At 39.8% G+C, this 72,089-nt stretch overlaps 3 protein-coding genes, 2 long non-coding RNA genes and 1 other non-coding gene across 6 annotated transcripts in view; 3 read left to right on the top strand and 3 right to left on the bottom strand.

Moving 5' to 3' along the window:
- LOC131017501 (putative late blight resistance protein homolog R1C-3) overlaps nucleotides 1-351 on the top strand; it is a 3,556-nt gene extending 3,205 nt beyond the window's left edge. The window contains exon 2 of the mRNA XM_057946256.1: nucleotides 1-351. This exon is cut by the window's left edge and continues 2,564 nt beyond it. The gene's annotated coding sequence lies outside the window, so the exon portion shown is untranslated.
- A 2,628-nt stretch (nucleotides 352-2,979) lies between these two features.
- LOC131018343 (F-box/kelch-repeat protein At3g23880-like) lies at nucleotides 2,980-4,053 on the bottom strand. The gene has a single exon (XM_057947070.1). The coding sequence runs from the start codon at nucleotides 4,051-4,053 to the stop codon at nucleotides 2,980-2,982; it is 1,074 nt and encodes a 357-aa protein (XP_057803053.1).
- A 7,500-nt stretch (nucleotides 4,054-11,553) lies between these two features.
- Nucleotides 11,554-13,154, bottom strand: LOC131017569 (F-box/kelch-repeat protein At3g23880-like). Its single transcript, XM_057946370.1, has 2 exons — nucleotides 12,943-13,154; nucleotides 11,554-12,878 (listed from the first exon to the last, which is right to left on the bottom strand). Exon 2 carries the CDS (start codon nucleotides 12,876-12,878, stop codon nucleotides 11,739-11,741), a length of 1,140 nt encoding a protein of 379 aa, XP_057802353.1. The 5' UTR covers nucleotides 12,943-13,154; the 3' UTR covers nucleotides 11,554-11,738.
- A 4,003-nt stretch (nucleotides 13,155-17,157) lies between these two features.
- LOC131019217 (small nucleolar RNA R71) lies at nucleotides 17,158-17,264 on the bottom strand. The gene has a single exon (XR_009100138.1). It is a non-coding gene; the product is annotated as a small nucleolar RNA R71 (small nucleolar RNA).
- Nucleotides 17,265-46,074: 28,810 nt separating this feature from the next.
- On the top strand, nucleotides 46,075-49,378 carry LOC131017696 (uncharacterized). The gene is made up of 3 exons (XR_009099792.1): nucleotides 46,075-46,212; nucleotides 48,339-48,401; nucleotides 49,089-49,378. It is a non-coding gene; the product is annotated as an uncharacterized LOC131017696 (long non-coding RNA).
- Nucleotides 49,379-52,104: 2,726 nt separating this feature from the next.
- Nucleotides 52,105-55,408, top strand: LOC131017695 (uncharacterized). Its single transcript, XR_009099791.1, has 3 exons — nucleotides 52,105-52,242; nucleotides 54,369-54,431; nucleotides 55,119-55,408. It is a non-coding gene; the product is annotated as an uncharacterized LOC131017695 (long non-coding RNA).
- The last annotated feature ends 16,681 nt before the right edge of the window (nucleotides 55,409-72,089 follow it).

The raw sequence follows: 72,089 nt of genomic DNA, 5'->3' as shown, positions 1-72,089 counted from the left end.
CTTTTGTGCGCGCCTGGTATGTGTGTTTGGTCTGCAATGGCTGCTGGCGGGTCGCGTTTGTCTATGGGTTTGTGGTTGGGTGGTTGTCGTTGGGATGAGCCGAGGCGACTTGGGGGCGATGGTTAGGCCGGAGTTCCCGAAGTTGCTTCTTCCGCTCTCTCGGCGTTTATTTTTTGGACGTGGTTGTCTTTTACGAGTACTCTTTTTTCGATTTGTAATTTTCCCTTCGGGGTTTTCTTACAAAGCGGTTTTAATGAGGCTCAGCCCTTAGTTTGCTTCCGTGTGCTCTCAAGGGTTCCTTTTGGCTTTTTCTGTTTGGTTTATTAATAAAACGCTATTTCATTCTTCTAAGTGCCGGATCATGGCTTTCTTTTTATTTTACTAATAAATTAATTTATCACAAATATTTTCTATTCATCTTCTTAGTAACCTAAATAACTGGAGTTCAATCCTCAATTTTCTCGTCCTAAATCCAAAGAAAAAAAAAATATACATAGATTTAATTTTTTTTCGCACGCTACCTCGCAAAAACACATGATTTTTACTTTTAACTTTGTATTTTTCTTATTTTTAATTATATTTATTTTTAGCAAGATAAATCATGTGTTTAGTATCTATAATCTATACCTATTATAAAAGTGTCTTGTTTTTAAAAAATCTGCTAGACCTATGTTATTCAATCATCTCAAAAAACTAGTATGTTATTCAATTCAAGAGGAAATTTGATGAATATTTTGCAATTAATTAAATTTTAAGCAACTGCAAAGTCCAATGGGTTAGTTGCGCCTAAATACACAAACTTTCAACCAATTCTATTTTTACACATAACTATATAAAATCTGCCTCCAAATACACATAACATAACTATATAATTCCTCTCATTTACCACATTTAAAGCCTTGAAGAGAGCCTTCACAGTGTTGTGGGGATTCCTTGAACCAACAACAATCATGACAAATTTGTAAATGAAAGAACATATGTTTTCTAAAGGACACAAAATGTAAATAAATTAGATATATTTTATTTAAACAAACAAAAATAAATAAATATATCCACTTCTAGAGGACAAGTTTTAATAAAGTAGTTAAATACTGTGACTGAGTGGATACATTTGTTTCTAGTTAGGTTCCTTCACAGTGTTGTGGGGAGTATATGAAGTTATACTAATAGATAAATATATTACATATATGATTGAAATTTAGTGAGAATTACACATGCGCAAACTACTAAAATTCATTAATTTGAAATGAACAAATTAACGTGAGTACGAAACAATGTTTTTTGTTTTTTTTTTTTTTCTTCTAATGCTGCAAATATATTGTAGATTAATTTTGGGTATATTTTGAAGAATGCGTCTACTGGATTGGAATGATGGGCCTATTTTTTGTTGAAAACTTTGGGCCCCTCGGCCCAATTAGCCCAATAGGTTGGATTAGTACGAAACGAACCGGGACAGATTGTGCCGTGCGTAGAATTGTGATCGTTAAAACATGGCTCAATCTTTTAAATGCTTTCAAAAAAATTATTGAAAACTAAAAACAGGATTTGTCTCGCTAAATGTATAAATAATTAAAATTAAGCAAAAATGAAATTGTGCCATGGGATGAAGATGTGAAGCTGTGAGATTGAACTTTAGGGGTGTTTACTTTGCACAATTAATAAAATGGATGATTGGGTATTTTTATCCTCAACGATGGGATTACTCCAATCCCGCCTTTTTTTATAAGATAAAAATCAAACAAAATTAATTAATTTAAATGATAAAAATAAAGGGCTCAAAGTTTCAATCCAATAAAATAAAGTTTTTGACTGAGCTCGAATTATCTAAATAGAACATGAAAGGATGGATCTCCTCTTATTCCTCTACCATCTTTTTCAGCGATACAATCAGTGTTCATTGTTAGGAATTCGAGACACCGACAAGTCCTCTAAGAAGGCATGAAACACTGATGCATATGTTGTTTCGGTTTGCTTAACCGATCCTTCCCCAGGGAAAGGAGCGGTCAAGCTATCGAAAGCAACATACGCGCCGGTGCTTGTGCCTCCTTAGAGGACTTGCCGCCGGTGTCTCGATACCTAGCCATGGATATGGACATTTCTTCAATTTTGCCGGACGCTTCCATTTTCGTGTTTGCTATGCTCGAAGAAAATAATTATGTTCTAAAAATTTACCCCAAAAATCACGTCAAATTGATTCAATATAAACAATTAAATATTTAAAATAAATAGTGTAAATATGAGGATTTTTGTTAGATTTCTTATGGAGAATTATAATTCATGATACTCAAACAACATTAACTCAAGTTATTTTTCAGAAGACAAAATTCAAAATCCAAAAACTAAGAATGTTAGGATGCAGTCAAATAAAGAGTATTTGCTATTTGATGGGCAACATAATATTCTTAGTTACCTAAGATATTATATTTCAAATTATAATTATTTGTCTTCATAAAAATAAATTAGTTATTATATTACACATCTGAATATATTGTGAATTAAATAAGGATCTAACTTTTATGAATTATGAGTATTATTAAAATAAGATTTTATTAAAAAGAAAAGAGAAAAGCAGAAGAACCTAAACCCTTGAAAGCACAGGAAAGCAAAGCAGACTAACCCTTGAAAGCACAGGAAAGCAGGAAAGCAAAGCAGACTAAGGGCCGAGCCTCGTTAAAACCTCAGAAAGAGGAAAAAGAGTACTCGTCTATGAAGAGAAAAGTGTTGGAAGCGGAGATGGGAGAATCTCAGAAGCTCCGGCCGAACCATTTCTCCTAGATAAACTCGGCTTCCCGACGCAAGGAAAGAACGAGGAGGAAAGGAAACGCAAAAAAGAAAACAGAAAACCGAACAAGCAACTCCAAAGGCGATCATAGAAAGAACCTCGGCCGGTAAGGCGATGATATATATATAGCATCGAAATAAAACACCTATCATCAAAAAAGCTATGAAACCGCTCACAATCATGTTCTAAGACTTGTTTCATAAATCTTCTGGCGAGACTAAACTTTCAACATAGACATCATGTGAAAATAAACCGACACAATCCTCGTGGCAGCTGATCCTAGTAACCTGATAACAGGGACAATAGCTGAGGTCACGGAACACGTTATCCCGACAATCGTAGACCCCCAAAATGGATCCACAATTTACCAAAATGTCTCCATTTAGACCTTTCACCAATGGTGGTTGAAGAAGCTCAAGAAGATGAGAAAGAGTCACCACTTTCTCCCAAGACTCCTTCATAACCCAAACTCGATAGCCTCTAATTTCATCATTAAAACATAGCACACAAAGGAAACCACCAAGCACACCCACAATGCCATACACCTCTTGATCAAAGGGAAGCTCAATCCTTCCAAACACCTCACTCTTCAAGTCCCAGAAAATAATAACTTTTTCAAATCCGTTCTTCAAGTAAAGCTTCCCACCTACAAACACATCTCTTGGCCAACAGCAATCTAAATCATCGCAGAGCTCAATTGTTTTCCATGATTTTGTCTTTGAACTATAAACTTTACCAAGGCTGGAGTTATAATCATCCACAATCACAAACACCATGTACTCATCAATCGATTCATCCCAACCAAATCCCAAATGATAAATAATGTCGGCATTAGAAATTTCTGTCAGTTTTTTGGAGATTCTAGTGGATGGGTTCCACAACTGAAATATATTTTCATCATTGACAATGCAGAGCAGCCCATTACAGCACCCTATAATTTCATATCCCGTCACTGTAGTATTTGTTGGATCAGCTAAAGGAGATAAAGGGATAGTATTTGTTGGTCCGCTCAAAATCGACAGCAGAGAACATTGCATAGGCCATTCATCTGAATTCTTCTGTGTAATGACCCTTTGTTGGGGGAAAGATGGGTTTTGCATCGAATTTTGATGATGGGTTTTGATGAATCGTTTGCTGCCAATTAAAGACCGCCATGATTTTGAAACGCACCTGAATCTCAACAATGATTTCACCGGCAGTCTTGGCAGTATTTCTCCAATGATTTCTTCCGGAAGATGGAGAGATGGCTGACTACTGCTTTCGATCTCCATACCCAAAGCTACGATGTATGTTTCCAAGTTTTTGTATACGAAGAGGCGAGGGTTTTTCTTTTTGTATTTATATCAATTAGTTTTATAGGTTTCACAAATCACAAAGATGGGCTCAATCTTAACGAGTAGGCACGGCCCCATAATATTTTAAACAAATAAATATAAATATTAAATCGAATATGAATTATTATTTATAAATAAAGTACTATCCTCTAATTACATAATAAAAAATTAAAATATAAAAATATATAAACACATCGATTTTAGTGGATCTGTTTTCCCCTCAATTTTTATGAGTCATTTTTCTCCACTTTAAACACATTTTTTAACTATTTATTTAAACTCATACCCTCATATTACAATATATACTCCCTCCGTCCATGAAAGAACTTCCTAGGAGCGAGTGGCACAGGTTTTAAGAAAAAATATTGTTGAATGTATTGAGAGTTGATAAAAGGTAGTTGAGTGTATTGAGAGTGATGAAAAGATGTTATAATTAATATTGGGAGTTGTGAAAAGTGAAAAGTAAGAGGATTATAAGTGGTGGGGTATAGTCCAAAAATAGGTAGAAAGTTTTTTTGTGGACGTCTCAAAAAGGAAAGATAGGAAGTTCTTTCGTGAACGGAGGGAGTATATAGTAATTCTTATGGACGCTAATGACCCTTTGTTGTGGGAAAGATGGGTTTTTTTTATTGAATTTTGATGCTTGGGTTGAATGAAGTAGGGGTGTAAACGAACCAAGTCGCTCGCGAACTATTCGGAGCTCGACTTGAAAAAACCTCGTTCGAAATTCGTTTATTTTCTAAACGAGCTGAACCAAATCTTCACGAACCGAGCCAAAAATTAATAAAAAAAAATTTAAAAATTATGTGGTGTTTAGCTTCATCACTTTTAAAACTGAAACTTGCATAAAGTAGCAACAGCATAGAAAAGGAAATATATGCAGTAGATCAGAGAACTCTACAGTGAGGTCTCTTGTAATGTTCTATGATAAGGAATTAAAGTGCTCTGTTTTATTCTCAAAAAGAAAGGAGAAGTTTTTGGCAGTTGTGGCGTTGAAAGATAGCAGGGTGGTGACGTTGGGATTGGCCGGGTCGGAGGCGGAGGACTTGTCGTGTGCTAGATTTATGTTGGTTAACATTAACATTACCGATGGAAACGTCAGTCGACAAAAAATAATAAAAACAAAATTAAAAAAATTACCGAATGTCGTTAAATCCATCGGTAAATCATTTCGGTTGGCATTTCCATTGTTGAAAGTGTCGACTTCATCCAAGGCAATCATTCGTGGTTAATACTGTTGAAAATAACCATCTGCATAAGTCAAAGATTATTATTCAAAGATCATGAATAATAATTCAACGATAAAATCTTTAGCTTTTGATTTTAAGAGATTGTATTTGATTTTAAGAGATTGTAGTTTGACATTTGATTCACCCTTACACTATAAAAGGGTGCATTGTAATCTAAAGAAATATATCAGAGACATTATCAATTCTCTCTACATTTTCTATCATGTTGTTCTTTCTCAACCTAGCTTCTCTCGATTACCATATTTAAGATGGTATCAGAGCAGGTTAACCACCAAAAAGAACCCTACAAATTTACTACACACCAAACCAAAGCAGAAAAAAATTTTCTGCAATCTAGAGAGAGAGAGGAGCAGGTGAAGGGTTGGGAGAGAAGGGTTGGGAGAGAAGGTTAACCCGTTTCAAGTACTGTTCAAGTGACTGTTCAAGGTGACGTGGCAGTTACTGTTCAAAGCGACGTGGCAGTTACTGTTCAAGGTGACGTGGCAGTTACTGTTCAAGGTGACGTGGCAGTTACTGTTCAAGTTACTGTTCAAATTACTGTTACGTGGCAGTTACTGTTCAAGTTACTGTTCAGCACTGTATATTTTTTTCCTCCCCTACAAATTTGCTCAACATCAAATCAAACCATGTCAGAACAAGAAACTTCAGACACAGAAAAAACTAGCCACACCCCACCAAATTTCCCGATGGAATTTGCTGCACAATTTGCAGAATTCCTCAAACAAAGCCTCAGAATTCCAGATTCATCGGCCCATAAACCACCAAACCACGACCAACTTGAATCTTTTGGAGAGATTTCCATCAAGGCGAAACTCAATGGGGAGAATTACCCATTATGGGTTAACCTCATGAAACGGGCAATTGCGGGAAAAGGTTTGACATCTCACATTAATGGAGTTTCAAAACCACCCGCAATTGACGATCCCAGCTACACGAGATGGGAGCAACGGGATAACTGCGTTTTCAATTGGGTGATCAACAATATCGAAACCGGACTTGTGAATGAGGTATCACAGTACGCAACCGCCGCTGATCTATGGGAAGGATTGGCGATCACTTATGGAAGTGGATCTGATCCATTCCAAATCTATGATCTGCACCGACAAGCCATGACAATCAAACAAGAATCTATGACACTAGAAGGGTTATGGATCAAAATGCAGGACTTATGGATCTCGATTGATACCAGAGATCCGAGTCCGACAGACATAGAGGGATATCAGAAGAGGGAGGAGCGCCATCGCCTCTATCAATTTCTAAGTGCATTGGATGACAAATATGCTAATATCAAGAGGGAGATTATGGACAAGGATCCATTACCAACTGTTCGAAGAGCCTACGGACTGGTACGAAGGCAGGCCACAAACGAGGATATCCTCAAATCCTCTGAATCGCCGACCGTAGGAATCGGGTCCGGACTCGCCGCGGTCAACCACAGCCGACCACCACCGCTCTCCAATCGACCACAGCAAGGAAATCAAACCTGGAACAACAGGAAAGGGGAAATCGACAAGAGCAAACTCGTTTGCACACACTGTGGAGGTAAAAAACATACCAAGGAGGGATGTTTCTTACTCATCGGATTTCCCGAATGGTGGGACGAAATGAAGAAATCAAGAGCTGCGTCCAAAAATCGGAATCAACCGTGGAGTCCGAATGGACAAGCGACGGTGGCGGTCAGCGGCACAAGACCGACGTCAATCGTGTCTGCTGCAACGACTGGCGGGGCGTGGTCAGGCGGTGATACACGAGCCGCCAATGCCGGAACTCCGGCAGGCAACGTCAGACCACCACCGCCACAGACGCGCATTAACGAGGGGAGAGGAGGTGCCCTGGCGGCTAGGGTTCACGAAGGGGAAGGTAATGAGGGGTTATACCTTTTAAACCCCTCACTCATTCACAGCTCTTATTTTGTTCAGACCTTAGCAGTATCCTCCTCTAATTCTGGAACACCATATAAAGACTACCATTGGATTTTTGATTGTGGAGCCACAGATACTATGTCCTTTGATGCCTCGGATTTTATGGAAATTTTTCCTACCCAGAAAAAATATGTTAAAACTGCTAGTGGAAATTTAGCATATGTAGAAGGAGCTGGAACTATTAAATTATCCTCTGAATTATGTCTCCCAAACTGCTTATATATCCCGTCTTTATCCCACAAATTGGTGTCTGTTAGCCAAGTAACGAGAGAATTACACTGTAACTTACTAATGCAGTCTGGCTTCTGCACTTTACAGGATACGAGGACGGGGAAGATAGTTGGGTGTGGCACTGAATATCGAGGACTCTACTATGTGGATAGGATGGCTCAACAGGGTGCTGTGATGCTAACTCAAGGACTGGCAGAGGAACAGACTTGGCTTTGGCATAAGCGGTTAGGACACCCATCCATAGGATATTTAAGGTTAATTTATCCAAACCTTATTACTTCACACCCTTTGAACTGTGAGACATGTTTTCTGGCTAAGAGCCATCGTCACAGTTTTAAACTTAATAATACTCGTGTGAAGTCAGTTTTCTCTTTACTTCACTCTGATGTTTGGGGTCCAGCTCCGGTTACTAGTGATAATGGGTTTAGATATTTTTTGTTATTTGTTGACGATTGTTCTAGAATGACGTGGGTATATTTCTTAAAATCCAAAAGTGAAGTTTTTGAAAAGTTCACCCACTTCTATAATCTAGTACAAACACAATACAAGAAAAATATTCAAATCCTTAGATCTGATAATGGGGGGGAGTATGTAAATTCCAAGATGCAAAACTTCTTCACTGAAAAAGGTCTTGTCCACCAAACAACATGTCCTTACACACCTGAACAGAATGGGGTAGCTGAACGGAAAAATAGGATCATTTTAGAGATGACTAGAGCCCTTATCATCGACTCCCAAGTCCCTAAATCTTACTGGCCCGAAGCCGTAGCTACCTCTGTTTACCTCTTGAATCGACTGCCAACTCATATCCTAAACTTTAAACCACCCCTTGAGTTCCTAGCTACTCACTCTGAAATACCCTCATCCCTCACACTGGAACCCAGAATTTTTGGATGCACCGTTTATGTTCATATCCCTAAACAAAATCGTACAAAGTTCTCACCAAATGCTGTTAAGTGTGTTTTCCTGGGGTATGGCAAAAATCAGAAGGGGTATAGATGTTATGATCCTGTAGCTAATCACCTATACACTACCTTAAACTGTGACTTCGTTGAAACAGAATATTTTTTCCGCCAACATGGGAGTCAGGGGGAGAAAAATGAGATTGTCGACTCCCTAAGTTGGCTCCATACGCCATCCACTGTCCAAACAACCCTTCCTTCCCTACCTTCTCATCCGTCTCAAACTAGCTCAGTGTCATTGCCAAGTTCTGTGCCAGACGTTGGTCCAACAGAGAAGGTTAGCACACCCGCCGAGACATCTACAACACAGGTTCAGTTCGAGATGTCCAGCGAGTCGATCCCACTATCAACCCCATCTTCAAATCCTGAGGTAAGTAATCTCAATAGTTCTCAAGTTAATACTAACATTGAGGAACAGAGGTATGAAGACACTGACACAGAAACTGGAAGGGATACGGATGAAGATGATGAACGTACTGAGTTGGCAGGTGCCACAGATCAGTACACATTGCCTCCCCGAAGTACAAGGGGAAAACCACCAAAGCGATACTCTCCAGACTGGCAGGGACGGAAGACTAGGTACTCGATTGCCAACCTTGCCCAAGGACAACTCACAGAGATGGCACGGGCCTTTGAAGCAGCTCTTTATGAAGAGGAGGATATACCCCAGACAGTAGAAGAGGCAAGGAGACATAAACATTGGAGGGATGCCATGAAGAAGGAAATGGATGCACTAATTAAGAATGGGACATGGGAAAGATGTGTGCTGCCAGAAGGAAAGAGGCCAGTGGGATGCAGATGGGTTTTTTCAATCAAAAGGCGAGCAGATGGTTCAATCGAGAGGTACAAAGCTAGGTTGGTTGCAAAAGGATACACTCAGACCTACGGGATAGACTATGAAGAAACATTCTCACCAGTGGCCAAGATGAACACAGTAAGAACACTTCTCTCAGTAGCAGCATGCAAGGATTGGCCTTTGCATCAGTTGGATGTAACTAATGCCTTCCTACATGGAGAATTGGATGACAATGCAGAGATATATATGGAAGTTCCTCCAGGTTATTCCGAAGAGTTCGAGGCAGGTCAAGTGTGCAGGCTAAAGAAGACACTCTATGGATTGAAGCAATTGCCCAGAGTATGGTTCGGGAGATTCTGTTTAGCTATGGCAAAAAATGGCTATAAACAGAGTAACTCTGATCATACATTATTCGTGAAACGAAGAGAAGGAAAGGTAACATGTTTAATCATTTATGTTGATGACATGATTATCACAGGAGACGATGTTGAAGAGATAGTAAACCTGAAGAAAAACTTGTTCCTGGAATTTGAAATGAAAGACCTTGGATCTCTGAAGTACTTCCTTGGAATTGAGATTTTAAGGTCGAAAAAGGGAATCTTCCTGAGACAAAGAAAGTATGTCCTTGACTTACTTGCAGAAACTGGGCTACTCGAGTGTAAACCTGCAGAAACACCGATTGTGATAAATCATGGATTAACAATTGTTGAGGGAGCTGACTTAACAGATCAAGGAAAATACCAGCGCCTTGTTGGGAAACTCATCTATCTCTCCCATACACGGCCCGACATCACATATGCAGTTGGAATAGTAAGTCAGTTTATGCACAAACCCCAGAAGGAGCATATGGAGGCAGCTTTGAGAATTGTCCGGTATCTGAAAGGAACCACTGATTATGGGATTTTGCTTGAAAAAAAGGAAGATTTGGAAGTTGACGGGTTTACAGACGCAGATTGGGCCAGTAACCCAAATGATAGGAAATCTACCGCCGGATATTTTACCTTCGTTGGAGGAAACTTGGTCACATGGAGAAGCAAAAAACAGAAAGTAGTGGCCCTATCAAGTGCAGAGGCAGAATTCAGAGGAGTAAAAAGTGGGATAACTGAAATCCTATGGCTTCGGAGATTGCTCACAGAGATTGGCTTTCCTCCAAGAAGGGGAAGTCGGCTCTTCTGTGACAATAAAGCTGCGATTAGTATATCTGAAAATCCCGTACAACACGACAGAACCAAACACGTGGAGATCGATCGGCATTTCATCAAAGAGAAGCTCGATAGTGGGATCATTGAACTTCCTTTCATACGATCGGATGAACAGTTGGCTGACATATTGACTAAGGCTGTAAACACAAAAGTCTTCAGAGAAGTTCTGGACAAGTTAAGTATCGGAAATGCCACTACTCAACTTGAGGGGGAGTGTTGAAAATAACCATCTGCATAAGTCAAAGATTATTATTCAAAGATCATGAATAATAATTCAACGATAAAATCTTTAGCTTTTGATTTTAAGAGATTGTATTTGATTTTAAGAGATTGTAGTTTGACATTTGATTCACCCTTACACTATAAAAGGGTGCATTGTAATCTAAAGAAATATATCAGAGACATTATCAATTCTCTCTACATTTTCTATCATGTTGTTCTTTCTCAACCTAGCTTCTCTCGATTACCATATTTAAGAAATACATCACTTTTTCGTCGGTAATCACTTATGAACGTGTGATCATCGGTGATTCTATCGGTGTCCAACTGCATATCTTGTAGTGGATCTCAACTAATTATTAAAACAGATGCCCCCAAATTATAATACATTTTTTTATAGACGAAGATGAGTATTTTTTTTTTCAATCAAATCTATCAAACAAAATAAACACCTTGAATTTTCTTTGCCGCCGGAACAAGACAAACTCTTGGAGAAAGCAAACATTAACATTCTATTTGCAACAAGTCTCACCTAAATGTGACCAAGGTAAACTCGTGCTTCTGTATGTTAATCTTCAATTTTTAGATGATAAGATACACTTCTAAGAGCTGTCAAAGGAATCAAATGCGACAGATTCCCTGAAAAGAGTTCTACAAAAGATATTAATTTTTGCTTAATTAAATTCCGACACTAGCTTGTGGAGATTATAAGGCATTGGATGTGACACGAAATAATCAAAACATGCCCCATCATAAGCTATGCACATAAATCACGTATTAAAAACGGGAATAAACATTATGATAAGGAATTAAAGTGCTCTCTTTTATTCTCAAAAAGAATATTAATGAAGTAGGGAGCTGAGGTTAAGTTCAACCAATCTCAACTCTATAAAAATTAACTTCTTGACAATCACTTTAGAAACAATACGCATCCATTTAGGTATAATCAAATCAAACTATATATAAGTGAACATAATTGTGAAGAAATAGTATGCTACAAAATCACTCATGATCATACTCTAAGGTTTTGTTTCCATCTTTCATAAATCTTCTGGCGAGACTAAACTTTCAACATGGACACGTGAATCGTAAGAAACATCAAGACGACGGTGGAACACATTACTTCCGGGATCGTAAACCAACAAAGTGGATCCACAATTGAGCAAAATCTCTCCCTTACGACCCACCATCAATGGTGCTGGTTGAAGAAGCTCAACAAGATGAGCAAAAGTCGCCACTCTCTTCCAAGACTCCTTCATAACCCAAACTCGAATGACTCTTGTATAATCGTCAATATAACATAGCACACAAAGTAAGCCACCAAGCACATCCACAAACCAGTACCATTTCGTGCAAAACTCGTGATCGAAGGGAAGCTCAATCCTTCCAAACACCTCACTCTTCAAGTCCCAGAAAATAATATATTCTTTATCTCCGTAATTCCTCCAGTAAAGCTTCCCACCTGCAAACACCCCTCCTCGCCAACAGTAATCTAAATCATCACAGAGCTCAATTGTTTTCCATGATTTTGTCTTTGAACTATAAACTTTACCAACGCTGGAGTTACCTATCCCCTGGTAATAATCATAATCAACCAAAAGCACAAACACCTTATACTCATCACTCGATTCAACCCAACCGAATCCGTAATTACGAACATAGCCGGGACTAGAAATTTCTGGCAGTTTCTTGGAGGTCCGAGTGGATGGGTTCCACAAGTAAACTCTTTCTGGCCATTTGCTCAAGCCTATCACGCAGAACAGCCCATTACAGCATCCCCAACTTTGAAGTGGCAGCAATGTAGTAATCTCTAGATTATCAAGTGAATATCGACTAATAAGTCGTTTCCTCAGCAACGATTGTAGAGAACATTCCTCAAGCCTATCATACTTAGTCGTCACTCTAATGAGCCTTTGATGGGGGAAACATGGATTTTTTATTGAATTTTGATGATGGGCTTTGATGAAGCATTTGCTTCCTATTAAAGATCGCCATGTTTTCGAAACGCACCTCAATCTCAACAGTGATTTCACCGGCAATCTTGACAGTATTTCTTCGATGATTTCTTCTGGAAGATGGAGAGATTGCTGATTTCTTCTTCTTCTTCGTCCTCTTTTTCTTCTTCTTCTTCTTCTTTTTCTTCTTCTTCTTCTGCCTATTCTATTTTCCGCATTCTTCATCTATACAATAATGAAATCAAAATAACGAAGAAGAATAGCAAATCAACTATGAGCTGGTGGTTACCTTAGCAAGACCAAAATCAAGGGCGATGATGGTACGGGTCAGGGGCTACGCGGCTCTGAACAACGGTGTGACATGGAGAAGCGGCGGCGCGGTTAAGTTTGCCCCTTAAAAAAGGGGTTAAGCATGAGATTCAAAGGCGTGGAACCAAAATAAACCCTAAAATTGATAAACTGCGGTGAAGATTTTTACTAGAGAAATAGTTTTATCAGAGAAATGGGCTCTATCTGATTAATAAGAGGGTTTTACCCAATTTCAAGATTTTTAGTGCGTGTGATTTATTTTTCTTTTTTTCCGTTGATAATGAATAAGGGCTCTTCAACTTTTGATCATCATTCAAATCAGAAGTTTCTTGACCAATGCTTATATTTTTCTTTTCTTTGATCAACTCCTTCCATATAATTAGGGGTGTAAACAAACCAAGTCGCTCGCGAACTATTCGGAGCTCAGCTCAAAAAAGCTCGTTCAAGTTTGTTTAGAGAAGCTCGATAAATAAACAAACCAAACTTGAGCTTAGTAGTATTCGGCTCGAACATGTTCGTCAAGTGATTCAGCTTGAAAAATACTCCCTCCGTCCACGAAAGATCTTCTTATTTTTCCTTCTTGGGACGTCCACAAAAGAACTTCCTACCTATTTTTGGACTATACCCCACCACTTATAATCCTCTTACTTTTCACTTTTCACAACTCTCAATATTAATTATAACACATTTTCAACACTCCCAATACACTCAACTACCTTTTATCCACTCTCAATATACTCAACAATATTTTTTCTTAAAACTTGTGCCACTCCCTGTTAGGAAGTTCTTTCATGGACGGAGTCACGGAGGGAGTATAAATTATTAGTAGATACAACTTATATTTATCCACTAAAATTAATAATAATTGTATTAAATTTCTAATTAATTTTATTTGTCATAAGAAAATAATTAATATATATATTTATTATTTTAAATAAAATAATCAATATTTTGAATATAAATATAAATTTAGAAAGTTCGTATAAGCTCGATTAGGCTCGTGAGCCTCAAAGTATTCGGTAATTAAAGTTCGGGATTCGATTCGATACTAAACAAACCAAACTTGAGCACACCACTATTCGATTCGGTTTGGTTCGATTACACCCCTACATATAATTGATCATTACTTCTTTTGATACCGCTATATTTCTATTTAATTTTTTTTACTTTATCTTTAATTAATACTCCCCCCCTCTCCCATTTAACATGACATATTTGTCATTATGCGATGTCCTATTTTTCCATTTCGAAAAAGAAAACCCATTATCTCATAAAAGTTGTGGGCTCCACTAATTTCTATCAATTTTATCTTTTAATCACTCTTGTTTTCAATAATTGTGGAAACCTAGTGGGACGAAGAGTATATATTACTCCCTCCGTCCCGTTAATCAAGTCGCCTTTCTTTTGGGCACAGGTATTTAGGAGACTAAAATTAAGAGTTAAATGGTATATTTGAAAAAGTTAATGTTACTTTAATTAAGGGTCTCAGGCTCATTAACACTGCTGCACCACCGCCTGTGCCACTGCCGCGCCACCGCCTGTGCACCACCGCACCACCACAATTTCTGAACCACACCACCGGAAATTAAAAAAACGGAGGCGAACCCTGCCCAAAACACCAAAACATTGGGCCTTAATTTCAATTTCTGAGCCGGAACACCAAAACACCACAGAGAAATCAAAAAAATGGAAGAGCAGGTGGTGGGCGAGAGGCGGAGGGCAGAGGCGGCGTTGGAGCCCGCGGAAGCGCGAGGGCAGCGGCTGTTGCGGCAGAGGCGGCGTTGGAGCCCGCGGAGGCGCGAGGCGGCGGAGGCGTTGGAGGCAGAGCAGGAGGAAGGTGGAGGCGGCGCAGGAGGATGGTGGCGGAGGCGTGAGGATGGTGGCGAAGGCGCGAGGCGCCGAAGGTGCGAGGCGGTGGAAGATGGCGGATGGAAGGTGAAGTCGGCGGAGGCGGTGGAACAAGAGGAGAGAGGGGGGATGATTGAGAGAGTGACAAACATGTATTTCATACCTCAATATCACATGAATTGTTGTCATTTTTCCCCATGAATTGATTGCATATATGTGTTTGTATCCCAATTTTGAGTATTTATGAAGTTTTGATTGCTTGGTATAGTTTTTGAGTATTTTCAGGGCAAATCAAGAGTTGATTGGAGAACTGTGAGAGCATAGGATTGAAGTACGTCTCGAGAGGAATCCATGAGCGTGAACGGCGCCCGAATCGGAGCTCGGACGAGGGAGAACGGGGCCGACAAAGTCAGCCGCGCACAGAGGCCGCGGCCGCGGTCACGCGTCGTGGGGAAGGTATCGCCCGCGGTCACCACCCGCGGCCGCGGGGTGGGACCGCGGGCTAAGTGCTCAAGTCCAGGGATGTCCCGCGGTCACCACCCGCGGCCGCGGGCTGGGACCGCGGGTCCCCCCACGGTCACCACCCGCGGCCGCGGGGCGGGACCGCGGGTTCCCTGAGTTTCGCCCACGTTTGAGCACCACGGGCGCGGGCCGTGACCGCGGGAAAAGAGCGGAGTCGCGTTTTTTTCAGCCCTTAAACCCCATTTTCCCCCTTTTTCTCTCATTATTCTTCTTCCCCATCACTCATCTTCCCCAACACTCCACACACAAAAACCCTAGCCTCCTTCACACACCCATCTACCATTGAAGACCATTGAAGAGAAGAGAAGGAAGAAGAAGCTCATAAATAGGATTTGTCATTTCTTACTCTCTCTTTCATTATGTACACCTTTAACTTTGATTTATTGTGTTTGAACATGTTAGGCTAAATTTCTCTTTGATTTGGGGATTAGGCTAGATGATTATTGTAATGGATTGATTATTTATGCTCAATATAAATCTTGTTTGTTCATTTGCACATTATCTTTTCAAACCCTTGATTTATTTCTTGTATGGATTGTTGGCCACATTCTATGCATTTCTAATTTGTACTTTGAATCGGGAGAGGATAATTGCAATAGATAAGGTGTTTGAAACATATCAATTCGATAACCGGGAGGTTGAGAGTTGGGTGAGAGTATGTCGATCTTTGTGTGCTTTTGGGAGTTATAGGTTAGAAGTTGACCGGGGACGACAACTATGACCCGTAATCTACCGTTTTAGTCGTCCGGGAGGGGGCTAGAACTAGTTGGGAGATCACTCTAGATAATTAGGTTCGTCAAGATTAGTATTGAGTTATAATTGAAGTCCTTTGCTTAATCATCGATGCCTAGTCCCTAAATCGCCTTAATCACTTGTTAATCCACTTTGCTTATTTGATTTTATTTGTCTTTGCACTTGTTGAGTATTTAGTTGATAATTAAACCACTCACCTCCTTGTTTAGTCTAAATAGCTCTAGCATAATGACTTACGGTAATCACTAGAATTTGACTACTAATCCTTGTGGAATACGACCTTGCTTCCCTATATTGCAACTACACCGTATACTTGCGGCGTGGTGAAAATATTAGCGAACAAGTTTTTGGCGCCGTTGCCGGGGATTAGTTTAGTTTCTTTGCTTGTGATATTTTGCTTCATTGTGCTTAACTACTTTAGACATTTTACTTGCTTTAATTTTTGTTTTCTATTTTAAGATTGTGTTTTGACTTCTTGTTCTTGTTGGTTGATAGGTAGTGTATGAACACAAGATCTAAGGGTGCACCTCTTATACCTATAAACCTTGAGGTTGAAGCTTTTTGTCGACACAACAAAGCAAGAACAAGAAGAGATAGAGAGTTGGAGGAAACTATGGCGGAAAATCACGACTTAATCCGTCAACTTCAAATGCAATTAGAAGCCATGCAAGGGAAAATTAATGAGCAAGAGGCTCAAAGGAATGCACCACCACCACCACCTATTAGCAATATGTTCCAACCCATTGTCCAACAAGGAGGAGTGCATGCCCCGAGAATCAACGCCACCAATTTTGAGCTCAAGCCGGCCCTCATAAATATGGTACAACAAAACCAATTCGCCGGTCTTTCCCAAGATGACCCGAATGGACATCTTGGAAACTTCTTGGAGATATGCGGCACCATCAAGATGAATGGAGTCCCGGAGGATACCATTCGACTTCGACTCTTCCCCTTTTCGCTAAGGGGCATGGCCAAGACATGGTACCAATCTTTAGAGGGTGGTTCTATCACTACATGGGAGAACATGGCTCAAAAGTTTCTCAACAAGTTCTACCCTCCGGGTAGAACCATGAAGATGAAGAAGGACATAGTCCAATTTCACCAATTTGATGGAGAATCCTTCTACGAAGCTTGGGAGAGATTCAAAGAGATGCTAAGGAAGTGCCCTAACCATGGTTTAGATCAAAACACAATCATTTGTGTATTCTACACCGGGTGTAGTGGTGAGATGCAAAGAGACATGAATGCATCGGCCAATGGAGCATTGTTGGAGAAAAGCCACGAGGAGGCCGCTCACATCATAGAGAACTTGGCCACCAATTGCCATCAATTCCCAACGGAGAGGATCATCTTGAAGAAGGTGGCGGCTACAACAAGCTCGGATCCGATAGCTCTTTTGACGGCTCAATTGACCGCCATGAATAGCAAGATTGATGCTATATCAATGTCAAGGGTAGAGCCCATGGTTGAAGAACAAACTAGCTTCGAGGATGTGAACTACATCAACAACAACAACAACCGAGGCTATGCGAACTTCCGGCCCCAACAACAAGGTGGCTACCAAGGGCAAGGGCAATACACTCAAGGATTCCAACCTAACCGCCACCCTAACCTCTCCTATAGCAATCCAAACAATTTCTTGCAACCACCGCCCGGATTTGCGGTGAGCCATGGCATGATCAAGGAAGAGAAGAAGCTCAACCTTGAAGAAATATTGATGAAGTTCATGACCACGACTCAAGCTCACATGACAAGAACGGATGAGAAGTTAGAAGCTCAAGCCAAGCAATTGAAAATGCTTGAGATACAAGTGGGACAAATTGCTGAGTCTATAAACAATCAACACCAACAAGGGCAATTCCCAAGCAACACAATCGTGAATCCCAAGGAGCATTGCAAGGCCATTGCTCTAAGGAGTGGGACAACATATGAAGAGCCCAAGATGCCCGACGAAAAAGATAGAAGTGGTGTTGTGGTTGAAGTTGGAGATGGCAACCCTTCAAAGGAACAAGGAGATAGAGGAAAGAAGAAGGAGGTGTACGTGGCTCCACCACCTTATTGCCCACCAATCCCTTTTCCTCAAAGACATCAAAAGAAGAATGTGGAGAATGAATTCTCCAAGTTTCTTGAGATTTTTCGAAAGGTGCACATCAACATTCCACTTATTGAAGCTTTGAAACAAATGCCCTCCTATGCAAAGTTCCTAAAGGAGGTCATATCAAACAAGAGGAAGATGGGAGAGAATGAGACGGTCAATCTAACCGAAGAATGTAGTGCCGTTCTCCAAAGAAAAATCCCCACCAAGATCAAGGACCCCGGGAGCTTCACAATCCCTTGTGATATTGGGAATGATCGTTTTGGGAAAGCTTTGTGTGATTTGGGAGCAAGTATAAATTTGATGCCGCTCTCAATCTTCAACAAGCTAGAGATTGGCACCATCAAGCCAACCACAATTGCCCTTCAAATGGCAGATCGTTCCGTTTCCTATCCAAAGGGGATAGTAGAAGATGTCCTAGTGAAAGTCAACAATTTCATTTTCCCGGTGGACTTTGTTGTTTTGGACATGGTGGAAGACAAAGATGTGCCTTTGATTCTGGGGCGCCCTTTCTTGGCAACGGGGAGAGCCCTCATTGATGTTGCTAAGGGCGAACTCACCCTTAGAGTGAATGACGAGAGCTTCACATTTTCAATCCACAAGGCTCTCAAGTACAAGGAGGAAGAAGAAAAGAGGGTTGGTGAATGCAAGATGATGCAAGTGATAGAGTCTTGCATCAACATGGAGGAGTACCACATCTACAACAATCCAATGGACACTTGCCTCCTAAACCCTCTATTCTCTTTTGTTGATAATGATGAGTTTAATGCTTCTAACTTATTTATTGAGGCTAATGAAATGAACTTTGTGCAGAAAATTTCACAAGGAGAGGCATGTTTCTTGGACTTGAGAAATGGAGAGCCGAAAGATGAAGGAGTGGAGAAGAAGACTTCCAGCTTGGAGTTAAAACCTCTCCCCGAACACTTGAAATACGCCTTCCTTGGTGAGGATGAGGCGTATCCGGTAATTGTATCATCCTACCTTTCTCCTCATGAGCTTGATCAATTGCTAAATGTTTTGAGGAAGTATAGGTCCGCTATAGGATGGTCAATTTCCGATTTAAAAGGGATTAGCCCATCCATTTGCATGCATAGGATTTTGATGGAAGATGATTTTAAACCTAGGAGGCAAGGCCAAAGACGGTTAAACCCTATTATGCAAGAAGTAGTAAGAAAAGAAGTTCTCAAATTGCTAGATGCGGGAATTATTTTTGCTATTTCGGATAGTGAGTGGGTTAGTCCCACTCAAGTTGTTGCTAAAAAGGGGGGGATAACCGTCATAAAAGATGAGCATAATGAGCTAATTGCAACTAGGTTAGTAAATGGATGGAGGATGTGTATTGACTATAGGATGTTGAACACAGCTACTCGAAAAGATCACTTTCCTCTTCCTTTTATTGACCAAATGCTTGATAGGTTGGCGGGGTATGAATTTTATTGTTTTCTTGATGGGTACTCCGGGTATAATCAAATCATGATTGCCCCGGAGGACCAAGAAAAGACCGCTTTCACTTGTCCTTATGGCATTTTTGCTTATAGACGCATTCCATTTGGTCTTTGCAATGCCCCCGCTACTTTTCAACGATGCATGATGGCCATTTTCCATGATTTAATTGAAAATGTAATGGAAGTTTTTATGGATGACTTTTCTATCTTTGGCAATTCTTTTGATCATTGTCTCCATAATCTATCTATTGTGTTGCAAAGGTGTGAGGAAACTAACCTTGTATTGAATTGGGAAAAATGTCATTTTATGGTTAGGGATGGAATTGTGCTTGGACACAAGGTCTCCAAAGCCGGATTGGAGGTGGATCGAGCAAAGATAGTGGCCATTGAGAAGCTTCCACCACCATCCAATGAGAAAGCCGTGAGAAGCTTCCTTGGACATGCCGGGTTTTATCGAAGATTCATCCAAGATTTCTCAAAGATCACCAAACCCTTATGTCACCTTCTTGAAAAAGATGCAAAGTTCAACTTTGATGAAGATTGTTTGGTGGCCTTTGAGAAACTCAAAAAGGCTTTAGTGAGTGCTCCCATCTTGATCACACCGGATTGGTCACAACCGTTTGAGCTCATGTGTGACGCAAGCGACATCGCCGTCGGGGCCGTGTTGGGGCAAAAGAAAGACAAGCTATTTAGAGTCATCTACTACGCTAGTAGGACTCTAGATAAGGCTCAATCAAACTACACCGTCACTGAAAAGGAACTTTTGGCGGTTGTGTATGCCTTCGACAAATTCCGCTCCTACCTCATTGGCACAAAATCTATTGTTCACACCGACCATGCGGCCATCCGGTATTTATTTGAGAAGAAAGATGCCAAGCCGAGGTTGATAAGGTGGATCCTCCTCCTTCAAGAGTTTAATATTGAAATCCGAGATAGGAGAGGATGTGAAAATGTTGTGGCTGATCACCTTTCAAGACTTGAGAATCCCGTGGAAGGGGAAAATGCTGATGTGCCCATCAATGAGAATTTTCCCGATGAGCAAATCTTGCAAGTAAAGACCCACACCCCATGGTATGCGGACTACGTCAACTATCTTGCATCCGGCATTCATCCACCACCCGAGTTGAATCGTTACCAAAGAAAAAAATTCTTTCATGATGTGAAATTCTTCTTATGGGATGAGCCGTTCTTGTATCGACGATGTGCCGACACCATCATCCGGCGGTGTGTACCCGAAGAGGAATGGGGAGCTATTATGAGGGAGTGTCATTCTTCCCCTAGTGGAGGGCACTTTGGCACCAACCGAACCGCTTTTAAGGTGCTTCAAAGTGGCTTCTATTGGCCAACTATTTTCAAGGATTGCCACTCATTTATTTTGAGTTGTGATCAATGCCAAAGAATGGGAGGAATATCAAAGAAGCACGAGATGCCCCTTAACAATGTGATTGAAGTTGAGCTCTTTGACGTATGGGGCATAGATTTTATGGGCCCATTCCCAATGTCTTTCGGCTTCCAATACATTTTGTTGGCCGTGGAGTATGTTTCAAGATGGGTGGAAGCAATTCCTACTCAAACCAATGACTCCAAAGTGGTGATCAAGTTCCTTCAAAAGAATATTTTGACAAGGCATGGAATTCCAAGGGCCTTGATAAGCGATGGAGGATCCCACTTTTGCAACAAGTGGATGGAAGGACTTCTCAAAAAGTACGGGGTGAAGCATAGAGTGACAACGGCTTATCATCCCCAAGCCAATGGTCAAACCGAGTTGGCAAACCGGGAGATTAAACAAGTGCTAGAGAAGACGGTGAATGGGAGCCGGAAGGATTGGTCTCTCTTGCTTGATGACGCACTTTGGGCATATCGAACGGCGTACAAGACACCACTTGGCATGTCACCATACCAACTTGTATACGGGAAGTCATGTCATCTCCCCGTAGAGTTAGAGCACAGGGCATATTGGGCGGTCAAGAAGCTCAATTTTGATTTCAAGAAGGCCGGCCAAGCTAGAGTCTTTCAACTCAATGAGTTGGATGAATTTCGAAGTGAGGCATTTGCAAGCTCAAGCCTCTACAAAGAGAGGACCAAGAGGTTTCATGATAGGATGATCCACAAACGGGAATTTGCACCCGGGGATGAGGTCCTTCTCTTCAATTCCCGCCTTTCACTCTTTCCGGGAAAGCTCAAGTCCAAATGGTCGGGCCCATTCCTCATCAACAAGGTCTCCCCCAATGGAGCTATTGAATTGAAGGGCAACGATGGACGCACTTTTGTGGTGAATGGCCAACGCATTAAGGCATACTTTCGAGCCGAGCCACGAGAGAAAGTGTCCGTCATCATTCTCGCCGAACCAAAGACATGACACCATCATGAAGACGTCGAGCTCACGACGTTAAACTAAGCGCTAGTTGGGAGGCACCCCAACAAGGTATCTTTAATTTTTGCAAGTTCAATAAACACACATATACATAGGTATTATATATTCATCTATGTATATATTTTTATATGTGTGTGATTTCTTTTGTTTGTGAGTTTAATTCCCTTTATCTTAAAAAAAAAAAAAAAAAAAAAAAAAAAAAAAAAACGCCAAAAATTGAATTTTTCAAAGGTGAAGACTCCCAGGGTGCCCGCGGTCACCACCCGCGGCCGCGGGGTGGGACCGCGGGCGAAACGCGCAATCCAGGGATGTCCCGCGGTCACCACCCGCGGCCGCGGGCGGGACCGCGGGCCTCCTGGCCCCGCGCTGACTTGCGTTGACTCGGGTTTTTAACCCATTTTTCACCCTTCTTCCTCACTTTTCACTCTCATTTCACACCACCCACGAAATTACACACTCTTCCTCTCTACTTTCACTTCCAAATCCAACTACAAGGTATGTTTTACTTGCTTTCATTCCTTCATTTTTACATTCTAAGCATGATTTAGAAGATTTTTACCGATTATTTTGTGATATTTTGCATTCTACATGTTTATATGCAATTAGGGCTCAAAATTAGGATTTTTCCTACATTGTGCTACATTGTTGAATTGATGCATTTAATTGCTTCTATACATGTCTAGGATGATGGGTCTTTCATTTAATTGCAATTTAATCGGTGAATTTATGCTTAATTGACATTATTGCTTAAGAATTTGCTTGTGTTGGGTGTAGATAAATGTCTAAGTTTGGGGGGGAGATTTTGGTGATTGTGGGCTTGATTTTGATGCTATGTGTTGTTGTGAGATGCATTGTGATGGTGTGATAAATTTATGTGCTTTTAGAATAAGAATTCGCCCGTTTCCCGGGCTAAATTGCTTAGTTAAGTTGTTTTCTAGTATCTTGTTGTTGTCGTTTGTTGTGTCAAATAAAGACTCACACTTGGTTTTGTAGGCACATTTTGCTATGGCACCACGTGTAACAAAGGGCAAAGGAAAGGGGAAGGCCAGTACTGTCACGACCGGCCCTAATTAAGGATAATTAAGCCGGGGAAACCGTGACTAATGGAGGGAGATTAGAAGCGGGGTAGAAAGGGGATAATCAAACAAGGAAAGATCGCATTTCATCATTTAACAAAAGGGATATTTATAATATAACAGAGATTTAGTCGTATAGACTCAAATAACTAATAAGTTCAGATAACTCTGACTTAGCCAAAATAACATAAAACTTCTGAGTACGCAGCGGAATAAGGTTCTGATTACATGTATGAAGACATGTAACCCTAGAGTTCATTAATACATAATAAGACAAAAGAGTCCCGCTCGTCACTTCATCACCATCGGCAACTGCTCAACCTGCACATTTAGAAATATATGCAGGGCTTGAGTACAAAAGTACTCAGTGGGCACGTATGCCTAAGTATAAAATACATGCTTCAAAACTGTAAATTGTCATGCCATAATTAAACAGTACAGCAAGGGAGTTTTTCGCTAAGAGGCCCAAGCTTACTAAATTCATTTGTGATTCTTAAAGTTCGACTGCAGTCTAAGTTCTCTTGTAATCTATCATATCTGGAACTTTGTGCCGGAGAGGTGGCCACCTCTCACGGTCACTTGACCGGCCAACCCGCTAGATGACTCACGGTCACTGGTGTACACTAGCCCTGGCAGGATAGCTATCAACTGCTCAAGACCCGAATTCGATTACATGATTAAAGTCACATCAGATAGATATCATACTGAAATTTAAACATTTTATGGCAAGACAATATTTGAAATAACTTCAATTAATTTAGTCATGAAATAACTTGCTTGAACGTAACATTTAAACTCATTTGATATATATGAAAGTAATGCCCACCTGTTAGAAACTTTTTGTGGTACAGTAGCTCCTTGACTGATTATTAATCTCGTGCTTGACCTTTATTACGAGAATATAAATAAGATATTGCTCGAGTAAAATCCTCAAATAATGAGAATACAGAATTAATTATGCATGATCTTTATGCATGATTTATTACTCCGAGATGATATTAAAGAATTACTACTATTAATCCTCACTATCGGATCAAATAAATACCAACTAGGTTTCATCTTGCGTGGTTAAGTAATTAACTAAAATAATCCACTCGCTTCAGGTGTTCTAATCCGCCAATTAAATAAATCCCACTCCTCGTAGTCGATAGAAAATAATTAAATATTTCAGCTTATTCGTTTTATAAACTCATAATTAACCGGGCTTAATAATGAGAATTTGAAATGTTATGAGTTCGAATAATTAAAAGGCTCAACATAAGGTAGCCCAATAATTAATTAAACAGAAATGGGCCTGGATAGCTAAAATGAAAGGTCCAATTGAAATAACTCATTGGTTTAGTAATTAAATAATTCTTGGCCCAAATGATTAAATAATGAATAATTGGGCTCAATTAAATAAATCATGTAAGACCCAACTAAATAAAATTTTAGTCCAAAAATTTAAAATTAGCCCAAGAATAGAATGAATTATTCTGAGCTTAAACTCGGCCCAGTTGATATGGTACAGCAGCCCAAAGAATTAAAAGACAAAGCCCAATTTCTTAAATTAATTCAAGCCCAATCTTTTAAAAGAATTAAAGCCCATCTTAAAAGTCTTTGGCCCAAAACAATTAAAACAATTCGAGCCCAAACAATATAATTGGGATTTGGAATAATAGTCCATTAATAACTATATCTCAGCCCAATTCTTTTAAAACAATTGAAGCCTAAACTTTAAAAATAATTCGACCCAAATTTCATAAGGAAATGGCCCAGTTCGAATTTACTATATGGAAGCCCAAATAATATAAAATCAAGCTCCAAAAGAATTAAAAATCGAAGGCCCAATTGTAGAATAAAATAAATTAGGCCCAACTTAAATTAAAATTAGAGGCCCATACAGTAATTAAAATCGGCCCAATTTATGAATTATAAAGAGAGCCCAAAACAATTAAAATAAATAAAGCCCACAAATTTGGCCCAACTTAATTAAAATCGGCCTATCATCAATTAAATATGCAAGGCAATTCAAAAAGATTTGCAGCCCATTTCGAAAATTTAAAAGGCCCAAGTTTCGGCCCAAGGAAAAATAAAAGCCCAATGAATTTCTCTCTCTCTTTCATCCTCAAATCAGTCGCCTCTCTCCCCTCTCTCAACAGTCGAGCACTCCCCTTCTCTTAAGATCAGTCGCGGTTTCTCTCCGCCGAGGGGCTCCGACCGGCGTCGGCTGCCACCGAGCCTAGGCCCGGCGTGGTCGCACCCGCTTCTCTCTCCTTATCATCGAAAATAGTCGGCCCCTCCTTCTCAATAATCAGTCTCGGTTTCTCTTCATGGAGGGGTTCGCCGGCGCGGCTTCAAAATCCGGCGAGGTCGACGGCCAAACCAACCTTCTCCCCTCGTCTCACTTCCTCCTCAGTTTACCATATCAGCCAACAGCGTCATCGAGCCCTAATTCTCTAAAATAAGACTCGACCTGTCAGCCCCCCCCTTTCTCACCTGAAATCGCCGGCGACGCTGCCGTATTCCGGTCTCGCCCGTCGCACCGTTGCGTCCAAAAATTACCTCTGTTGTCGTCTCTCAAAATCAGGGGAGGTCGCCCCAAGATCCGAGCCCTAATTCTCATTCCTCGAAACCGAGCCCTAGCCTTCCTTGTCGTCAAAATCTGCCGCCGTTGCGACTGGATGACCGGCGAGGTTCAGTGCCGTTGCTCCATTCGCGATGCTGCTGCTGCTGTCACCCGATTTCCGCCGAGGCAGCAGGAGCTGCCGCCGTCGTCGTTGTGTCGGCTCGACCGAACAGGCAGCCGGCCCTATTTCTTAAAGCTAAGTTATCTAATCTCATTCTTCTTCTACTTCAATATCTAGTTGTTAAGGGCAGAATACTCATGGTTTGTCGTTCTAAGGCGTAAGTAACAGTGAATGAATCGACATAGTTGTAATGCCATAGCTTAAACATGTTGACATGAATGCTTGATTGGATTGAAATTCGAGATAGTATAATACCTTGAATGTTCGAACTGATTGGTTGGTGATTTGTTGTTGAGTTTAATGAACTGGAATGGTTGAACTTAAAGATTGGCAGAGCAATGAATGAATGTTCCCTCTTGCTTTCTTTTCGATTTCTTACGGTATTAATGGGTTGAAACTGCAACTGAAGTGAATGTTTGCATCAGTGCAGGTGAAAATCTTGTAAGAAGTTGGAGAAATTTAAGCCAAAGCTTACCTCTTGGCATAGAACGATTGAAGGCCCTTGCTGTTCTGAAATTTTCTAAGCGTGGAATGGGAATGAAATGAGAGTTATTTGCTTCTGAAGTCTGGATCAAAAGGAAGTTGTTGGGTGTGGAATGCACACTTGAGTGTAGTGGTGGGGGAAAAAGAAAAAAAACATAATGATAGTGGTGTGGGAACAAAGTTTAATGGAAAGAAAAAGAGAAGAAAAAGAAAGGAAAAAAAATTGTAGAGGAGAATTATTGATGTATTTTCTCTGACTCGGTGATTCTGTAACTGTAAAGTGAATCACGTGCTCATATTTGCTTGTACTGTTTATTTAAATAAATCTCGATTTCGACATGTGATATCTTGCTAAAATCGATAAGTTATAAAATGAATCTAAATTAAATCCGTAGATTTAATTTGTTCGTTGTCTTGATATATAAATTAAATCCGCAGATTTAATTAACTCACGAGTCGGAAATAATCCACGACTTGAGTAAAAATAAATTCTAATTCCATCTCGCTTAAATAAATAACGTGACTTTGCTAAGTCAGTTATAACTCTGAAATAATATCATTAACTGCTTAAACAATATAAATTCAGGATCATAAGCTGAATTCATATCAGAATAATAACCGTTTTCATTCACTGATGAACATAAATAAACACTCATTACTGGATTTAATATTTATAAAAGAGCGGGTCACTACATACTACCCCTCTTAACAAAAATTTCGTCCCGAAATTTGCATATTTCTTCTAAAACAGTTCGGGGTATTTATCCTTCATTTTGTCTTCAAGCTCCCATGTGGCTTCCTCTTGTCCGTGGTGTCTCCATAAGACTTTCACTGATGTAATTGCCTTATTCCTGAGTTGTTGTACTTTTCGATCTAGAATGGCCTCTGGTCTCTCTTCATAACTTAAGTCTGGGCAAAGGATCATCTCTTCTTGGTGGATTATGTGCTTTGGATCGAAAACGTATTTTCTGAGTTGTGATACGTGGAAAACATTGTGAACGTTTCCAAAACTTGGCGGTAATGCCAACCTATAGGCTACTGGGCCTATTCTTTCCAAAATCTCATAAGGTCCTACGAATCGGGGCCTAAGTTTTCCCTTGACACCAAACCTAGTTATTCCCTTGGTAGGAGATACCTTTAGGAAGACCTTGTCTCCTATTTCAAACTGTAATTCGGTTCGGCGTGCATCAGCGTAAGATTTCTGTCTATCTTGTGCCTCTTTTATTCGCCCTCTGATCTGGCGGACTATCTCAACCATTTCATTTACCATGTCTGGTCCTAAAACTTTTCTCTCACCCACTTCATCCCAATAAAGTGGTGATCTACATTTTCTTCCATACAATGCCTCATATGGTGCCATATCGATAGTCGCCTGGTAACTGTTATTATAGGCAAATTCAATCAACGGCAGCACTACTTCCCAACTTCCACCTCTATCTAACACCACTGTTCTCAACATATCTTCGAGGGTCTGAATTGTCCTTTCAGACTGCCCATCTGTCTGCGGGTGGAAGGCGGTGCTGAAATTTAACCTCGTGCCTAACTCCTTCTGTAAGCTCATCCAAAATCTAGAAGTAAATTTTGAGTCTCGGTCTGAAGTGATCGACACTGGTACACCGTGTAAGCGTACAATCTCCCGAACATACAACTGAGCTAGCTTGTCTGACCCATGTGTGATCGGTATTGGTATAAAATGAGCACATTTTGTGAGTCGATCCACTATTACCCAAATGGCAGTGTTTCCTCTCTTTGTTTTGGGCAAACTGGTCACAAAATCCATTGCGATGTGCTCCCACTTCCATTCTGGAATTTCCAACGGTTGTAGTTTTCCATATGGCCTTTGATGTAAGGCCTTCACCTGTTGGCATGCTAGGCATTTCTCCACAAATGACGCTATGTCTCTCTTCATTCCTTCCCACCAAAAGTGTTTCTTTAGGTCCTGATACATCTTAGTACTGCCTGGGTGGGCAGTATAAGGGGTATCGTGAGCCTCACTCATGATTTTATCCTTAAGCTCATCATCGTGGGGGATGCATATTCTTCCTTCAAAGAGGATAACATTATCTGATGCTTCTTGATAATTCTTGACGCCTCCTTTTCTTACTGCTTCCCGTAGTTTTTCCATCTTCCCGTCTTTTCTTTGTGCTTCTACGATCATCTTCCTCAAGTTAGGTACTGTTGCCACAACGCTTGCTATCGTCCCTGGTGGTTTAACCACTTCTATGCTCATTTTGCTAAATTCCCTTATGAGCACCGTCTCTCGAGTAATGAGAGCTCCCAATTTAGATTGGGTCTTACGACTCAATGCATCAGCCACTACGTTGGCCTTGCCTGGGTGGTAGTTAATACCGCAGTCATAGTCTTTCACTAGTTCGAGCCATCTCCTCTGTCTCATGTTGAGGTCCTTTTGCTCGAAAAAGTATTTCAGGCTTTTATGATCTGTGAATATTTCACACCTAACTCCATATAGGTGGTGCCTCCAAATCTTCAGCGCATGCACCACTGCAGCTAACTCCAGATCATGAGTCGGGTAATTCAGTTCATGTGGCCTAAGCTGTCGTGACGCATATGCTATCACTCTTCCTTCTTGCATCAGCACGCAACCAAGTCCATTTTTGGACGCGTCTGTGTAGATCATGTATTCCTTATCAGCTGTTGGGACGGCTAACACTGGTGCCGTAGTTAACTTCTCCTTAAGTTCTTGGAAGCTCTTCTCGCACTCCTCTGTCCAAGAAAATTTTATTCCCTTCCTGAGTAGTTGCGTCATTGGCCTTGCAATTTTGGAAAATCCTTCCATAAACCTCCGATAGTAACCTGCCAATCCTAAGAAACTTCTTATCTCATTAGGGTTAGTAGGCGATTTCCATTCGCGCACCGCTTGCACTTTTTCAGGGTCCACTTTAATCCCTTCTGATGACACAATATGTCCTAAAAATGTGACTTCGCTGAGCCAAAACTCGCACTTGCTGAATTTGGCGTAAAGGCGCTCCGTCCTCAACGTTTCTAGGACAATTCTCAGATGTTCCTCATGGTCTTTCTCGTTCTTCGAGTAGATCAGGATGTCATCTATGAATACCAAGACAAATTTGTCTAAATACGGATGGAACACTCGATTCATGAGGTCCATGAACACGGCTGGCGCATTAGTTAGCCCGAATGGCACAACTACAAATTCGTAGTGGCCATACCTAGTTCGAAATGCCGTCTTAGGTACGTCTTCTGGTCGAATCTTCAGCTGGTGATAACCAGACCGCAAATCAATCTTCGAGAACACGCTTGCTCCCTTGAGCTGGTCGAAGAGGTCATCTATCCTTGGTAAAGGATATTTGTTCTTCAGTGTCACTTTGTTCCGTTCCCTATAGTCTATGCACATTCTCAATGTGCCATCCTTTTTCTTCACAAAAAGTACAGGTGCACCCCAAGGTGATACACTTGGCCTAATGAATCCAAGTTCCAAAAGCTCTTGCAGTTGTATTTTGAGTTCTTCCAACTCTTTAGGAGCCATCCGGTATGGTGCCTTCGAAATGGGAGCTGCCCCGGGCTCCAAATCAATGGTAAACTCAATTGGTCTGTCCGGTGGTGGCCCTGGCAGAATCTCTGGAAATACATCTGAAAAGTCCCGTACAATTGCTACATCTTCTATACTCTTTTCAGTACCCAGTTCTCCGTGCAAATATACGAGGTAAGCTGGGTATCCCTTCTTCATCATTTTCGTTGCTTGTAGGGCGGAGATGATCATCTTTCTTCTTCCCATACTAATTCCGTGGAAATGTGACGGCTCCCTTCCTGGGGGTCGAAACGATATCCGTCTTTCGTTACAAAGGATGGTGGCATAGTTCTCGGCTAGCCAGTCCATTCCTAGGATTATGTCCACATCTCCCATTGGAATAACATACGAGTTGTTCACTACAATCTTGTGTGACCCTATGTTCAGTTCTAGGTTCAAGCACACATGATCTACTGTCGTCATCCCTCCTATAGGTGATGATATACTCAACTCCTGGTCAGCTCTTTCCATTTTAAGTTTTAATGTGTCAACACATGTACTTGAAACGAAAGTATGCGATGCGCCCGTATCAAATAGAAGTACAACAGGAGTATTGAATAGCATGCCCATACCTGCCAGGTTTCCCTGGTTGTTCTCGGGCTGCTTCTGCCTCATAGCATAGGCTCTAGCATGACGAGGTTTTTCATGTTGTTTCTGTTGTCGCTGCTGTTGTTGGCGGGCCTGTTGCTGATATGGTTGTTGAGGTTGTGGTTGGTACTGTAGCTGTTGGTGCTGCTGTGGCTGCTGATACTGTGGTTGCTGCCTAGGGTATGGTTGGGGCAAAGCTTGAATTGCTCGAAGATGCGGAGCCTGGATAGGTGGGTTTGGCCTTGAACCCGTTCCATGTTGTTTATTCGGGCACCGGTTTGCATAGTGCCCCTTCTGGTTACAGATATAGCAACTATCACTGCCGGCCTTACAGATTCCCACATGATTTTTGTTACATTTGGGGCAATGTGGGGCCCTCTGTTGGTTATTTTCCATCTGTTTCGGTGCACTCTGACCTCCATAGCCCTGTGACTGGAAAACCCGTCCCTGCCATGGCTTCTTCTCGCCTTGGTTCGGGTTACTGTTGTCCCATCTCCTTTTTCCTTTAAAATTCTGATTATGATTTTGATCATGTGAAGGTGCTGGCGTAGGTACAGTTGCAGGTCTTTCTCCTGGCATGGCTGCTTCAATGTCTAATGCTCGGCTGAGCGACTCAGTGTAAGACAATCCTCCGTGGCTTGCCAAAGCCATCCTAATTTCGTGCCTCAGACCGGCACAAAACTTTTCAGCCATCTTCTCATCTGTGTCAACTTGTTCCGGTGCATATCTAGACATATCGCAGAACATCCTGTCGTATTGAGTTACCGACATCTTCCCTTGTTTCAGATTGTAAAATTCAGCTTCCTTTTTCTTGCGGTAGCTCTTGGGTATATACTTGTCATATATACCAGCTTTGAATTGTTCCCAGGTCAGATTTTCTAACTGCTCTGCTGTCATCGTTTTCATTCGTGCTTCCCACCAGAAATCAGCTGACCCAGTCAACTGAAAGGACATACAAGTCAGACGTTCTTGGTCGGTGCAACGCAGGAAGTTGAAAATGCGTTCAATAGCGCGAACCCAAGTTTCAGCTTCTGCCGGGTCTCCTGTCCCGTTGAAGGTAGGTGGGTTCTGTCGCAAGAATAATTCTTCAATCCGTCGTTCTGGCTGAACAGGTGGTTGAACTATTTCGGGTTCTGGTTCTGGCACTGTTTCTGGGTCTCTTCTTTCATTTCGGGGAATCCTGCCCCCTCCTCTTGGTCGTCCTCGTTTTGGCGGCATTCTATTAGGTCAAAACATAAGTTGTCAGCGCATTAAAATGCAATAAGGACATACTATCATTTCTATAGTTACTCTTTAACTCATCGAGTTCTGCTCCTGCTAAAACTTAAGCGAATATATAAATAAAACATAGCGGAACGACTTGTTGCGAAAAACCAATAAGATCACCATATATAACATAGGGAAAATTGCCTCAATGAGGACTTTACATCATCATAAAAATCTAGGTTCAAAGATCTATGTAAGTACCACACATGATGAACTGGCTATTCAGCGAAGCCATTACAAAAAGTACTCAATCACAGAACGCCCCAAGGTTTCGCGTATCCGTACTAATACTAGTCAAAAGACTATGCCGGCATATGGCATACAAAAAGCATTAAAATTATCTATGTTTCTGGAATATTTAAATAACATCATACTAGACATATATATAAACCGGTCTAAGAAGATCGGGTACAAGATCCCTGGGTCGGGGCATGGCTGTCTTCCTCTGGATCCTCTTCCGGATCTTCCTCTGGATCCTCATCTGTTTCTCCGCCAGATGGGTGCGACTCACCCCCTCCTTCACCTGCTGCCTGGCCAATGATGGCTGAGCGAATCATCTTCAAGGTGACTCGAAGAGTTGGGCGGTCGTCCATGGCCGGGGCTTTTCCCTTATTGAGGAAATCAATGGTAGCGGCTAAGACTCTGTCAACGTCGGCCATAGCGGCTGCTATCTCTGCCTTGCTCAACTGCCTCGATGACAATGATGGCTCCCAGACTAATGGCACTGAACCCGTGCCAGGTGGAAAATCTCTGTAGGCTTGAGGCCTAGAGGGGCCTGCCTCAGCGTCGTGCCTCCTAGGTTGCCTTAAGATAGGGGCTGCTGGTGGAGTCGGCTCCGGAAGTGGGTCCAGTAGTTCGTCGGGCGAAGGTACTCCGACTCGAGCAAGGTCTCCCGGACGTATATACGGCCCTCGAGGAGCATTTCCCCAACGAGTGAATTGTGCCTGGATCTCAGCAGTAAATCCAGAGAAGTCATAATGCAAGTCATAGGACCTGCCAGAACGAGTGATGTAGTGAGCGGAAATCATCCTCGCCCATCCCTGCCATTCTGATGGCAGCAAATCTATTAGCCGCTCCATTCCGTCATAGTCCGATATCCCATGGTCTCTTGCAGCGACCCAGTGTCGATGGAAGCCGGCCAAGAATTGGCCTAAGTCATCACCGTGGCATCGGCGATAAGTAAAATATGAGTTCCTGATAATATCCGGACTAGCATCTCGACGCAACGGCCGTCGTCTGGTAAAGCGCATCCTTGCCATCTATACATGAAGGTCGCATAATCAAACTCACGAATATCAAAATAGGTGGCAAAAACAGTAGGGTTCAAACATATCTACAACAGTAAGGTAATAATTCTACTTGAGGTCTCGAAATTCAAACCACGGTATTATAATCATAATAGCCTAACACTAGACTCGAATATAATTCGTGAAGTCTTAAATATGCTGCAACTAGTACTAACTAGGTTTTTGAAAAGAGATAACTCCGCTATGTTGCAGTTTCCAAACTATGTAGGGTATTCTTATTACTATGAAAAGTGTTCCCACTATACCCTGATTAAGGCAATAGTTGATTCGGTATCCGCCTCGCGTGAATAATCCGAACGAAGATCTATGCCCGTGTCACTATCTCGTGTGTGACACTTTTCTTTACTCCCCATTGTATTTTGTTTGTTGATTTCTCGTCTGGTTCACTAACTTTGTAACTTACTCATCGCCTCAATTTACAGAGAAAAGCAAAAATGTTCTTGCTAAATTCCTTCTATTGTTGTGTTCATAACAGTGATCATGCATCCTTAGCGCATCTAAGTTCATTGAGTAACATCTCCATAAAAAGGCATAAGTAAAATCAACATTTGCATCAAGGCGAAATATAACTTCAACATTCAAAACTTTTTGTTACATTCCTTTCTGTTGAGCATAGCGATGTGATGAAGTGCTGAGCTTTTGCCGACTGACTCTTTCATACTAGTGATCATACTAGAAAAATTTATTAACTCTAGGGTTCAGAGCAAATGAACTGCTCTGATACCACTCTGTCACGACCGGCCCTAATTAAGGATAATTAAGCCGGGGAAACCGTGACTAATGGAGGGAGATTAGAAGCGGGGTAGAAAGGGGATAATCAAACAAGGAAAGATCGCATTTCATCATTTAACAAAAGGGATATTTATAATATAACAGAGGTTTAGTCGTATAGACTCAAATAACTAATAAGTTCAGATAACTCTGACTTAGCCAAAATAACATAAAACTTCTGAGTACGCAGCGGAATAAGGTTCTGATTACATGTATGAAGACATGTAACCCTAGAGTTCATTAATACATAATAAGACAAAAGAGTCCCGCTCGTCACTTCATCACCATCGGCAACTGCTCAACCTGCACATTTAGAAATATATGCAGGGCTTGAGTACAAAAGTACTCAGTGGGCACGTATGCCTAAGTATAAAATACATGCTTCAAAACTGTAAATTGTCATGCCATAATTAAACAGTACAGCAAGGGAGTTTTTCGCTAAGAGGCCCAAGCTTACTAAATTCATTTGTGATTCTTAAAGTTCGACTGCAGTCTAAGTTCTCTTGTAATCTATCATATCTGGAACTTTGTGCCGGAGAGGTGGCCACCTCTCACGGTCACTTGACCGGCCAACCCGCTAGATGACTCACGGTCACTGGTGTACACTAGCCCTGGCAGGATAGCTATCAACTGCTCAAGACCCGAATTCGATTACATGATTAAAGTCACATCAGATAGATATCATACTGAAATTTAAACATTTTATGGCAAGACAATATTTGAAATAACTTCAATTAATTTAGTCATGAAATAACTTGCTTGAACGTAACATTTAAACTCATTTGATATATATGAAAGTAATGCCCACCTGTTAGAAACTTTTTGTGGTACAGTAGCTCCTTGACTGATTATTAATCTCGTGCTTGACCTTTATTACGAGAATATAAATAAGATATTGCTCGAGTAAAATCCTCAAATAATGAGAATACAGAATTAATTATGCATGATCTTTATGCATGATTTATTACTCCGAGATGATATTAAAGAATTACTACTATTAATCCTCACTATCGGATCAAATAAATACCAACTAGGTTTCATCTTGCGTGGTTAAGTAATTAACTAAAATAATCCACTCGCTTCAGGTGTTCTAATCCGCCAATTAAATAAATCCCACTCCTCGTAGTCGATAGAAAATAATTAAATATTTCAGCTTATTCGTTTTATAAACTCATAATTAACCGGGCTTAATAATGAGAATTTGAAATGTTATGAGTTCGAATAATTAAAAGGCTCAACATAAGGTAGCCCAATAATTAATTAAACAGAAATGGGCCTGGATAGCTAAAATGAAAGGTCCAATTGAAATAACTCATTGGTTTAGTAATTAAATAATTCTTGGCCCAAATGATTAAATAATGAATAATTGGGCTCAATTAAATAAATCATGTAAGACCCAACTAAATAAAATTTTAGTCCAAAAATTTAAAATTAGCCCAAGAATAGAATGAATTATTCTGAGCTTAAACTCGGCCCAGTTGATATGGTACAGCAGCCCAAAGAATTAAAAGACAAAGCCCAATTTCTTAAATTAATTCAAGCCCAATCTTTTAAAAGAATTAAAGCCCATCTTAAAAGTCTTTGGCCCAAAACAATTAAAACAATTCGAGCCCAAACAATATAATTGGGATTTGGAATAATAGTCCATTAATAACTATATCTCAGCCCAATTCTTTTAAAACAATTGAAGCCTAAACTTTAAAAATAATTCGACCCAAATTTCATAAGGAAATGGCCCAGTTCGAATTTACTATATGGAAGCCCAAATAATATAAAATCAAGCTCCAAAAGAATTAAAAATCGAAGGCCCAATTGTAGAATAAAATAAATTAGGCCCAACTTAAATTAAAATTAGAGGCCCATACAGTAATTAAAATCGGCCCAATTTATGAATTATAAAGAGAGCCCAAAACAATTAAAATAAATAAAGCCCACAAATTTGGCCCAACTTAATTAAAATCGGCCTATCATCAATTAAATATGCAAGGCAATTCAAAAAGATTTGCAGCCCATTTCGAAAATTTAAAAGGCCCAAGTTTCGGCCCAAGGAAAAATAAAAGCCCAATGAATTTCTCTCTCTCTTTCATCCTCAAATCAGTCGCCTCTCTCCCCTCTCTCAACAGTCGAGCACTCCCCTTCTCTTAAGATCAGTCGCGGTTTCTCTCCGCCGAGGGGCTCCGACCGGCGTCGGCTGCCACCGAGCCTAGGCCCGGCGTGGTCGCACCCGCTTCTCTCTCCTTATCATCGAAAATAGTCGGCCCCTCCTTCTCAATAATCAGTCTCGGTTTCTCTTCATGGAGGGGTTCGCCGGCGCGGCTTCAAAATCCGGCGAGGTCGACGGCCAAACCAACCTTCTCCCCTCGTCTCACTTCCTCCTCAGTTTACCATATCAGCCAACAGCGTCATCGAGCCCTAATTCTCTAAAATAAGACTCGACCTGTCAGCCCCCCCCTTTCTCACCTGAAATCGCCGGCGACGCTGCCGTATTCCGGTCTCGCCCGTCGCACCGTTGCGTCCAAAAATTACCTCTGTTGTCGTCTCTCAAAATCAGGGGAGGTCGCCCCAAGATCCGAGCCCTAATTCTCATTCCTCGAAACCGAGCCCTAGCCTTCCTTGTCGTCAAAATCTGCCGCCGTTGCGACTGGATGACCGGCGAGGTTCAGTGCCGTTGCTCCATTCGCGATGCTGCTGCTGCTGTCACCCGATTTCCGCCGAGGCAGCAGGAGCTGCCGCCGTCGTCGTTGTGTCGGCTCGACCGAACAGGCAGCCGGCCCTATTTCTTAAAGCTAAGTTATCTAATCTCATTCTTCTTCTACTTCAATATCTAGTTGTTAAGGGCAGAATACTCATGGTTTGTCGTTCTAAGGCGTAAGTAACAGTGAATGAATCGACATAGTTGTAATGCCATAGCTTAAACATGTTGACATGAATGCTTGATTGGATTGAAATTCGAGATAGTATAATACCTTGAATGTTCGAACTGATTGGTTGGTGATTTGTTGTTGAGTTTAATGAACTGGAATGGTTGAACTTAAAGATTGGCAGAGCAATGAATGAATGTTCCCTCTTGCTTTCTTTTCGATTTCTTACGGTATTAATGGGTTGAAACTGCAACTGAAGTGAATGTTTGCATCAGTGCAGGTGAAAATCTTGTAAGAAGTTGGAGAAATTTAAGCCAAAGCTTACCTCTTGGCATAGAACGATTGAAGGCCCTTGCTGTTCTGAAATTTTCTAAGCGTGGAATGGGAATGAAATGAGAGTTATTTGCTTCTGAAGTCTGGATCAAAAGGAAGTTGTTGGGTGTGGAATGCACACTTGAGTGTAGTGGTGGGGGAAAAAGAAAAAAAACATAATGATAGTGGTGTGGGAACAAAGTTTAATGGAAAGAAAAAGAGAAGAAAAAGAAAGGAAAAAAAATTGTAGAGGAGAATTATTGATGTATTTTCTCTGACTCGGTGATTCTGTAACTGTAAAGTGAATCACGTGCTCATATTTGCTTGTACTGTTTATTTAAATAAATCTCGATTTCGACATGTGATATCTTGCTAAAATCGATAAGTTATAAAATGAATCTAAATTAAATCCGTAGATTTAATTTGTTCGTTGTCTTGATATATAAATTAAATCCGCAGATTTAATTAACTCACGAGTCGGAAATAATCCACGACTTGAGTAAAAATAAATTCTAATTCCATCTCGCTTAAATAAATAACGTGACTTTGCTAAGTCAGTTATAACTCTGAAATAATATCATTAACTGCTTAAACAATATAAATTCAGGATCATAAGCTGAATTCATATCAGAATAATAACCGTTTTCATTCACTGATGAACATAAATAAACACTCATTACTGGATTTAATATTTATAAAAGAGCGGGTCACTACAAGTACCTCCCGTGCCGATGAGGTGACTATCACTCGGCACACTCCTCAATTCTATGGGATTCGACTTCCTACTCCGGACTCCCGCGAACGTTGGGAGCAACTTTGTGCCATTCCTCACCGGCAATGCCGGTATATTTGCTCGGAAACTATCGAGGCCATGGGCATAGCCGAAGACATTTGGTCTTTGGCGGATAGAGGCGGATGGCGGCGAGTAATCACTGGGGGATGGTTAGCATACCGAGGGCTCACTCTTGAGTTCCTCTCCACATTCCAGCTCATCAAGTCCAACGGAGCTCCATCAAGAATCTCTTTCCAACTCGGGAATGAGCCCCGAGAGCTAACTATTGATGAGTTGGACGAGATTTTGGGTTGCCCCCAAGGAGGAGCATATGCCGGTGGGTTAGAGTTCAATCCCACCCGTATGTGGGAACGATGTCACTTTCGAGGCGTGGAGGAGATTGCAGGCTATGACTCCCGGCGATCAAAGGCAGCGTCATTGCGCAACCCGGTTATCCGCCTTACCCAACGGGCCTTCGGGTTCACTTTCCTTGGTCGGGAGAATGTGGGTTTTTGTCGGTCGAATGAGCTCTTACTCATTCAAGGCGCCCTCACCAACATCTCCTTATCTCTTGGGTGTCTTTTGGCCGACCAATTCGAATCTCAAGCTCACACAAGAGGGGGCAAAATATGCATTGGAGGCATGATCACCCCTATAGCGACACATCTTGGGGTGGCTATTCAAGAAGACCCCATCTCCCGTGACATCCTCCTCGACCAACGTTGCCTAGTGCAACAACACTTTCTCGCCTCCGGGAGACGGCTTTTGTGGATCCTCAAGGGCGACAACGGCAATGTGTACTTCCCATTGCCCAATCCGGCCCTTACCACCATCATGGGCCCCGGGGAGGCCGCTAACCTAGGCATGCGTCAGCCCGCCCACTTTGCCGCCACCATTGCTCACCTCCAAGACGCACATGCACAACAACACGCCCCCGAGGGCGAGGAGGAAGAGCAAGCATATGAACCAGGTGGTGAGATACCTCAACCACCCCCGGCGTATCCAGGAGGGGGTGTCGGATTTGAGGATCGGATGATGGGCCGCTTTGACTCCTTCCAAGCCGCAAACATGGCCCGCTTTGATGCAATCCAAGAAGAGCAACGAAGGCAATATGAAGCCTTTTTGCAATACCAACAGGATGAGCGGCGCCGCTATGAAGAGCACATGCGCCACTTCCATGCCTTCCATGGCCCCTTTCCGCCACCGTAGTCGTGCCCGTACCATTGTGAGTCCGAGCCAACTTATCCTTCTCTTTTCCTCCATCCTTATTTCCACTTTGTGTGAAATAAGTTTGGGGGGAGGGGGAAGATGGATTAGTTGTCTCGTTTATCTTGTGTTTTTGCATGTTGTGTTTTTGTTATGTTTTGAATAATTGAAAGACTTTTTGATGTTTTGTTTTTTTTGTTGGGATAATTGTAACAAATTTTGTGAGGATGATTTGTTTGTTATTGGGCTTATGATATGATTGTGTTTTTGAAAAGAAATTGTTATGTATCACTTGTTGATTTTGCATGAAGAGTTTGAACTTGTGATGATGAGCTAAATGTTGCACCTCCAAGAACTTGAAAAAGAAATGAGCTTGTGAGAATTGAGCCTTTGATTGTCATACATTTACAATCTCATTTTGTTCTTGAGTGTAAATCATTTGAGCATGTGTGTTGATCTCTAGAACTTGCCATGAGTCCTCTCTTGAAAATTAAAGTAGATGTGTTGTTAATATTGAAGTGATTTAAGGCCATCTTTGTTAGCCACTTAACTTAAATTGTGTCCAAATTCTCATATGATCTTAGTTTACCCCTTTTGTGCCTTGTAGCCTTTCTTTGAATAACCAATAATAAAGGGGTAGAACCTAGAGTGTTGGTGGTTGCTTTGATGAAGAAAAGTTTGGGAAATGATTGAAAGTGCTTATCAAGCTTTGATTAAGTGAAAATCACTAGTCCCCTATGAGCTCAAAAAGAAAAAGAAATGAAAATGAATGTGAATAAAAGAGCATAAAGGGGAGTGATTTGCCTTTTGAATCATGGCCATGATAGATATCACTAAGGATGAAATGCAGGGATTGTGGTTTATGTTTGATAAGAGAAATAGTGAAGTCGATTTGTTCATTATGATTATTTGATCGTGGGATGAGTCACTTTGCCTAAAAACTACTCACCTTACCAAAGAACCCTCATTACAACCCAAGGAAAGCCCTTTTTGATCTTTATTTATAACACATTGAAGTATAAAGAGTTAGGATAAATGGCAAGCTTATGGTAGATTGCATGCATTGTTTCAAGTTGAGTTCAAACACGTCCATTCTAAACACTTGAGAGTTGAGTGCACCATTGAAACATCCACCTTGTGAGGATTCAAGCTTGGAGGCTATAATGTTGAACTTACTATCACTTGTGACTTCTTGAAATGCATATCTACTTGTGATACACTAGTGAAATATTTTGAAAAAAATTGAAGCCCTTAAAATGACATCAATTCATGCTTACATGTTTGTTTAGTTTTATTTCTTTCTTTTTGTCGTTTGGGGACAAACAACGCTTTAAGTTTGGAGGGTTGACAAACATGTATTTCATACCTCAATATCACATGAATTGTTGTCATTTTTCCCCATGAATTGATTGCATATATGTGTTTGTATCCCAATTTTGAGTATTTATGAAGTTTTGATTGCTTGGTATAGTTTTTGAGTATTTTCAGGGCAAATCAAGAGTTGATTGGAGAACTGTGAGAGCATAGGATTGAAGTACGTCTCGAGAGGAATCCATGAGCGTGAACGGCGCCCGAATCGGAGCTCGGACGAGGGAGAACGGGGCCGACAAAGTCAGCCGCGCACAGAGGCCGCGGCCGCGGTCACGCGTCGTGGGGAAGGTATCGCCCGCGGTCACCACCCGCGGCCGCGGGGTGGGACCGCGGGCTAAGTGCTCAAGTCCAGGGATGTCCCGCGGTCACCACCCGCGGCCGCGGGCTGGGACCGCGGGTCCCCCCACGGTCACCACCCGCGGCCGCGGGGCGGGACCGCGGGTTCCCTGAGTTTCGCCCACGTTTGAGCACCACGGGCGCGGGCCGTGACCGCGGGAAAAGAGCGGAGTCGCGTTTTTTTCAGCCCTTAAACCCCATTTTCCCCCTTTTTCTCTCATTATTCTTCTTCCCCATCACTCATCTTCCCCAACACTCCACACACAAAAACCCTAGCCTCCTTCACACACCCATCTACCATTGAAGACCATTGAAGAGAAGAGAAGGAAGAAGAAGCTCATAAATAGGATTTGTCATTTCTTACTCTCTCTTTCATTATGTACACCTTTAACTTTGATTTATTGTGTTTGAACATGTTAGGCTAAATTTCTCTTTGATTTGGGGATTAGGCTAGATGATTATTGTAATGGATTGATTATTTATGCTCAATATAAATCTTGTTTGTTCATTTGCACATTATCTTTTCAAACCCTTGATTTATTTCTTGTATGGATTGTTGGCCACATTCTATGCATTTCTAATTTGTACTTTGAATCGGGAGAGGATAATTGCAATAGATAAGGTGTTTGAAACATATCAATTCGATAACCGGGAGGTTGAGAGTTGGGTGAGAGTATGTCGATCTTTGTGTGCTTTTGGGAGTTATAGGTTAGAAGTTGACCGGGGACGACAACTATGACCCGTAATCTACCGTTTTAGTCGTCCGGGAGGGGGCTAGAACTAGTTGGGAGATCACTCTAGATAATTAGGTTCGTCAAGATTAGTATTGAGTTATAATTGAAGTCCTTTGCTTAATCATCGATGCCTAGTCCCTAAATCGCCTTAATCACTTGTTAATCCACTTTGCTTATTTGATTTTATTTGTCTTTGCACTTGTTGAGTATTTAGTTGATAATTAAACCACTCACCTCCTTGTTTAGTCTAAATAGCTCTAGCATAATGACTTACGGTAATCACTAGAATTTGACTACTAATCCTTGTGGAATACGACCTTGCTTCCCTATATTGCAACTACACCGTATACTTGCGGCGTGGTGAAAATATTAGCGAACAGAGAGAGAGAGAGAGAGGGGCAGGGGAGGAAGAGGCAGAGGGAAATCTAGGGTTGGCAGTGGTGGCGTTGGAGGCGGTGCAAGAGGATGGCGGCAGAGGCGCGAGGCGGTGGAAGGTGGAAGGTGGTGGAGGCGGTGGAAGGTGGAGGGATTGGAGATTGGAGGTGGTGAAAGAAGAAGAGGAGAGAGGGGGGAGATGACGAAGAGAGAAGAGAGAAGTGAGGAGAGAGAGAGAGGGGCAGGTGGGTTGGGTTGTGAGAGGAGAGAGAGATAATTAAATCTATTAATTGTATTCTAATTATTGCCAAAAAAGGAAATGGGACTTGAATATTGGGATGGCCCAAAAAGGAATACGGGACTTGAATATTGGGACGGAGGGAGTAATATTTTAAATCAAACTTTTATTTCATATAGTCTTTTTGGTAAGAGGTTTCTCCTCTAACCAATAGGTCAGGAGTTCGAGTCACCTAAAGAATTAGAGTGTGAGTGTATTTTTCCTTTTTCTTTTTCTTTAAGTAATAACAAATTGAAAAAAAAATTATTTGGCATATAAATACAACAACTGTGAACAAATTTTAGTTTTTAACATGAAATTTAAAAAGTGTCAAAAAATACATGACCAATTTAGTGATTGTAGTAATTTTAACATGAATTATATTTTAAACTTCTCTCATTCTTAATATTAACAAAAAAAAAAACTCACTCATTTAACGCATCGATTTTGTTGGATCTGTTTTCCACTCAATTTTTATGTCATTTTTCTTCACTTTAAACACATTCTTTTTAACTATTTATTAAAACTCATACCCTCGAATTACAATATATATAGTAATTCTTATGAAAAATAATGACCCTTTGTTGTGTGAAAGATGAGTTTTTTATTGAATTTTGATGTTGGGTTTTAATGAAGCGTAACAATTAAAGATCGCCATGATTCATTGCCTTAATTATTGACATGTTGGGGATTATAGCCAAAATGTTGTAAAGTAGAGAGAAGAGGAGAATAAGAGAGAATAGCGTAGAGAGCGTAGTTAGAGAGAATAAATCTGCAGGAGATTCATATTGTGAGGACTAAATGTAACACCCGGCATTTTCACTACAGTATATATTATTAATATTATTTTCTATTTTCTTTTATTTAAAAGAGGAAAGAAAAGAAGAATCACATTATTATAATATCCTGAGCTTTTAATTTGCATCATTTATTAATTTTATTCTTTGAAACAAGTTTATAATTCCTAGTTAAAGGGATTATTCTATTATTTTCAGAGATGAGAATGGTGATAAATAAGAAATATTATTAGTAGACTTATCGCTCGACTAATTGAAGTGACGGATGTTATTTAATTATTTATCTATGAGCTTTCTTATTTTAATAGTGATGATTTATTATTAAACCATGAATTTGAGATTTATTATTATTTTTTAATTATTGAGATTATATCTTAAATAGCAAGGATTTGATCTTTAGTAGATTTATTTGGGATTTTGTATAGGAATGAAAATCCTACTTGTATAAGAGCATCCGCAATGGGGTTCCTTGATAGCCTACTTGATAGCCTACTTGATAGTGATTGTGTTATTGAGTAGGTAGTGCTGCATTGGGGTTACTTGATAGCCTACTTGATTTTTTTAGTTTTTAAAGAGGAGAGAGAAATTTTTAAAGAGGAGAAGAGAATTAAAAAAAAAAGAAAAAAAAAGGAAATTACTCGAGCATACTCGAGTTTTCGAGTAGCACTCAAGTAGCACTCCCCTGCAACGCACTACTCGAGTGCATACTCTTACTCGAGTAGGCTATCGAGCAATGCGTTACCACTGCTCTAAGTAAGGATTTATTTGAAATTTTATAACAATTTTAAGTTGAGTCAATTTAATTTTTGTGTAAGTTGTTTGTATTTTGAAATTATATACATATAGTTGAAAATGTTAGGAATATTACATTCATGTTAATTGAGTGATGTAGTAACTCTCTCTCTCTCTCTCTCTCTCTCTATATATATATATATATATGTTTTTTATACTTGGATCAGGATCAAGCCTTTCGTAGGCTTTAAGGAATTATATGTTCCAAATTATATTTAATTCTTGTTAGGGCAGCCGCCAAACAAGACTCATGAGAAAAGCCAAATATTTTCTTCTTCCCCTGCAAGCCTCCGTCCCTTCCCCTGTTCTTCATTTTGTGTTTTTCTCTTTTCTAGCCAAGCTTCAAGAACGTATCTAAGGTAAGAGCTCTTGGATTAAACCTTATTGATAGTGGAATTAAAGGAAATTCTCATGTGTCTTCTTTATGTTATTTCGAAAAATAGGCTGTTGGAGAAGAAAATGATTTGCTCTTGTATCATGTTGATTACTACATGTTTCAAGTTAGTAATTATTTAGAATTAAGTAGTATGATGAAAGAAATCAAAACCCTACCCCAAAGCTTCGATTTTTGACCCCCCTCAAGAACCCTAGAATTTCATCTTCTTTATCTCCATCAATTGACAACGTATATATATTTATATGTTTGTGAGGGAATCATTGAGATTTATTTGAGTTTTTATTTGCAAGAAATCATGATTTTCTAATAGTGTAGTTTCAATGGATTTGGAAATTCTTGATATAAGATAGCTACATGCTGATGCTTGTGTAATTGTACTCTTTGAGTTGTAAAATGAGATTATATGATAGTAATTGGGGGATATCAAGCATGCTACTATATGTTGATGTGTTGAACATGAATTAAGTTTAAGGTAAAGCATGATAATATGTATTAAGATGATGTATATTTGAGCCCTACATCTCTTTATTTAGTCAAGATATGTATTTTGTTGAGTTGAAGCAAGAGATGCCCCTGCTGTCAGTTCTTGGCTGTACAGGATAGGGTATTGAGGGGTACTTTTGAGGGTTCAAATCTCTTGAAATTTTTACAGTAATAACTTCATCATGAGCAGTACGTGTCTGCAAAATTTCAGCTAAATCCAACACCCTTAGATGTGTCAAACGATTTTCTGAAATGTAGTGCGTGAAGCAACGTAGTTCAATGGCAGATTCTGCCTTTCTTGATATAATTTCTTATACACTTGAGAAATTGTGTTTTTGTAAATTCCTGATAAATATAGACTTTAATGGTTTTCTAAAAAGGCAAAGCTTGTATTTCTCTTTGAATAGATTGATTTTATATGATTTTTCAAACTTGAGATTCATTTATGAATACATGTTTGAGATTACTTACTTGAGATAGTTATGAATAGAACTATGCTAAGTGATTGATGTTTTAGTTATTAGATATAAGCTAATCTATATAGGATGGATTAGTTTACTCTTAAGCTGTCACAGCCCGGCCTAAGCTAGTGTAGAATTAAGCCGGGGAAAGGTGTGACTGGGAAAGGGAGTAAAAAAAAAAGAAAAATAAAAGAGATTTAAATAATAATAATGAACCCTTTTTAACGATGAATTACTTTAATATTGGATAATCATAAGCAATCACTTTTAAAACTCACGAGTAGACAACTTACAATAACACAACGACAAGTTGTCTAAGTGACATAATTCTCGAAGCTATTGGTTTAAAATCTGTACAACACATCAATAAAGTAAAGTACATTAAGTGTTGCAGCGGAAATATGTAGTAGCCCGCTCTTTTAATTATGATTAAAACTAGTAAATGCAATTTTTATAAATGAATCCATTTTATGGTCCTGATTTTTTTTATCAGAAACGAAGTTATTATTTTAGCTTTATACTTTTATAAAGTATGAGAAAAACGCGACGAGGATTATTGAGTCATTCAATAATTTATTATCCAGTTTAATAACTGACTTAGCAAAGTCAAGTTATTAATTTATATGCAATAGAAATATTATTTCTATTATTTACTAGAAGTCGAGGAATTATTCCGACTGCAACGCAAATTAAATCTACGGATTTAATTTAAGTCATATTATAATTTTTTCAATATTGGAAACAAGGAAGCAAATACTAAACAGATACAGAAACGCGATGATTGAAAATCGAAGCCAGTATTTATTTACAGTTCACGAATACAGTCTACTTCCCAGCTTGGGAAAAATTGTATAGTATATTACAAGGTTGAATTTACGCCACCTTACTGCCACTCACTCAAGTTGGCACAACAATTAAAGAAGAGGGATAGAAAAGTCAATAAAGTTAGTGGAAAGCAAAATAAATGTGCTGCCACCACCTATTGCTCCCCACCTATTCAAACCACCTCCACCATCTCGTTTCTTTAAGGCCACTAGCCAACAACTCTCCTCCACTTATCTCAACTCCAGCAGTGAGCACAGCATTCTCTATCATTTTCCTGTCACCAAGAGGTCTCTTCAAAGAGCAGCCACGAGTTCTGCCAAAGTATCAAGTTCTAGTAAATCGACAACAACCAAGCAATATCCAACCAACATAAAGGCTTCAAGCTACGGCTTATTTTCAGCACATTTGATTCATAAGCTCAGCCACAAACCAACAGCATACTTCAAGGTAATTATGCTATCCTATTTTTTTCATACCAGTGAGCATTCATATCAAGGCATGAGCATGATCAGTTTCAAATATAGAAGACCTTATAAACATCTTGAACTTAGTAAGCACACCAACTACGTCTTTATGAGCAAGTGACAGTTCATATATAGTTTTAAACGAGCATATGAGTTTATGCAAAGCAAGAAGAAATTACGCTTTATCTTTGATTCACGCTAAGAACCAGTAAAAATTTGGGGATCGAACTTAGCTTCTGAGGGAAAGGGATTGTACCTGTTTCAATAAACGAGGAGGAGGGCGACTGCCCCTTGGCGGTGGCGGTGGCAGCCTCTGGCTTGCTACCTGCCGGACGAAAACAATGAGGAGAGCACGGAGACCTCGCCGATTCTTCAGTGGCGGCGACGGCTGATTTCTGAGGAAGAAGAGCAGGGGCTCGAGTACGGAGCAGCTTCCAACGACGTTACAGGGAGGCGGTAGTTCCCAATAGAGGCGGAGTGTCGAGCAACAGCCTTGCCAATTTTAGGGCAAAGGCAGCGCGACGCCAACGGCGACTCCCGCCTGTTCACAGAGCAGCGGCAGACGAAGTCCAGCAGGCCGCGACTCCGGCGAAACAGCAGCAGTCGGCGCTGACCACCGGACGAACAGCAGCAACTCCAGCCGGCGGCGATTCCAGGCGAAGCAGCAACCACTCCCAGACGCGACCGGCGCCGTTTGAATCGCCGGAGTCCAGACAAAGATAATCAGCTCCAGGACCGCTCCCAGACGACAGCAGCCAACCAGATCTTGGCCGAGAGAGAGAGAGATAGGCTGGAGACGGATCGAGAGGGAGAGATAGGGAGAGGACCGAAGAGAGTATCTAAATTGAGAGAAGATGAGAGGCGTCGGGAAGAACTGAGGCGACGACCGACTGGCTCGCCGGATTGCGGGCGGCGGCGGCGGAAGCCTAGTCTGAAGGCAGATTGAGATTGGGGGAATTGAGGGGAGAGAAGGCTGCGTGCGTAAGATAAAAGAGAGATCGAGAGTTTAGAAAGAGAGAGAGGGATTGGGCTATGTTTGGGCTTACCCCTATTTTAATTGTTGGGCTTTGGCTATTGGGCCGAAAATGTAGAAGGAAAGAGTGAATGGGCTTAAGTTGTTGGGCCGGTTTTTATTTTATTATGTTGGGCCTCTGATTTTTTTTAGAATGGGCTTAATTTTATTTCTTTTGCTTGGGCTTTCATATTTTAATTGTTTGGGCTTTTCCCTTTTAATTTTCGGGCTTGAATTTTAATGGCTTGGGCTTCACATCTAAATTCGAATTGGGCCGTTATCTATATTATTTGGGCCGAATTATTTGAGCTTGGGTTTGTTTTATTCTAAAGGAATTAAGCTTCCAATTTAATTGATTGAGCTTTCATTAAATTCAAACTGGGCCAGTCTTTAATTTAATTGGTCCTTCTCATTAATTCTATTGGGCTTGATTTATTTAAGGGTTGGGCTGATGCATATTTTATGATGGGCTATTATTCCAAACCTCAATTATTATTTGGACCCCTATTTTAATTGTTTTGGGTCGAAGACTCTTTAAGTTGGGCTTTAATTCTTTTAAAGCTTGAGTTGAAGTTACTCCTTTGAGCTAAGCCTAGCAGTATCAAATTTTGATGGAGCCCAATTATTTATCAGTGGGTGAGCCGATTCGTATTCAGTAAATGAGCCGCCCAGTTTATTAATTATTGTTTTTGGACTTCGGACTTTAAAGCGAACTATTATCATTTATTTCTTTAAAGCCACTGGTTTATTTAATTAATTGGCTACTCTCTTTTGAGCCTATTAATTATTTGAGGTTACGCTAGTAATGATGTTTCTATCGAAAAGCCCGATAATTTCTACAAGGTCACACCTCGTTTAAAGCCGAATTAGTCCTTTTTCAATCAAGTACAAATGCGAGGTTTACTTCACAGCTTTATTCGACCGCGTTATACGAGAATTAGTTAAATCTATAAACGAGGATTAATAGTAGAATTCCCGATTATCGCTCAGAAAATTAGTTCATGCATACAAGATTCATGCATAGTTACAATTATGTTTTCTCATTAATTAAGAATTTTCCTCGAGGCAATGTCTTATTTTATATTCTCGTGATTAAGGTCAAGCGCGAGAGTAAGAACTACACAAGGAGTTAGAGTACCTTAGCAAAACTTTGCTATCAGGTGGGCAATTTCTTACGCGTAAATAAAATGCTATACCAGTGTTATGCTTTAAAATGCAAATTGGATCTTCAAGTGTGGTATGCTTTATTACACTTACATGAGTTAAGCTTTATTATGCTACACGTTAAATGAATTACGCTATGTTGTTTATACTATTTACGCCCTATGTAATTTACGCTTGATTACGCTTATTTACGCTTGAATGCTTTACGCTGATAAGTTTATGCCTGTGATTGATGCTTGCGTCTGTTGGGGGAGGCCTCCCTCAATAGTACGATGCCGTGTCCGCTGAGGAGGGCCTTCCTCACGGCGCGATGCCCGTGTCCGCTGAGAGAGGCCTCTCTCGCGGCGCGATGCCAGTATGCCAGTGTTACAGCGTCTATTGGGGGAGGCCTCCCTCAATAGTACGATGCCGTGACCGCTGAGGGAGGCCCCCTTCACGGCGCGATGCCAGTGTTCGTTGGAGAAGGCCTTCTCCACGACACGATGCGTGTATATGATTGTTGATGATGAAGAATGCCCTTATGCTATTTATGAATTTGGAAATGTTTAATGAGCAAATGATATGAAAGAAACTCATGCCTCTTATGCGATATTGTGAAATTGTTAATGATGTTATGTTATATGCTTGGCAACTGCCCACTAAGTACTCTTGTACTTAGCCCTTCGATGTTTATGTTTGTGTAGGTTGAGCTGTGATGGGCGATGAAGTGTTGCTGAATGGAGTTTTTGTCGAACTTAAAGTAGGCTCAGAAAGGATACATGTCTTCATACATGTATCTCAGTTATGCATTCCGCTGTAAACACTGATTATTTCAGTTACACCTTCCGTTACAAACTCTGATAATGTTTTAGCCAAGCCCCTAAAAATGCCTTTTTCCTTTTAAGGAATATAACGCGTATACAAGTTCTTTGAGTACCCTTTTTATGCGAACTATGCCTTTTTCCTTTTTAAGGAATATTTCACGCGTATTCAAGCTCTTTGAGTATTCTTTTATGCGCCCCTTTCTAAACCCGCTTCTTAATTTTCCTTCCCCAGTCATGGTTTTCCCGGATTAATTATCCTTAATTAAGGCCGGTCGTGACAGAGTGGTATCAGAGCAGTTCGTTTGCTCTGAGCCTAAGAGTTTATTTAAGCCAAACTTAGAATGGATCACTAAAGTGTTTAGAGTTCAATCGACAAAGCTCAGCACTTCATCGCATCACACTCAACGAAGCAGAATGGTAAGCTATTCCAAGTTTTGAGTTAATGTTTACAAAAAGTGAGAATTATCGTAATAGCAAAGTGAGTAAACTGTTAATAGCTATGTTATCTTGTTATTGAATGAAATGATTTACGCAAGTACGATTAAGTATGCCTATGGAATGAATTGCTATGAACATAGATCTATTAAGATATGAGATCACCACTACGACAGAACATAGAAGCAAACATAGAAGAAATTAGATTGTATCTTTGGTGGCTATAGTGAAGACAGCAAGATACTTGATACGTATAGAATAATTTTTAAGCTCATGATTTTATAGCCGCTATGAATCTCCATGACTTATGCTTAAGTATCCAATTTAGATGATGAGATATTATATGCTTAAGAATTTTTATGACTCATGGATTTGAGATGCTAAGGACCCTTAAAGCTTACTACATCAATGCTGTCATTGGAGTTATGACTTGTTTACAAGTTATAATAAGTTGACCTTTACAAGAATTCTTTTGAGGTTTGTATTAGATTATGCTAGAGTGTACTAATTGACACATCCCTGCTATCAGAATGCCGCCTAAGAGAGGACGCCCTGTAAGAAACAATAACAATCGCAGAAACCGTAACGCTGTACCAGAAGAACCACAAGATGCTCGAGGACATAACCCATCCCCTCCGCCCCCAACTAGGAGAGTCGAAGAACTCTTTTTAAGGCAGAACCCACCTACGTTTGACGGAACGAGTGAACCGGCTGAAGCTGAGATTTGGGTGCGCGCAATGGAACGCATCTTCAACTTTCTACATTGTACTGATGAGGAGCGCCTATCTTGCGTCTCTTTCCAACTAACAGGATCGGCTGATTTCTGGTGGGAAGCACGTCGAAAAATTCTGACACCTGAACAATGGGCAAGTTATACTTGGGAAGATTTTAAGACAGGATTATATGATAAATATATTCCGAAAAGCTATAGGAAGAAGAAAGAAGCTGAGTTCTACGAGTTAAAGCAAGAAAAGAAATCTGTGGTTGAATACGACAAGGAATTCTGCAATCTGTCGAGGTTTGCTCCACAACAAGTGGACACAGATGAGAAGATGGCAGAGAAATTTTGTGCCGGACTACGGTACGAAATTAGGATGGCTCTAGCAAGTCACGGAGGACTCTCATACACGGAGTCTCTGAATAGGGCACTTGACGTTGAAGCTGCAATGCCGTCGGACAAGTCAGCCCCACCATTGATCTCAACGCCAAACGATCCACCAGTAGCCTCACATACTCTCAAAGGGAAGCGCAAGTGGGACAACAATGAAGACAATATCAATCAGACTAGTAAGAAAGTGTGGCAAGAAAAGGAACGGGCCGAACAGTTTATTCAACCAAGGCACGAGGCACGGACTAACCTCGAGTCAACTGGGTGTAGCCAAAGTCAGAGAGGAATTTCACCTTGCCCAAATTGTGGTAAGATGCACAGGGGTGTTTGTCGAGTTGGGACTAACGGTTGTTACAATTGTGGCCAAAAAGGTCACTACTCCACGCAATGCCCCAACAGACAACGAGGTTCATCAGTTGGGAACACCCACACCCCCTTGCCAGCAATACGTGGACACTTGCGAAATCAGCCTCAATCACATCAGTGAAAATCTTATGGAGACACCGCGAACAAGAAAAAGCTACGTGGGAACTTGAAGACTAGATGAAGGAAAAATACACCGAACTGTTTTAGCAGAGATATGCAAATTTCGGGACGAAATTTTTGTTAAGAGGGGTAGTATGTAGTAGCCCGCTCTTTTAATTATGATTAAAACTAGTAAATGCAATTTTTATAAATGAATCCATTTTATGGTCCTGATTTTTTTTATCAGAAACGAAGTTATTATTTTAGCTTTATACTTTTATAAAGTATGAGAAAAACGCGACGAGGATTATTGAGTCATTCAATAATTTATTATCCAGTTTAATAACTGACTTAGCAAAGTCAAGTTATTAATTTATATGCAATAGAAATATTATTTCTATTATTTACTAGAAGTCGAGGAATTATTCCGACTGCAACGCAAATTAAATCTACGGATTTAATTTAAGTCATATTATAATTTTTTCAATATTGGAAACAAGGAAGCAAATACTAAACAGATACAGAAACGCGATGATTGAAAATCGAAGCCAGTATTTATTTACAGTTCACGAATACAGTCTACTTCCCAGCTTGGGAAAAATTGTATAGTATATTACAAGGTTGAATTTACGCCACCTTACTGCCACTCACTCAAGTTGGCACAACAATTAAAGAAGAGGGATAGAAAAGTCAATAAAGTTAGTGGAAAGCAAAATAAATGTGCTGCCACCACCTATTGCTCCCCACCTATTCAAACCACCTCCACCATCTCGTTTCTTTAAGGCCACTAGCCAACAACTCTCCTCCACTTATCTCAACTCCAGCAGTGAGCACAGCATTCTCTATCATTTTCCTGTCACCAAGAGGTCTCTTCAAAGAGCAGCCACGAGTTCTGCCAAAGTATCAAGTTCTAGTAAATCGACAACAACCAAGCAATATCCAACCAACATAAAGGCTTCAAGCTACGGCTTATTTTCAGCACATTTGATTCATAAGCTCAGCCACAAACCAACAGCATACTTCAAGGTAATTATGCTATCCTATTTTTTTCATACCAGTGAGCATTCATATCAAGGCATGAGCATGATCAGTTTCAAATATAGAAGACCTTATAAACATCTTGAACTTAGTAAGCACACCAACTACGTCTTTATGAGCAAGTGACAGTTCATATATAGTTTTAAACGAGCATATGAGTTTATGCAAAGCAAGAAGAAATTACGCTTTATCTTTGATTCACGCTAAGAACCAGTAAAAATTTGGGGATCGAACTTAGCTTCTGAGGGAAAGGGATTGTACCTGTTTCAATAAACGAGGAGGAGGGCGACTGCCCCTTGGCGGTGGCGGTGGCAGCCTCTGGCTTGCTACCTGCCGGACGAAAACAATGAGGAGAGCACGGAGACCTCGCCGATTCTTCAGTGGCGGCGACGGCTGATTTCTGAGGAAGAAGAGCAGGGGCTCGAGTACGGAGCAGCTTCCAACGACGTTACAGGGAGGCGGTAGTTCCCAATAGAGGCGGAGTGTCGAGCAACAGCCTTGCCAATTTTAGGGCAAAGGCAGCGCGACGCCAACGGCGACTCCCGCCTGTTCACAGAGCAGCGGCAGACGAAGTCCAGCAGGCCGCGACTCCGGCGAAACAGCAGCAGTCGGCGCTGACCACCGGACGAACAGCAGCAACTCCAGCCGGCGGCGATTCCAGGCGAAGCAGCAACCACTCCCAGACGCGACCGGCGCCGTTTGAATCGCCGGAGTCCAGACAAAGATAATCAGCTCCAGGACCGCTCCCAGACGACAGCAGCCAACCAGATCTTGGCCGAGAGAGAGAGAGATAGGCTGGAGACGGATCGAGAGGGAGAGATAGGGAGAGGACCGAAGAGAGTATCTAAATTGAGAGAAGATGAGAGGCGTCGGGAAGAACTGAGGCGACGACCGACTGGCTCGCCGGATTGCGGGCGGCGGCGGCGGAAGCCTAGTCTGAAGGCAGATTGAGATTGGGGGAATTGAGGGGAGAGAAGGCTGCGTGCGTAAGATAAAAGAGAGATCGAGAGTTTAGAAAGAGAGAGAGGGATTGGGCTATGTTTGGGCTTACCCCTATTTTAATTGTTGGGCTTTGGCTATTGGGCCGAAAATGTAGAAGGAAAGAGTGAATGGGCTTAAGTTGTTGGGCCGGTTTTTATTTTATTATGTTGGGCCTCTGATTTTTTTTAGAATGGGCTTAATTTTATTTCTTTTGCTTGGGCTTTCATATTTTAATTGTTTGGGCTTTTCCCTTTTAATTTTCGGGCTTGAATTTTAATGGCTTGGGCTTCACATCTAAATTCGAATTGGGCCGTTATCTATATTATTTGGGCCGAATTATTTGAGCTTGGGTTTGTTTTATTCTAAAGGAATTAAGCTTCCAATTTAATTGATTGAGCTTTCATTAAATTCAAACTGGGCCAGTCTTTAATTTAATTGGTCCTTCTCATTAATTCTATTGGGCTTGATTTATTTAAGGGTTGGGCTGATGCATATTTTATGATGGGCTATTATTCCAAACCTCAATTATTATTTGGACCCCTATTTTAATTGTTTTGGGTCGAAGACTCTTTAAGTTGGGCTTTAATTCTTTTAAAGCTTGAGTTGAAGTTACTCCTTTGAGCTAAGCCTAGCAGTATCAAATTTTGATGGAGCCCAATTATTTATCAGTGGGTGAGCCGATTCGTATTCAGTAAATGAGCCGCCCAGTTTATTAATTATTGTTTTTGGACTTCGGACTTTAAAGCGAACTATTATCATTTATTTCTTTAAAGCCACTGGTTTATTTAATTAATTGGCTACTCTCTTTTGAGCCTATTAATTATTTGAGGTTACGCTAGTAATGATGTTTCTATCGAAAAGCCCGATAATTTCTACAAGGTCACACCTCGTTTAAAGCCGAATTAGTCCTTTTTCAATCAAGTACAAATGCGAGGTTTACTTCACAGCTTTATTCGACCGCGTTATACGAGAATTAGTTAAATCTATAAACGAGGATTAATAGTAGAATTCCCGATTATCGCTCAGAAAATTAGTTCATGCATACAAGATTCATGCATAGTTACAATTATGTTTTCTCATTAATTAAGAATTTTCCTCGAGGCAATGTCTTATTTTATATTCTCGTGATTAAGGTCAAGCGCGAGAGTAAGAACTACACAAGGAGTTAGAGTACCTTAGCAAAACTTTGCTATCAGGTGGGCAATTTCTTACGCGTAAATAAAATGCTATACCAGTGTTATGCTTTAAAATGCAAATTGGATCTTCAAGTGTGGTATGCTTTATTACACTTACATGAGTTAAGCTTTATTATGCTACACGTTAAATGAATTACGCTATGTTGTTTATACTATTTACGCCCTATGTAATTTACGCTTGATTACGCTTATTTACGCTTGAATGCTTTACGCTGATAAGTTTATGCCTGTGATTGATGCTTGCGTCTGTTGGGGGAGGCCTCCCTCAATAGTACGATGCCGTGTCCGCTGAGGAGGGCCTTCCTCACGGCGCGATGCCCGTGTCCGCTGAGAGAGGCCTCTCTCGCGGCGCGATGCCAGTATGCCAGTGTTACAGCGTCTATTGGGGGAGGCCTCCCTCAATAGTACGATGCCGTGACCGCTGAGGGAGGCCCCCTTCACGGCGCGATGCCAGTGTTCGTTGGAGAAGGCCTTCTCCACGACACGATGCGTGTATATGATTGTTGATGATGAAGAATGCCCTTATGCTATTTATGAATTTGGAAATGTTTAATGAGCAAATGATATGAAAGAAACTCATGCCTCTTATGCGATATTGTGAAATTGTTAATGATGTTATGTTATATGCTTGGCAACTGCCCACTAAGTACTCTTGTACTTAGCCCTTCGATGTTTATGTTTGTGTAGGTTGAGCTGTGATGGGCGATGAAGTGTTGCTGAATGGAGTTTTTGTCGAACTTAAAGTAGGCTCAGAAAGGATACATGTCTTCATACATGTATCTCAGTTATGCATTCCGCTGTAAACACTGATTATTTCAGTTACACCTTCCGTTACAAACTCTGATAATGTTTTAGCCAAGCCCCTAAAAATGCCTTTTTCCTTTTAAGGAATATAACGCGTATACAAGTTCTTTGAGTACCCTTTTTATGCGAACTATGCCTTTTTCCTTTTTAAGGAATATTTCACGCGTATTCAAGCTCTTTGAGTATTCTTTTATGCGCCCCTTTCTAAACCCGCTTCTTAATTTTCCTTCCCCAGTCATGGTTTTCCCGGATTAATTATCCTTAATTAAGGCCGGTCGTGACAAAATAACTCAAGTGGATTACATGTATGAGGACATGAAATCCTAAGCCTAATTTAACACATTAACATCAAGACTTTGCTCTGCTCGCTTCCATCCGCATCACAGCTTAACCTGCATATTTAGAAAACATATGCAGGGCTGAGTACTAAAAAGGTACTCAATGGTCACATGCCGAAATAACTTTAAAGCTTGCTCTTAGAGCTATATATTGAACTTGCCATCTCAAGCATCACACAGGAGTTTTATTTAAAAATAACTTGTGCATGCCAAAACTGTAAAACTTCTATATATATATCATCATAACATCATATACGTCTGCAGACAATTAACATGTATGTACCATAACTACGCATCATGTAACCTTGTGTTGAGAAGTAGGCCTCCTTCTCAAACACAGTGATCGGCCCGAAGGCTCCCGATCACAGTGACCGGCCAACCCGCTCGATGGCTCACGGTCACAACTATGTGCACAAACCCTTACTGACATCTCGCTTCAGCATAGGGCCGATATCGTCTATCTCTCGTAGATGGTAACATACAAGCTCATAAAATAATTTGGCAAGTCAATAACTTTAATGTAACTTCATTCATATAATAACATAATTAAATAGTGTGCACTTCAAATTATGAGTTTAGAAAGCCCACCTGATACGCTTAACGGTGTAGGAATTCTTGCTCACTTATCTATCATTGCTTCTGTCACCTTCATGATAGCAAGATTCTAAAATAAGATTGGATAACTAGATAAGAAGAATTAGCTATAAATAACATCCTAATAAACTTTTAATCTTTTGCAAAGCTAGGGTTGAATCAACTAAACTAACCAATATACTAACTCTTATGAACTTTAAGAAAGTATAAACTAATATTCCTATCTTATAGGAATTCCTCTACTAGAGAAAGTTTAGAAGTAAACAAATCCATTCCATAGGGATCAGTTTACAACTAACCATACATGTAAAACACAAAATCCCAAAGTAATTAATCATATAAACATAATTATGTCCATCAACTATCATATTAACAAGCTTAGTAATCAATAATCCTCAATAGGTAATTAGAACAATAAAACCTTAATTTGAGTTTAGTAGTTTAGGATCTCAATTAACTACCAATCACAAGTTTAAGAAACATACCCATTTGAATCCTAACTTTGAAAAATTATATAAAATCAACCACTTCAAAGAAAAATATAAACCTCACTTCTTTAGAAAGCTATTAACGTCTATATTTCTCAGAAATTTACAAAAACACAATATCTCAAGTGGATAAGAAGTTATATGACCAAAGACAGAATCTGCCACTGAACTCTGCTGCTCCGTGCAGTACATTTCAGAAAATAGTTTGACATGTCTATTGGTCTTGGATTTAGCTGAAATTTTGCAGAGAACGACTACACATGATGAAGTTATTACAGTAAAAATTTCAAGTTATTTAGACTACGAGAACACCCTCATAAGCACCTCGAAACATACTGCCCTGTCAAGCCGAAAACTGACAGCAAAGCCCCTTTGTTTCAACTTAACATATAATTCATATGTTTGTCAAATACAAACCATAGGAACTCAATTACATCATCTTACTACACATTAGCATGCTTTAGCTTGAAATTTAACTCATGTTTAACTCATCAACACAAAGCAAGCAAGTTAGGGTCAGTTTGATAGGGTGTATTAGAGTAGTTAATTAGTATTTCTATAGTTATTTGAGTGTTTGATAGGATTCATTAATAATGGTCTTGGCCCGCAAAAAAGCCAAGGCCCGCAGCTATTCACTATTCCACTTAGATTCTGAATCCACCACTTCCCCCAAGTTAAATTATATTGATTTCTACAGTAACAAGGATTATTTTCATTTTGACGAAACTATCCCCTCACCCGCCCCAATTCATCTCTCTTTCTTCCTCATATCTTCTTCCTCTTGGAGAATCACACACAGCGCCCACCACTCTGCTTCCCCACCACCACCGCATCCACACACACAGTGCAAAAATCACCCCCAAAAATCACACCACCACCACCATCCACAAAAATCACACACTTTTTCCCACAATCGCCATACCCGACTCTGTTTCCCCACCACCACCGCATCCATTTCCTCCGCCGTCTCCCGCAAGGGAACCCTAAACCCCCACCGAAAATTGGCGAGCATGAGATCTAGGAAATTGGCGCCGCCGGTAAAAGTAGCAGTAGAGTAGAGAAGAAGAAGGCTTTAGAATGAAGTAACAGCCGAATTAAACCCAGATCTAAGCAATTGGAGCCATTAATATAGTTTTCTTGTGAAAACGTGATTTTTTTTGTTCTTTTTTTGTTTTTGGAGAAACTCACCGCAGAGAAGGGATTGTGAAATTATGATGGAGAGCTGCTGGGTTACTTGATTTTGGGGTTGGAAGAATTGATGGGGAGGATTTAGTAGTCTGTCGTGTGTGGGTGAGGGGGCGGAGGGGTTGGGGTTGGGGTTGGGGTTGGTGTGGGTGTGGAGGTGTGGGGTGGGGGGGAATGTTATGGAAGAAGAAGAGTTTTGGACGTTGGGGGCGACTGGTGGGATGGTGATGGGGTTGGGATAATTATTTTTTTATTTTTCTTTTGTTTAATTTATTTATTTAAATATAAGGTTAAAATTGTAATTTACTCTTTAATATATATTTGTATATTTTGTATCAAACAATAATATTAGTTATCTAGATTTTAATCTTGATCTATCAAACACTATAAATACATTACTAATCTCACCCAATCCATATTATTTTAACTAGGTTTTATTTATCACTCTTTATCTCAAATAGCTATCAAACGGGCCCTTATAACACAATTAATCACCACAACTTCTCCGATCAATACTAAAAGTAGTTCTTCCCTTATCCATAAATCAAAATTGGCTCAGCACATAGTAACATGCCCAATATCCCCCAATTTTTATCACATAATCACATTCAACGCTCCCAAGAGTTCAATTACATAAGCATCAAATATTTAGCTATCTTACCTCAAGAATGCCCAAATTCACTTATGAACAAGCAAGGAGAGCCACAACTCCACTAGGGTTAACTAGTACACAACAACATCATTTGAATTTACCCCATAGAACATAAAGAGGAAGAAGGGCTTAGCTTTAGGTGATTAAGGGAAGGCAGCGGTCCCTGTTCCATGGGGGTGAGCCGTGGATCGACGCCGAGCGACGAGAAGATGGGAATTGCCAGGAACAGCAGCGGCGTAACCTTCACTGCTAGAATCCAGAACACGGCGATGGCGATTAACGAGGAAGTGCAGCTAGGGCTCAGCCTAGAAGAAGACCCCACCCTCCCTTGAGTTGTAAAGAGAGAGAACCGAGGAGGGAGCAACGGTGGCGCGTCGATTCCCGGCCAAGAAAGACGCAGCGTCATCGAACCAGAGCAACGGCAGCTTCCGCTTCGTCGGGAGAGATGAGACGTCGCGGCACGTCGAGCAAGCTCCGAGCAGTGGCGTTATTGGATAACCTCTTGTATAATTGGAGTGCCTCATGAAATCAAAGAAATTAAAAAAAAAACAAACTAAGGGTTTTGCAGAGGAAAGGGGACGACTTTGTTGGAAGAAAAGGAGGAGAAAATCTTCCTTCATAAGCTAACCTTGTAAATATCCCTTCACTATATAATATTAAAATATATCTAGTAGTAGCTTGTATATTTGTATTAAACAAATAGCAGATAATGTAATACTCTATTTATATCAAATTCATAATAGAATCAAGTTGATAGAATTTAAACCCATCAACTCAAACGTAAATTGTGATAAAATCCCAAATAAATTTCACTTAATACTAAAATGAGATTTTCATTCCTAATATTAGAAAATGAATCTGCTAATATAAAATTCTTGCTATTAAAAACATAATCTCAATAATTAAGAAATAATAATAAATCTCAAACTCATGGTTTAAAAATAAATCATCAATATTAAAATAAGAAAGCTCATAGACAAATAATTTAAATAACATTCGTCACTTCAATTAGTCGAGCAATAAGTCGACTAATAATATCTCGTATTTGTTACCATTCTCATCTCCAAAAGCAATAAAATAATCCCTTTAACTAGGAATTATAAACTTGCTGCCAAGAATAAAATAAATAAAGGATACAAGAACACTAAACTATTCAAATTATGCAATCACTGAATTAAAAGCTCATGGTATTATAATAATATCTCATCTCATCTCAGTGATTCTACTTCTCTTTCTTCTTTTAAATGATAGAAAATAGAAAATAATATTAATAACATATACTGTAGTGAAAATGCTGGGTGTTACATAAGCTTTCTTAACTTGAGATGTCCCAAGAGATGGAATGTTAGTATATGCTTTTAGTTTAGTTAAATTCACAAAAGCAGTTTATTTAAACTAGTGGATGCAACCCTAAAGCTTCAAGAGATAGAAGTTTCAATCATGAATTCTTTTCTAGTTATTTCTTGTCTATATATCCAATCTTACCTTGGGAACCTCATTATAATGAAGGTTCGAGTGCCAGTATAGAGTGAACAAGCAAGGACTTCTATTTCATTAAGTATATCAGGTGGACTCACTAACTCAAGAAATAAAGATACATATTTTGATATGAAGTTTAAGTGTATGCATTTATTTTCGAATTATTGACTTGCTAATATTTGAGATTTGTATGTTACCATCTACATAGAACAACGAATTCGGGTCCTGAGTGAGTTAGGATTTGTGTACATAGAGTTGACAGTCAAGCTTTGAATTAGCTTGTCGTCGTGTTTGAGAAGGAGGCCTACTTTTCAACCCTCAGAGTTATATAATGTGTAGATATGGTACATACATGTTAATTGTCTGCACACGTATATGATGTTATGATGATTATAGAAAAGTTTTACAACTTTGCATTCACAGGTTATTTAAATAAAATTCATGTGTGATGCTTGAGATGACAAGTTCAATATATAGCTCTAAGAGCAAGTTTAAAATTATTTCGGTATGTGATTAGTAGGGGCACCTCTCAAATGAATCCCGATGAGTTGACGTTTCACTTGGCCAAGGTGGCAGAAATCAAACAACGCAACAATCTCCCATAGATTCTAGAATTTTATTTTATGTTTTTTTTAAAAGTAATTTAGGACTTTATTTTAAATGTATCGCAATTTTAATTTTCAATCAATGTAGGGTTAATTTTAATATTTAATTGTGTTTTAGTTGTTTTAAATCTAATGAAAATTTAAATTGGAAACTACAATAAAAATAAATACAAAATGAAAGTTAAAGTTAGAGAGCCAAGGGGTGGGCTCTCCCATTGTGGAGAGTGAGCTCAAAAATATGGGAACCACATTTTTGAGCCCACCCTTGGTTCTCCATTGTGGATGCTCTTATACGCCATAATTTCAGATTTATTATGCTTTTAGTAGCGAATTTTTAACTACTCCATTTGTCCACAATTTAAATCCCCACTTTGGTGCGGGCACGGAGACTAAGAAAATTGAAAAGGTGATGTAGATGAAATATAAGGGTAGTTGACTAAAGTGATAAATGTGTTGTGAGTGGGTCCGCTAATGATAAAGTGTAGTAAATATAGAATATAAAAATAATAAAATTGTTTTAAACTATAGTAAATATAGGAAAAGAAAAAGAGTAAAAAAAATACAAAAAACAGAATAAGGCTTTAATTTGTGGACAAAAATTTAAAAGCAAGTAGAGCTTTAAATTGTGGACGGAGAGAGTATTAAAAGTTAAATTAAATGTTGTAAAATGTTGAATGTTGTGAAAAGGAAAATTAAATGTTATAACTCAAAGATTTACTCCCTCCTATTCATAATAGATGTCATCCTAAGCTTTTGCACATAAATTAATAATATAATTTTTTTTTACCAAAATTAACCTTAATTAGTGCTAATCACAAATCATTAATAAGAGGAATCACAATCTGTATTGCAATTCAGCCAGCATACGTCTATGTAAAAGTTAATAAATGTACTTAATTTAATAAGGTTATCTTTCGAATAGAAGTCTAAAACGTCATATAATTTGCAGAGATAAATATAGAATGAAACGACATCTAAATATAGAATGAAACGACATCTATTTTGAATAGGAGGGAGTATTAAATTTGAAGTGAGACGTGAAATTAATTTTTATACTAAATTAATTTTAAGCGGTGTTGAATATTGTCTATGAAAAATTCACGCATGGTGCAAAACTAACCAATCACATTATAGAAAAAATGTATGCATTTGTATATTCCAAGAAATTCATAATTTGTAACTTTTTTGTTTGGGGGGCCAAATATATTTATTATCAATATCCAGGTCGACCAAACGGTGCATGTGTAAATAAAGTGATAGCACTATCTTTGAATTTACTTTCATTCATATTGAGTAAAGTGATTAGTTTCGAATTAGTTAGCTAGCTGATAGATGGTTATCCTTTCTGTTAGAGTAAGTTATCTCATGTATCATTGGTGCATAAACACCGTCTGTAACAAACCCTATATAAGGGAGAATGCAGTATAATGGAAATAGCTTTTCATTCATAATCTCTATCTCAATATGCAGTTATCTTCATAATTCAACATGGTATCAGTTGCTGCAGCATAACTGCCTTCTCTCGATCCTTCTTCCATCTACTTCCGCTCAAATCTCTCTCTCTAAACTGCATTCTCCTCCATGGCTTCTTCTTCAACATCTCTCCCATCAGCACTCACATCCATACATCCTATCAGTGTCAAGTTAGATAGATCTAACTACAGCTTCTGGAAGACACAAGTCTATGCCACAGCCTGCGCCTATGGCTTCAGCGATCTCCTTGATGGTGATATAGCACCATCTCAGTTTCTTCAGGATGGATCCACATCCAACTCCGAGTATCTCGTGTGGCTACGCAGAGATCAATTTGTGTTTAGCTGGCTTCTCGCCTCTTTATCATCTTCGATGATCGGTTACGTAGGTCGCTGCATTACGTCTCTTCAACTTTGGAAAGCATTTGAGAAGATTTTTAACTCTCAATCCAAAGCGCGCGCCGCGCAACTGCGTCTCCAGCTACAAACTTTGAAGAAAGGAGACTCCTCCATTGACGACTACATACTCAAGTTTCGTGGAATTTCTGCATAGCATTGGTCAACCAATACCGGAGACAGATCTGGTGATTACATACTTGCTGGCTTAGGACCAGAGTATGAAAGTATCTCGGTGTTTCTTCAATCCAAATGCGAAGAAATCACATTTGATGAGGCTCAGTTTTCTCTGCAAACACATGAAATTCGTCTTCATCAACAATCGTCCAATGCTTCTGCCACAGCATTTACGGTAAATTCTACACCTTCTCAGCCAAATCCTCAGGCAAATATGGCGTATAACAATCAGAATAATCGAGGTCGTGGTGGTAAAACTGGATATAGAGGATCAGGCAACCGTGGTGGCCGAGGTGGAGGCAGGTATTATAGCAATAACAATCAAAATAAACCTATATGTCAGCTATGTGGAAAGCAAAATCATGTTGCTCTTAAGTGCTTTCGTCGCTTTGATGTAAGCTTCACTAGACCAGATTTCACTCCAACCTCTGCACCACAAGCCAACTATACTCAATCTGAAACTATCTCCCAAACTCACATAAATCAACCTCCTTCAACCACCTCACCCTCTGCATACACTATCTCACCTGTTTCTACTAACAATGCAGGCACAGATTGGTTTCTTGACTCAGGCGCCACAGCTCATGTAACTTCTGATTTCTCCAACCTTCAACTCCAAGCTCCCTACACAGGCTCAGAGACATTAACCGTAGGTAATGGCTCTCAACTTCAAATCTCTCATATAGGATCATCTGCTCTCTCCTCACATCACTCCCCTAAGTCTCTTCATCTTAAGAGTATACTGCTAGTTCCTCAAATAACAAAAAATCTTCTCAGCATATCCAAACTCACACATGATAACAATGTTTATATTGAATTCCATTCTACTTCTTGCTTTGTTAAGGACAAAATCACCCACAGAACCCTGCTGGAGGGCACTCTTAGGGATGGACTCTATCACCTGTCTCACAGTATCAAGCCATCTGCCTCTTCATCTCAAGCATCAGTTGGTGATTGTTTTTTAGCTCAAAATAATAATGTACAACTCTGGTATTCTAGACTAGGTCATCCTTGTAAAAATGTCCTTCATCAAGCCTTAAAGGCTATGAACCTCTATGTACCTTCAAACAGCTTTTTCTGTGAAGCGTGTGCAGTTGGTAAAATTCACAGCTTATCTTTTCCTACTGTTACTGTTAAGACCACTGCTCCTTTTCAATTAGTACATACTGATGTGTGGGGACCAAGCTCTATTACCTCTACCAATGGCTTCAAATACTATCTACATTTCATAGATGACTACACTCGCTATACATGGATTTTTCCTCTACATCTAAAGTCTGAAGTTTACACTCATTTTGTTAACTTCAATGCCTTCGTAGAACGCCAATTCCACACCAAAATCCAAGCTCTACAATCAGACTGGGGTGGGGAATACAGATCACTAAAACCTTTGCTTGACAAACTAGGCATTCTCTTTAGGCATCCCTGCCCACATACTCATCAACAAAACGGGAGAGCTGAAAGAAAACATCGCCATATCACTGAACTTGGCCTTACCTTACTTGCCTCTGCCTCTATGCCTCAACAATACTGGTGGGATTCATTTACCACTGCTGTTCACCTTATCAATAGATTACCCTCTCCTTCTCTACAAAATCAGTCTCCTTACCAAAAACTCTACAAAACTCTCCCAGATTATACCTTTCTTCGCACTTTTGGTTGCAGCTGCTACCCATATCTTAGACCATACAATAACTCAAAGCTCCAGTTTAGGTCATCAAAATGTCTATTCTTGGGCTATAGTTCAGATCACAAAGGATACAAGTGTTTACATCCTTCGGGTAGAACCTATATCTCTAGGACTGTAATCTTTAATGAGCATGAATTTCCCTATACTACTCTTTTCTGTCCATCCCTCTCAAGCATAGAGTCTATCTCTCCCACCTCCATCTGCACTCATCAACTTCCTATTCCAACTCATCTTCCCACACCTATTCCAATTCATAATACTCCTCCTTCCTCTACCTCCACCTCCAGCTCTTCACAAACATCATCACCTCCACATCACCCTATACACAATCATATCCAAAATCCCTCTCCACCTCGCAGCTCATCTTCCTCTACTACTTCCCCACCTCAAATCACAAACACTCATCATATGCGCACAAGAGCAAAAAGTGGTATATCCAAACCAAAAGTCTTCACAGCTCACATCACTGACTCAGGTAAGACTGTTGTTACTGCTATAATTCCTGTTTCTGTCTCAGAAGCTCTCACACATCCTGGTTGGTTGGCAGCTATGGAAAAAGAAATGTCTGCTATTGCTGAAAAATCTACTTGGGAACTCATTCCCTATTCCTCTGATATGAATCTCATACAGTGCAAATGGGTTTTTCGAGTGAAACAAAATGCAGATGGTACTGTGGATAGGCTCAAGGCCAGACTCGTAGCTAAGGGTTTTCAACAGAGAGCAGGTATCGATTTCTTAGACACATTCAGTCCAGTAGTGAAGCCTGTTTCTGTCAGACTGCTATTCTCTCTTGCAGCAAATTTTAAATGGGACATTCAACAACTAGACATCAACAATGCCTTTCTAAATGGCACCTTGGACAGACCTGTTTATATGCAGCAGCCAAAAGGCTTTGTCGATTCTACCAAGCCTCATCATGTTTGTCAGCTAAATAAATCTCTTTATGGCTTGAAACAGGCTCCCAGGGCTTGGTATGAGAAGCTCAAGCAATATCTTATCAGCTATGGATTTCAATATTCTACATCAGATCATTCTCTAATCTATTCTTTATGCGAAAAAATGGCAAGCTTCTCATCCTACTGGTGTATGTAGATGACATCTTAGTCACAGGGGAAGACACTACTCTCATATCTCAGTTTATACAATCCCTCTCGCAAAAATTTTCCCTTAAAACTCTTGGGTCTGTGAATTTTTTCCTTGGTATCCATGTGTTCAAAACCTCTACCAACTCCTTTCTTTTAAATCAATCCAAATACATCCATGACCTTCTCTCAAAAACAAATCTTGTCAACTGTAACCCACAACCCTCTCCATATGATATAAGCACAAAACTCTCTCAGTCTGATAGCCCTCCTTTTCCTAATCCAACTCTCTATAGAAGCACCATAGGTGCTCTCCAATATCTAACCCTAACCAGACCAGACATTGCCTTCATAGTTAACAAACTTAGCCAATTTCTCACCAAACCCACTCAAAACCACTGGAAAGCTTGCAAGCGGCTGCTTCGATATCTTAAAGGCACCATAAATCAATCACTTAAGTTCACTCCCTCATCCTTTCTTCATCTTCAAGTTTTTTCTGATGCAGATTGGGCCGGCTCTCTTGATGACAGAAAATCCACGGGTGGCTATTGCGTATTTCTTGGATCAAATCTCCTGTCTTGGAGCTCCAAGAAACAAGGAGTGGTGTCTCGTAGCTCCACTGAGTCTGAATACCGCTCTCTAGCTGATTCTGCTGCAGAGGTGGGTCTGGATTCAGTCTCTTCTTCGCGAGCTAGGATTTCCTATTCACCATACTCCTATCCTGTGGTGTGATAACAAGAGCGCTGCTGCCATAGCGTCCAACCCAGTGCTGCATGCTCGCACAAAGCACATAGAAATTGACACTCATTTCGTTCGCGATAAAGTACTTCAAAAGGAACTAGATGTGCGCTATGTTCCATCGGAAGATCAGTTGGCCGACATTCTCACAAAGCCGCTGTCTATTTCACGATTTCAGTATCTTGTTCAGAAATATCCACTTGAAAATGGCTAGCTTAGGTTGAGTTGGGGTTGTATTAAATAAAGTGATTAGTTTCGAATTAGTTAGCTAGCTGATAGGTGGTTATCCTTTCTGTTAGAGTAAGTTATCTCATGTATCATTGGTGCATAAACACCGTCTGTAACAAACCCTATATAAGGGAGAATGCAGTATAATGGAAATAGCTTTTCATTCATAATCTCTATCTCAATATGCAGTTATCTTCATAATTCAACAATTCATAAGTTCAAATTTGTACTTTTTTGTTTGTGTCTAAATCTAGATCGAGTTTTTTTTTTCGCTTTATTTTTGCTTGTTTTGTGACTTGGACGATACATTGATGAAACAAGACATGAAGTGGTAGAAATGGGCAATATGAAGAAGCTGATTTTCAACAAACTTTTAAAACATAACGATGCTTCATCTCCATCATAAGTAAGATAAATGCAAAAAAATAAAAAATAGTAACGCTTCGTCTCCATCAAGATTTAAATTTATTCGATATTGTTGAAAAACATTATATGATGATTTTATCCTCTTTTTTTTTATAAATCGGTCGAATCAAAACACATGCAAAATCCTCGATAACACTGGACCTCGCATTTGTTTGTGCATCGTACATCACCTCTTTCTGAATCTAATTGTATGAGGCAGGCGCAAACCCCCATATTAATATCAAACTGTTGTGTTGCGAAGCAATTATACGAGGCACACTCTGCGTCGCTGTCACACGCAGGTCCTTCAACAATAAAAGGAATTAGTATATTAAGAATTAAATTCAACATAAACAAAAATACTCCCTGCGTCCCATTAAGCATGACACGGTTCTTTTCGGCACGAAAATTAAGAAATTGGTATTTTGTATGTTAAGTGTGATAGGTGAAAAAGTGAAAATGTAAATAAAGGGTAAATTTTTTGCCATTTTTAGAAACGTGTCATGCTTCGTGGAACAGACCAAAAAGGAAACTGTGTCATGCTTCGTGGGATAGAGGGAGTATTAAAATTACCATAATCACTGAATGTTTTTTGCTCGTCGGGGCAAATGCAAACTCCATTTAGGCATAATGGAGAACCTTTATTGCACTTAATTTTACAGTCCTCACGCAACGCGCATTTTCCTAATGACATTTTTACTGCATTTATCCGAAAAAGAAAAACATATCAAATACATATAAAACTAAAAGGAACAAGTTCAAGAATATAAATTCAAGATTGAAGTCCATTTCTTAGAATATATTCCCTCCGTTCCATGAAGAATGACACAGTTCTTTTCGGCACGAGAATTAAGAAATTGGTATTTTGTGTGTTAAGTGTGGTATGTGAAAAAGTGAAAATGTGAATAAAGGATAAATTTTTTGCCATTTTTAGAAACGTGTCATGCTTCGTGGGACAGACCAAAAAGGAAACTGTGTCATGCTTCGTGGGACGGAGGGAGTAGTACTTTTAGTTGGTAAATTAACCAATTAATAGTATTTTTAGTTGAATAAATACAACTTCAATACTTTCAAGTCGTTCCATAAAAGTACGAGAATTATAAAATAGAAAAGAAATCATAAATTTTTTATCTTTAAAGCCTTATCATGTTATTTGAATAATCTATAAAAGCACTATAGTATAAGTCTAATAAAATTTCCTACTTGAATAAAAGAAGCAAGCTCAGAACACGTTAGAGGAAGAGATGCTAACCATCACCTATCATTAACAAAAACATGATCATAAAAATCGACTTTCGAGTAGCCATGTTAAACATTTTGATGATGAATGCTTGCACTGAAATTATATATTGAATAGTCTTTTCCTTCATATTTATATAGTGTTTCAAATATGAATTCCTAATATTTCATTAATTATTATAGTTAAGTACATTCTATAGTTTTCATATCGGTATATAGTATTATATAATCAAGTATGGTGAATAAAGATTTTGCATATATATATTTAAAACAAATACATTTCCAAGATACATATTGATTCATTTTATTTATAAACATGTTCTATATTATGTTGCATAAAAACGCTTCGAATTATATTGAAGAAGAAAAAAATAGTTCTTGCACAAATTTATTCAGAAATGAAAATTTAAGGTCAATACTACATTAATTTCCCTTTGCTTATTTTCTAATAATCAATACTACATTAATCAGAAGATGCTTAGGCCAATTGTGCATTTCCACCCACGGGCGGATCTTCCTTAGGGCTGCACTGGGCTGTGCAACCCCAAAAATTTGTTCTATATATATGTATCAAATATACTTAACCTAATATCTATATAGTTAAGCTCATAGCTCAGTCCAACTTTCAAAAAAGGATGAAAAATATTTCAAAATAATAATAGAAATCAATTTATTCTTATAGAAGATAGATTTAACTTTTTAAAAAACACAGAGAGATAATTTTTTATATGCTTTCAATATATTTGTTATTGAATCAATAAAAAGAGAAAAAATATTTATTATAATCAGTGATCGAATTTTAATCCTAAAATTAAAATTCTACTTGAATATAAAAATAAATCATACGAACTATCGTAAAAAATTGGCTCGGGGAAATAAAGGCAAACAAATTTAATAAAAGATTATTAACATACAATTACTTTTTCTTAAACATGTGAGCCATCAACTTTATTCCTTTACTCCATTAATTTAACTTTCATAATATCCGTGCCCAAAAAATAGACCAAGATTAATGGAACAGAGGAAGTACAAAATTAATTTAAATATTTTTATGAATGGTCTATTTAAATAAGAGGTGGCCGGTCTCCTGTGAAACTGGTTTTACGATGAAACCGTCTTCACAATAATACTACTTCAACATACAAATGATACTTTAACATTTTAAAGTATCATTTATATGTTGAAGTAGTTTATTGTGAAAGTGGTTTTACTATAAAACTGGTTTTACGGGAGTTTTTGTGTTTAAATAAAGTTTATTAATATCTAAATTTGGTGGGTCATTCACCGCCTTATTGAAACCATGCATGTGATCCATAAAACTCCAAATAAATGAAAGTACGTAATTAAAAATATAGGATGTTTAGTTCGAGCATAGAGTTAAATGTATAAATCTTATAAGTTTAATTAATTGTTATAAACATCTTAGGAAAAAATAATTTTTTTCACCATAAACAAAATCACATTTGGTACGCATTTAGTTAGTCTATATTTGGTACGATAAAAATTATTTTAGGCAATTTTTTTTCACCATAAACAAAATCACATTTGGTACGCATTTCAGCACCCTCTCATTATCAATCTCATGCTACATCCCCCCCCCCCCCCCCTCGAATTTAAAACTGATCAACACTCTGACTCTTGTTTGCGCCATGTCTTCTTATTTTTTAGAAAGATGTTTCACTGACGGAGGGAATAATATGTCACGACCGCACTTGCTAAGGATAGCAAATTCGGGGAAACCGCGACTAGGGGAGGGAATTTAGGAGCGGGATTAGAAAGGGACATGCTTAGCTTCTTGATGACTCGACTTTGTATAAGGGAAACAATCGAAATAACTAGATATTAACGAAGGCCACAAGGGGACCGTACATAATATTATCCAAAATGGGTACTCAAGGAGTTCGAGTACATTGTTAACTAATACATATTGTTTGACAAATGACATAATATCTCAGCAAGAATCAGTGTTTGCAGCGGAAAAACAACAATTCGAGTATATGTATGAAGACATATACTCCACTCTGAGGTTCTCGTCCTAGATTGACAAAAGCTCCGCTTGTACACTACATCCCCGATCACAGCTCAACCTGCACATTTAGAAATACATGCAGGGCTAAGTACGGGAGTACTTAGTGGACACTTGCCGAAATTTACATACATGCATAATATTTTATTGTCAAGCCTTTCAACAGTAGTAAGATACGAGGGTTTTCCCTTAAAGACTCGTATTTACCAAAAATAATATCATTTCTTTCATCAATAACCCGCGCAGGCATTTTAATATCATTAATCACCATATCAGTAACTCGTGCCGAGAGGGAGGCCTCCCTCTACGGTCACTATGATCGGCCAACCCGCTAGATGACTCACGATCACAAGGGTGTACACTAATTTCGAAGGGATTTGCGGTCCCATCCGGAATCCGAATTCGATTAACATCAGATAGGCAATTAATAACAAAACATAAAGCATTTAGGCATTGACAATATCATTCAAATTCATAAGCATAAAGTCGTAACAATTCTATAATATGGTTTTAGTTTATACGTAAGAAAGCCCACCTGGTAGTGGAGACTCACGACTAAGCCTTAAACTCTTGCGTTCAACCTTGATTCAGAAAAGAAATAACGTAAGGTCTTAGTCCGAGGAAATTCTAAAATAAATGAGGACGCGTAATGTAATTATGCATGGCTCATATTCCTTTTTATTAAACAATTAACCCAACTAGGTTCCGTCCCATGAAGTCAAGTGATTAACTACATTGATTCGTTCTCATTAGGGTGTTCTAAACTGTCAGTAAAACATAATAATCTCCCTTCGCGTAAGCAAGGGAAAGAAAATAATAAAGATTTAGACACCCTATGTTCTCTTCTCTCTCTCTCTCTCTCTCTCTCGGTCTGCTCTGCTTCTTCGCTTTCCGCTCTGGAGGTCAGCTCTGGCCTCTAAGTCAGCACTGGCTGAGTTAGCTCTGTGGCGAAGTGATTCCTCTGGCGAGGTGATTCCTCTGGCGAGGCGATTCCTCTGGCGAGGCGATTCCTCTGGCGAAGAACGACTTCTTTGGCGAAGTAATTCCTCTGGCTAGGTGATTCCTCTGGCGAAGCGATTCCTCTGGCGAAGAACGACTTCTCTGGCGAAGTGATTCCTCTGGCGAGACCATTCCTCTGGTCTGGCATTTTCTCCGCTCTGCTCTGGTCATTCCTCTGGCCATTCCTCTTCTCTGGCCATTCCTCCGCTCTGGCCATTCCTCTGGTCTGGGAAGAGCGGCGGGGACTCCAGTTTCCAAAACCAGAATTCTCCGTCCTTATCTCGCTTCGTTTCTCACTCGTATACAGACCTTAATCTCTACCTATGTGAGCATGCTATGATTATTCACGTTCGTCTACGTTTAAAGCTAAAGTTCTCGTCGTTCATCAAGGTTCAAGTTGTAGGTTCCACAAAAACGTGATTTAACATGCTTTTTGTTCATTCGTTTACAGCCCATAAAACATGATTTCTGCAAGTGTGATTCATGCCGATTGGAGTAGCAACAGAGGTCGAAGGTTACCTTGATATATCGCGTGCTTTGGTCGGGTAAAGAACGATGGTTTCTCTCTCGCTTTTTCGAGCGTCGAGGTGCAAACTGAAAATGAAATGGCTGTTGTTCTTAGGCCGAAAACAAGTGGAAAAAAACATGGCGATGGGAGGAAAATTAAGCCGAGTTTTTACCTTGTTCAAGTCGGCAGCAAGAATCTCGCTCTACTCCCCTTCGTGCAAGGCGTCGAGAGAGATGAAACTTCTTGCTGTTGCTGCTGAAAATTCTAAGTGTTGAAAGGAGAAAGGGGTGGCTCAAGGATTGAAGAGTGAATTTATACTAGGAGCTCGGTTGGTGTGCACTTGAGTGCCGAAGGGAGGGCATTGGTTGTAGTACTGCATGGCGTGGGATGGGATGCAGCAGGTGAGGTGATGGGAGGCCTTTCGGCTGCCCAGCCAATGGGAAGAGCTGTTGCTGCAGCTTGATGGGAGGCCTTTCGGCTGCCCAGCCATAGGGAAGAGCTGTTGCTGCAGCACCTTTTCCACCTTTTCTTTTCTCCATTTTTCATTCTTTTC

The sequence above is a fragment of the Salvia miltiorrhiza genome, chromosome 3 (genome assembly GCF_028751815.1).
Source record: "Salvia miltiorrhiza cultivar Shanhuang (shh) chromosome 3, IMPLAD_Smil_shh, whole genome shotgun sequence".
In the NCBI taxonomy this organism is placed as follows: domain Eukaryota; kingdom Viridiplantae; phylum Streptophyta; class Magnoliopsida; order Lamiales; family Lamiaceae; genus Salvia; species Salvia miltiorrhiza.
The sequence above is the reverse complement of the archived record's forward strand: the minus strand, read 5'-3'. Positions and strand labels throughout refer to the sequence as shown.

Excerpts from the sequence above, each read along its gene's own strand:
- LOC131017569 (XM_057946370.1), bottom strand. The coding sequence starts at position 12,878 with ATGAAGAATGCGGAAAATAGAATAGGCAGAAGAAGAAGAAGAAAAAGA.
- LOC131018343 (XM_057947070.1), bottom strand. The coding sequence starts at position 4,053 with ATGGAGATCGAAAGCAGTAGTCAGCCATCTCTCCATCTTCCGGAAGAA.